This window comes from Styela clava, chromosome 1 (genome assembly GCF_964204865.1).
Source record: "Styela clava chromosome 1, kaStyClav1.hap1.2, whole genome shotgun sequence".
NCBI classification, from domain to species: Eukaryota; Metazoa; Chordata; class Ascidiacea; order Stolidobranchia; family Styelidae; genus Styela; species Styela clava.
In genome coordinates this window covers 22445459-22499565 of record NC_135250.1, presented here as the reverse complement: position 1 = coordinate 22499565, position 54107 = coordinate 22445459, and the positions used below count along the sequence as shown (strand labels likewise).

Below are 54107 nucleotides of genomic sequence, written 5' to 3'. Positions count from 1 at the left end.
TCCTTTACGAGCCCCTCTGTGATCAACGTCAGGTTCATAGTCCACACTTGAAAATAAAATAGACTCAAATGATTTTACATATTTCAAATAATATTACAAAAACAGCAGGGTATTCCTTGACAGAGTAAGGTTATAAAATGAAAGCATTTTAACAGTTTTTTGAAAGTTCGTCGAGTACTAGCCTATCTAATTTATTGAACCTCAATGGGCCGCAGACCCCTATTTGTGAATCTTAGTTTTGACGAACCCCCATCCTTAGTGTATAAATTTCTGTGCCTAACTTACTAGGAAGGATAATTTCTCATTTACAACACAAACAACATTAGTGTGATTGATGAGATTGCATTTCACTGCACAATTTATCGATTCTCAGAACAATTTGTGACAAGCAAACTCGTAGATCAGATTCTACGGCAAGTATCGACTTGTATTTAGCCATCATATTGGTAAGAGCTGAAAATGCTGTCTCTGTCGTTGCAAAAAGCAATCAAATTTTAAATGCTTTTTCAGACAGCAGAGGATATTTGTCCGCAATGCTCAACCGAAAAGATGCAATGGCTTTTTGATTGAAATTAATCATTAAAGATCGATCAGGCTCTTCTAATATTGTTGCGGACCCCCTGTGCCGTCATCACGAATCCCTAGGGGTTTACAGACCCCAGTTCAGGAAACCCTAGATTAGGGGTTTCATGAGAGTTACTTATTTGTGAGTGGAATACAACTATTTTCCAATACTTACGTGTGTAAAACAGCATTTTTTGCTATACAACCAGGGATGGCCAATTCGAATAAAGTATTCGAATATCTCGTTATTCGAATATCGGAATTAGCGTTCATAAGAATATCGGATATTTGTGTGACGTCACACATTTTCGACGTCGCGCTTTCAAGACGTTTCCGTTGAATGAAAACATTCTCGATAGAAACATGCGCGTGATTGTTTTCATCGCTCATCAGGGTAACGTGTTATTCAGGCCGTAAACGCCATTACGTTTGTTTTATTCTCTTAAAACTAAAATTTATCACAAATTTGTTCCACGATAACGATGACAATTATCTATTTTTGTACTCGCACGGAATTGTGAATCCGGTGAATACGTTCATCGGCGGCGAGTTTCTAAAGAAAACGCAAATTTTCTGATTGAAAAGCGGCAATTTGAAATACTGAAAATAAAACCGTAAACAAAATATGTTTTATTGAAGCCCGCGACAGTTTAAAAAACGCTTTTCTAGGCGGTGAAAATCGCAAAATTTCCAAATTATGTTTGGTCCGCGTTTAGAAACATATCGTCACTAATTGAGGGCGGGATTTGCCTGATTATCCATTACCTTAATTAAATTGCCGTCAAAAATTTTTGTGTTAACATTATACAAGGTTTGAAACGCGACTTTTACTGGATTGTGAGAATGTATATAATATAATTAATCTAAAGAATATTCAATCAATTTTTATTGTGCTGAAATAAATTTTAGTCTGAGATTTTACGGCAGATTTATGAATTTTTCGAACGGTTTTAACTTAAAAATAATCGGAGTGGCGGCATTCCGATTGAGCGGAGTCAGTGTTACACATCTCAAATTTGCCGAATTCGCAAAATACGGATCAAAACAATATATAACCGCGCAGTTTACCAAACATTTTTATTTTTATGTCCGCGGATTGTCATGATATATTAGAGTGGTGAGGATTTTATTTTGACGAAGCAACCGCAGGTTAAATTGAAAACAATTAAATTAATAAAGCAAGACATTTTAAATATGCCCGTATCGGTCACGAATTCATCACTTTGCACAACAGAGAAATATATACGGTATTCGTTGTTATATTATTCGTTGTAAAAGTCGGTTTTTTTAACAGGGGGAGTAATCGCGCGATATGTATTTTTAATTTCCTGCTAAACTTTATATGTATATTCATTGTATGAAATGAAGTTGTACTCTACAGAATTCGATATCAGTTATTGAGATTTTTCTAACGGCGATAACGAGTTGGTGAGATTGCAAAAATACGTATTAAAATTAAATACATCAGGCAGTTTAACTTTCACTTTTAGGCCACAGATCGCTGTCGACTGAATAGTTAAGTTTTTATTTTGACGTAAGAAGAAGCAACCACAAGTTACATTGGACTCATAAAATTAATATATATTATATATATAAATGATCATTATACGCTGAAAAGACGGAACGAGCGGGGAATCGCGGTGGCTGTTACATCCTAACTTATTGCTTATTTCAGATATAACGATATGTTACACATAATAACAATATGCTTCACATAAATTAATATACAAATATACTGGTAGGTAGTAGAATACTCAAGGCTTAAATATTAGAATTTGTAAAGGCATAATGGATATTCGATTATTGTTGCTTGCTGCAGTTGCCTGTATTGCCAATGAATTTTATTACTCTATAGTATTTTTGTCAATAAACTTGACTATTATCATAATATCATGGTACCAATGATAGAAAGCGTCAGACAACTCCTTGGCTATCTTTCCATATGGTCGTTTGTACCAAGTGTACAATTTTAATAAACTGACTGTGTCACAAGATGCTATTATTTTTATTGATAGCTATAAACTATCAATTACTTTGTGCACATATACTGTTGGTTTGTGGCTTTATTCTGGTATTACCATTGAAGCTTAGTCCCTATTTTACTGGGTTTTAATAAACTTAAAAAAAAATGTGTTATTTTCGATTTTAGAATGTATTCGGAATTCCAGATTCGAAAACATTATTTTAGAATGTATTCGGAATAGTTTAGTATTCGGAAATGGCCATCCCTGTATACAACTATTAAGAATATAAACAGATATTGATTGAATAGTGTGGATATTTTTATGAACAACTTTGAGATACAACTTAAGAAGTTTGCGAGGAAAATACCAAAGCAGACGCATAACTGAATTTCTTGCATTTTTCTTCTGTAATCACTCATCATTGTTATTGTTAGAGGCCCCATTGACATATCAGGGGTTCGTTCTATTGGGAGAAAAAGTTAGTGTGTTAGGGTAACTTACCGATACTGATACAAACACCATTGTTTCGATGCGTTCAGTTTGAAATAATTCGTTAATATGTCGACTGTCATGCCATCGCACCCTTTCTTGTTAGTAATGTGCTCTGGTTTAGTCTCCGGATCGAACAGAGAGGGGTCAAAGTTGCGTCTGGGCCCAAGCAACATCACAGGTGCCCTTCCAGACACAGTCATTCTACCCATGCCTCTCGATGCTTCAGCTATAACGTCTCCCCGAGGACCTGCAAGATCGGGACATTAGTATCATTTACTTCAATGTGGGTGTAGGGCAGACGTTACGAAAGTTGATTGACCAGGACTAAAATTTGAAGTGGGCCGGCAGAGCCCGCAGGGTGCCAATACTACTACCCGTGCTTATAATTTAAATACAAAAGTGTTAAACTTGAGTTTGGGGGACAATTATTAAATCATTACGTAGGCTGTACTTGGCCCGTAGTTTGGGAAGCACTGGTGTGGTGTATTAAATTGTGTAGGCAATGCCGAAGTAGAAGTATTCCAGTCGTTTTAAAAATAGTAGTCTTCAACTTATCTTTGATAACAGTGGCTATGGAAAAAGAACATTGTTTGCAGCAAAAGGCAAATAATGGTGAGTTATCCCCACTTGTACCACTGCTTTGAGTTAGGGATATACCGTATTTACTCGAAACTACGCCTATATGGCGAATAGGCAGACTCCCTAAAATTTCCTCCCGATTAATTTCGTTCCTTGTCCGTTTCAAGGAAAGAAATAACGCTGTATTAACACATTCTTATAAATCGCTACGAATCTTAACACGCCAGACGCCTTAAGAAAGGCGCAGAAAGAAAATAAAATTGCTGTAACACAAATATTTCTAACGTTTATCATTTCTGTTTGTTAGCGACAGCCGTAGATTCTTACTCGTAACTCTTACTTGTAAATTCATGTTAATAAAGTCTATATTGCTTTTCATGCGTCGTGATTTGTATTAATGGAAGGGATTGTTGCCATCAGCTGTATGATAAGACAATCCACTTTCACAAGCGAGTGTGTGTGTGCGTGCACGCTTTTTATCGTGAGAACTTAAAGAGTATGGTTCGAAGCTTTTGGAATTACCGGCAAGTCAGCATAATATCATCTCGTTGCGCGATTAAATTCTGATGCGCGAATGAGCCGATTTTTTGGTGCAATCTGAGTTATGCGCGAATAAGACGGTCCCTTAGTTTAGCAACTTTTTTTTTGAGTTTTAAACTCGGCCTATTCGCGAGCATATATACGGTATATATATTGCAATATATTGAAAATGAATAAAGCAAGCAGAATGAGCATGATTATGCTGTTTTGGGTTCGAATATTTTTAATACTTTGACTAAAAGTGGGGCTAGTATGAGTCACGACATGTTAGAGATGCATATTACTTATTATTCTTACAAATTGTTCTTCGATTTGAATAAAATAATTCACCTGGTTCTCTTGCCCTCATAGCCCCACGTTGTCTACCCCGCCCAGATCCTGGGACACCTTCTCCAGCTTCAGGAGGATGCGGGGGCATTCTTTCCACGCCTCTGGGCCCAGCAGCCGCTGTTTAAAAAAATCATGGAAGAAAAAAAAAGATTTAAAAATCTCAATATGTAGTGGTGTGTGTCACATAGCCAGATGAAGACGACAAAGTCATTCAAATTTTGAGGACGAAGGACAAATTCGGATGTCAATCCACCAATTTATAAATGCCCCAAAGGGGTTACACCAGTCAAAATAAAAGAACTATCAATATAACTTAAAATTATTCACCTAATACATAAAAATTAACAATACTTCAGGATGTAAATTCTTAGGAGAGAAATACATAAACCTGCATTGCAATAAAAACAATTATTCTCCTTATCCATGTTCAAATTAACGGTCAAAATCAAACTTTACCTTCGGGTAGTAACGCAGTGCCTCTTGCTCTTCCACGAGCTCGTCCTTTTGGTCTGGCTTGTTCAGCCATAATTCTAGTTAGTTCTACTCAGATCAAGAAAGTTTAATTGTCAACTGATAGTAAAATAACATGCAAAAATAAAGAGTCTCCATACATATATGATGTTCAAGTCCTAAAATGTTGTAAAATGCAAGGGGAATTATTTGACAACTTTTATTGAAAACTATTACTATCTTGACTAATTTCGAATCTTCATTCTCCCCAACTTTGAAAAGCGCTGATATTAATTTTGTTACGTTACGTTTCCATTTGTTGGGTTTAATATGTGCACAAATATGTGTTAAAGAATTACTAACAAATTAAAAATAATAATTAAATTACATGTGAACATAAAGTAAAATTTACAACAATTGATTCTTCTGAGACGAGATTCCTTCTCAGTTAGGAAATACTGTTGTAGCCTATTAGATTGTCAAACTAACTTAGTTTTTACGTTCTTATTATATTTGTACCAAAATTTGAAAAAATGGCGTAATCAGCAAATTGGACTGTTGGCCAAGGTCAGCCAGCAGCCAAACAACATGAATAAAAGAATTTGGCTTGAACATGTCTTAGTCACAACTTTGTGCGGGTAGTTTCGCGAGTATGAAGTTTTGCGTTCTTCAAAACAAAATTTTCTCTCGTAAACTCCACTTTTTCAATATTTAGGATTAGGGTTGGTTGGGGGGACCCAATCGCCATTGCGTTACCATAATGTACGAAAAACATGGGTATCTGACTGGGTACATGAATACACTCATCTTCCCACTGCCCTATGCCGAGTAATATATAAACACAGGTTGTCTGACATTAAATAATTACAGACATCTGCGAATAAGGGAAATAAGAAACTCGGAAAGGAAATACTTATAAAAGTTTATTTTATAATAATAAGTTTATTCTATTTTAATATTTATCTATTTACTCTATAATCAGCACAGCACCTGCTAAATTATCAGATAAAATAAATTACATGATAATGGCCAATTTATAATGTAAATAATAAAAAAAGCGAGGCTAAGTAAATTGGTAGAAAAAGACAAACAGCAGAGAAATATATTAAATAAACTAACAAGAACAAATTGGCAAAAACAACAGGATAAATTTATTTATGTCTAGAAATATACAAATATAATTGGCGAAAATATTAGAAAATAAAACTCATTTGCCACATTATTCCAAAACATTTCTTGAAGTTTGAAAAGCAAATACTGAAATATAGTCTACTATGTACTACATTCAGACATTACTAAAAACATATGACTGTATGAATAAGCTTCCGATTGGATAACTAACAACATGAAGATAAAAACATGTGGATTACTGTGCATCTATCAGTCTATTCAAGTATTTTGTAATTGTATTTGAGTTTAGTTAACTACAATTCAGCCCAGTAGTCACAACACAACATACTTCTGTACTGGCATAAGTCTGCTAGTCCAGCATCTGAGACAAATAACTGACTGATTCCAAACCTGACACAGACTTGTAACCAGACTAAAAGCTATGGTACACCTTGTTACTGTATTATGTTCAAGACATCCAATCATCATATGAAAATCATATTTATAACCTAGGACAGATGGAGATTCATTTCATACCGGTACAGCTAGAGCAACTGGCTCAATTCTGAATCATATCCACACAAAAGTTGATCACATACGGTACTATTATTACTAGGTACTAGAAAGTGTGGATTGGCAGTATGGGGATCACATAGCTATTAAATATATCAGGCCAAAGCAGCCAGTATTTTACAGTTTTATGATTGCATCGCAAGCAGTACCGGTACCGCACTGCAACTTGGCCTCCCAATCATAAGGTAATGGTACAAAATTGAAAACAATACGTAGGTATGAGAAGAAAATTATTTTATAACACTTACTTGCAATAAATCTTACCAGATTTAAACGGATATTATCGTTGCCAGCGTTCAAACATTAAACATTTCTCATTCACTTCGTTCTGGTGAAAAACCCACGTGGAGTGCAGGATAAAAAGGGTGTTGCCAGATGTATAAGGATAAGGATTTACATATTTATCCCGGGTAAGAGGAAAGCCGATAAGACGATTTAACCATTTGGTGAACCATGGCCTCTCGTTCGGTTACCGGTACCGTACCATTGCATGTTGGGTATGGAATTAGTTAGTTACCGTATTCGGTTTCGGAAGCATGAACTTGATGCTGGAGGAAGCCGTAACAGACCAGCGGTTACGTGAACCACCCTACGGCGGCGAGGAGTCCAGCAATCCTCTCGCACATAACCATCCCGCATGGGATTCGAACCTGCGAACCCACGCAGAGTAATTAGAGGTGCGGTGGCGAGCGTATTCCTAACGCTTAGCACGATGAGCCGCACCGCCGCGCCTAGTATAGTAATATGTTTTATTTCCCTTTCCCGTGAATTTACTAACTAATATATTTTCTTGTAGTTGGGCTACTTCATTCAAGTTTTTATAATATAGCGTTACAGAAGGACGATTTGCGGTTACATGAACTATGCTAAACCAGCAGCACAGTACTCATGCATGCTCGGTAGTGAATGTTGATGTTCAACCGGTATGTTTATAGCATATATATTTGGTAAATGAATGGTATTTATAGCATATTATTTGTAAATGGATGTTACCGTATATTTCCACAACACACAGAATATAAATCTTATAACATTTATCCAGACTAGCTTAGAATGATTTACATCGTCTTCTCTCTATCGAAAGATATCGGAGTAGTATTTATACGTTGATCATAAACCTTATTAAATACTGTAAACGTGAGCTCGTGATTCACGTTATAAACAGAAATTCCTATTATCTCAACAAGGGTAATTAGGTACATCGTACGGATGGGAACTTAGATATAATTCTTTCAATCAGTGCCAAAGGTCTTGAGAATATAGATTTTAATTTGATAATGACTGGGTGGAACTTGTTATGTTCTTAAACCTGGTGTAATTTGATTCCTACGAAAGTCTTTGTTCGAATTTTGGGAAAAATTAACTTTGTCATGATGATTTCAACATGAAATGGGGTACATTTGGGGGTTAGTTGCTATATTATCTCCCCATCTTACTAACTGGAAGTTTAAAGATTTGGCACCCTCTAATAAATTGAAAATATATAGAAAAATACAATACACAATGCTAAAATTAATGATATAGGTCAAAAAAAATATTTAAATGTATATGATCTATAATGAGACAAGACATTGAAATAAACAGGAGGTTATAGCAAAGGGTAAAAGTTGTAAATTAGAATTACAGAAGGATGGCGTATTTTTATTTGAAAAATTTTGGTTTGGACGGTTAAAACATATTTTCAATTTAATGTATTTCGCTAAGTTAAAATACTTATACTCGCCTTATCGCATTGTTACGATTTTGTAGACCTAGTTGGTCAATATATGCTTGTCCCATGTCGGGAAGAAAAAACGCATTTTTAAGTTTATGCCATCTCAGGGCTTTTTTGAAAAAATAACGCTTTTGGATACAATTTTTGTTAAACGAGCTTATTATTTTACCGTTCTATATGACGGCTTTGTAAATAATTAAAAGTATGACTCGCTCGAATCTACTTTTAGAGAGCATTTTAATAATAACGAAATCTATTTAATCGAAAAGGAATGCTAACCACAATTATTCAATAATATAAATCTCTTTAAAGGTATTTGAAATTAGAATATTCAAAGTTTTACCATTAAATAATTTATAAAAATTGAAAACCGAATAAAACGCCATGTTTATATAAGGAGAAAAAGAAGTACTTTACCTTAGTATTAGTGGAAGAATGAAAAATGTCTGTCTCAATGAGGAGAAAAACCTGCAAATCATGAAACAAATTGTGGAATTACATGCTCCTGATCTGTATATCCATTAGGTAAGCGCGACAATTTCTCTATTGTTCGGAATAGAGCGCGTAATTTACAGTAAAACAGTCCATATAGTTCATTGTTTTCAACAGTTCGTTTTTGATTAGGTTTTTCACCTCGAACATATGTCATGTTCTAAAAGAGTTCATTTCGATCGATGTTCAATACAGTCCATATTCATAATTTTAACGTTTCCAGAGTCCGTTACCATAGTTCAACTGTTTTCAATTGAGATTATTTTTCATAATGTTTTTCATTATTTCGACTTGTCAGCAATTTGCTACTTCAATCGTTGTTCCAAGCAATTTGAATCTCCCCGACGTTCGTAAGTTGGTCGAATTTGATTTTTGCACGTTTTGTAGAGACGGTTTCTCGGCACTTGTTGAAAGCTTTCGCTTGGTCTGTTTTTTGGTTGATTCCGTCCAATTGTTGCTTGTCCTGGTTGTTGTCCGTTGATCTGGTCCGTTTCAAAAGGTTAATTCAAGTCGGTTTTGTCACCATTTATGGCATAAATGGTTGTTTGTAGATTGGTCTGGTTTATGTATTATAACCCCAGCATTGACTGACAATAGTTTTGTCTTGCGTTCGTTAACTCGAACTGTCTATCTGTCGATAGCCTTCGGCTGTAGTAAGGAGACGTTTGAAAACACCTTATGAGTTTATTGCAATTCCGACAATATACACAGAAATACAATGTACACACAATTTGATCAAATCTAGTCTGATTAAAACAAAACACGTTGCTGGATATATAGCTTTCTACCAAGCAATTAAAATAGAATAAAGAAACAGATTTTTACATTAACGATTAAAGAATCACGCGTCATTCCGGTTTCTGGTTAGCTTTCGGTTCACTATAATCAAACATTATTAAAAGTGTTTTCTTGAAGTTCATTACTAGCAATTAACTTGTTATTGCCAAGTCACCGTGTTCCTGGTCACGTACTTACTCCAATTATGAGATGTAAAAAATTGTTCTCAAGTGGACAATTTGGTTTTAACAAGATATTTCGAATTTACGTTATTGGAATATTACTGGAAATAAATTTTATTTTTACATGGGATGGCACCGAAAGGCTATTAAATCTTGAAATTGGATTTTGAGAAATTGATAATTGCTATAACGGGAATAATTAATTTTGGTTTTCATGAGTTTCTCACGAATTGGGCCAATTTGGTGTAATTTTGTAGTTACATAACAACTAATTGGCTACATAACTCCCCCGCAGGAGTTCGGAGAATTCTAAGGATGCAATTTGGGCTGAGAAGGCGGAAATGACGTGCTGTTTTCATGAAATTCAACTAAAAATAAAAAATAAATTTTAAGCTGTATAAAGGAAATTAAATATAGTTATTCCTGAGATAGTTATACATGAGGTATATTATTGTTATAGGTATTGATGTAAATGCACAAAGTATTTAATTCTTCGTAAAACACATGTTAGAAAGAAATCATGTTAAAGTATAATATATATGTACAATATGAGCATTGCTATTCGACTAGTCTGCCAGACTAGGGTATAAGTTCGAATTTGATCTATTATTGGGATTTGGTCTGGATTGATATATTTGACCCCCCTGATCTTGTCTATTGTTTTGCACAAGAGGTTGAGGTGGTTCAACAGGGTTCACTTGTTCCCTGCGAGCAGCCAAGTATTGCCGAAGCCGTTGTATTCTAGGAAGTCCTTCATCTCTCAGTTTTGGGCAAAGTTTCTTGATAAAACAAACGGTCCAAATAGTGGCCCAAATGAGAGATAAATGGAATAAGAGCATATAAATACCTGATAAAATTGACGTCTTAATGAAGGAGAGGGCATGAACAAAAGTGTCTTGCACTTCATGTGAGATAGCATCAGTATCAGTGTCTGATGTGCTATCTGCATTAGTTAGGGTTTGCTCACTTAATATTCGTTCTCGAATAAGGTTAATGTGGCTGATTGATAATAACATATTATTAATATCATCATAACCCTGGTGTCCCCTTGGTAATTCGTTATATGCTTCATTGTAATCGATAGGATTAAAATTGTCGACAAAAGGCTTGAATGTGGGTCTCAGAAATTTTACATGCATATCCGCATGATTTAAAGTATAATTGACGTAGTTATAGAACCGACCGTCAATTTGAAACGTAAATATACGACCAGGCGTATAATTTTCAAAAAAATGAATACCCACATAAGCGTTAGAATCAGGGAATATTTGTGCAATGATCGTTTCATTGCTATTATTAATAAAGTGCACTAAAGGTCGGGTAGCATATTTACCCTGTAAAAAGAGGTTCCTAAGAACGGTAACGTTAATACGTTGGCATTCAATTTCGGTCAATATATCACCCACGGTGATAGCTGCTCTGTTCCCACCTAGTAACTGACTTAAGATCTTACCGGGGTATTGTTTAGACAGGAGTTTAATATTAGTGGTTAGAATGCTTTCAATTTGGCATTCCAAATAATTAATATCTGCTGTCAATTTGTTTATTACCTCGGAAACCCTATCAGTGCTTTCTTGAATAAACCCAATTAGAGGAGAAGATTCTGAAAAATTCTTTACAGTATAATCGTAATTAAAGGCGGGATATTTAAGAGTAAAAAGGGATGAACCATCAAGTGCAATGCATTGTTGCGTTTCGAATAACAAACCATTATTGGTACAAAAAGTATCAGACTTAAAACATCTTTTAACTGACTTGCCACATGAACCCCAGTTATGGATTGATTGCCCAAGTTTTGGAAAATCTAGGCGGTAAATCTGATTAGAAGAATTATAATGTAAAATAAGTTCAGTAACAGTTGTTTGGTATTGAGGGCAATCAATTAAAGGGTGGTGTTTCCATCACGTCGGGGTCACCATTTATAGCATATATATTTGGTAAATGAATGGTATTTATAGCATATTATTTGTAAATGGATGTTACCGTATATTTCCACAACACACAGAATATAAATCTTATAACATTTATCCAGACTAGCTTAGAATGATTTACATCGTCTTCTCTCTATCGAAAGATATCGGAGTAGTATTTATACGTTGATCATAAACCTTATTAAATACTGTAAACGTGAGCTCGTGATTCACGTTATAAACAGAAATTCCTATTATCTCAACAAGGGTAATTAGGTACATCGTACGGATGGGAACTTAGATATAATTCTTTCAATCAGTGCCAAAGGTCTTGAGAATATAGATTTTAATTTGATAATGACTGGGTGGAACTTGTTATGTTCTTAAACCTGGTGTAATTTGATTCCTACGAAAGTCTTTGTTCGAATTTTGGGAAAAATTAACTTTGTCATGATGATTTCAACATGAAATGGGGTACATTTGGGGGTTAGTTGCTATATGTTAAGCGTTGGTTCACCCGAGCATTGCCTCCCCTGTTTACTTCTGTAATATTGGCCAATCGGCAACATGTCAATTGTGACGTGAAAATTTAAATTTTAGCAGCCCTTCGATACTATTTTTTACTCTGGCAGAGTTGAAGCAGAATTTTATTAAGCATTTAATATGAAAGTTTGAACAAAAAACCTATCTGGGTAACATACAATAAAACCCCGAAAATTATATTGGAGGCAGAATAGGTGATTTTGTCCGTCTTCGGAGTTAGTTCAAAGCATACTTTCCCATTAGATTTCTGAATTCTGATTCTAGTATTTTAAAAACATATAAAAAAAAATTCCATTCTGAGTAACATATAAAATTAGTAAAATATAAAAAGAAACTGGACATTTTTGATAAAATCAGACGATATACAACGATTGCTTTAATTATGATATTAATACAACAAATTAAATGGTATATTTAGTTGCGTGAATAAGCATCTGTTGTGCTGTAAACTGATTCTTGACTGTTAGAAGGCCAACAAAACTTAAGTCATTTTTTTTTAAAGAGATTATAGTTTCAAGTCACTAGGTGATGTACAGAGCAGGAAAGTAGACATTGGAGTGGATAAATCTTTATACCTATATACTTTACCAATGGAAATTTTAGATGCCAATTTCAAATTGTTTACTTGTTTCAAAATTTTGATTCAAAATGTTTGAACACATGCTGTTTAAAAACAATTTTAGTCTAGTCTATCGCAGATTTTCGTAAGTCTTATTTTTGATTACTCCTACAATCCAAAACTCCTCGGAAGACCAAAGTATCGTTGAAGTATTTGATTTATACCTCAATTTCGAAAACACAACAAAAAATTGACAATTAGCTCGTAAAATCACGAAAATGAGGTGATGTTTAAAGTTATGTATGAGTGAAAAAGTGTCTGTGGATGTTAAAATTTCAATTGTTACGTCACCTCCGATAACTTGCTGATTATGGAAAAATAAACAAAGAAGTCGATGCTTGTGGAACACCTAGTGGACTTGATGGACAAGGGACAAAGCTAATGTTAATTGGTCGAGTAAATTGTCAAAGAAATGAAACGCAATTTTACATATGTCGATATACAGCGTACAAGGCTGATCCTGATCCAACATATGTCATAATTAGAGTTCAACGTTAAGCAGTTTGATCTCGCATGATCGCTAGCATGCACTGTAAATATCATAAAATAGGTTTACTTTATTGAACAATTATTTTAGGATAACTTAGCAAAATCATGCTTATTTATAGAAATATTCATAAACAAGCTAATTATATCAATTTTGGCATATTCATAAGCTTCGATCGTTATTTATAAACAATGACTAATTTCGTAATATGAATATATATATATCGTAAACATTTACGCACTGGTACAAGATGTCAGGAAAATGGCTTATCTGATTAAACATTTACCTGGAATATGCTTAAAGACAAGCAAAAAAATATGTTTTTGTGTATTTATAGTAAAATCTCGCAGGTTATTTATAAATAATAATAATACTTTTAGCATCCTATCGTATTTGGTTTGGGCATTGGTACAAGCTGTTGGGAGAAAGAGAATTACCCTAAAATATAATTAAAGACAAGTAAACAATCTGTTTTTGTGTATTTATAGTAATATTCATGAATGAGCTCACGATTATTGAGCTTCGTTTGTTCGTTATCACCTGATCCATAAACAATGGTAGGCCTACTACCTTTTCCATCTCGAATAATATCGTAAACATTTACGCACTGGTACGGGAAGTTGGGTGTACCAAAAACTGGGGTGTACCACATGAATTGGGTTACTAGGGTGTACCAAATAATATAGGGACTGGCTGGTAAATTCTGGCCACTATATAGAAGTTACCGAGTAGGCTACTGCAGTGTTGCACAAAAATCTGTTTCGATACTCGTCAATGGTTTCTGCTCTCATAAAAATGACGAAAATAGAAATTCTATTAAAGATGTGGCTACACGAATGAGAAGGGCATTCAAAACAAGGATATTATATCGCTTTGTACAATTGACTAGTGAAATGCAAGAGCAACGTTCACAGTGAATAAATGATGAAGAATTTTGTCGCTATAAACATGTATATATATCTTCTAAACATTTTTGACCGATTAAAAATTAGTGATATATATATATAAAGGTTCACTTCGTATCCAAGAAGGGAACTATTTTTTCTATTAGTTACGCACTGGTACGAGTAGGAAATTGTTCGAAAAGAGTTGTTTAAAAATATTTGTTTCAAATCAAGTTTTCCCCCTGTTTTGTTTAAAATGACTGTATTATTTGATTTTTTTGTATTGAAGAGGTTAAAACTAAAACAAGAACAATGTATACAATAACCTGCCAATTGCTGCTTTTATTTTACAGTAAACCCTCGAAACACCATAAATATCGATGAGTTGTCCATACACGCCTACTCAAGCTGGCGGGCCCCTGATCCATTTGCATTTTGATCGTAGTAGGCCCGTGTGCTGTGTTTCATGATTTTTCTTGTCTTTTTTAAAAGCGTCTTCCTGATATCTCGGATAAAAATTTATGTTAAAATCGTATGACTTTGGTGTGGATGCTAACATGGAGATAAAATTACGTGATGAAAGTGAAAGTCTAACGAGCATTTTTTCTTGAATTTTTGAAATTATTATTAGGTAGCGTGTGCAGCCACCAAAACGCAACATTTTGGGCGTAGTTTCACAGCGGTGCAAAGGATATTTCAATAAAAAAAATAGTAAATAGAAAAAGAAAAAATTCAATTAAAAACGAGCCCTTGTTTCAAAACAGGCTGTTTTTTATAATTGATAAAAAACAAAACCATAGGTACGAGATGTTAGGACAAAAGGTATATCTGATTGAATAGTTATCCTAAAATATGATTAATCATTATTTGTATTCGTCGTAACTCGCCTTGGCCTGGACTTACGATAAAATATTGCACTACTGCCTTAAAGTACTACGGCAATCCGTAGACATACTGCCCATTTATAACTAGTTTGGATTCGGATTTTTGCGACCTCGGGATTTGTCAACTTTGAGCTATTATTTTAGCACTGACTGCCAGGATATCGCTGTTAGAGAAAACCCACTGTCTGCCGTAAAATCCCGGAGAGTATAATTCGCAATTGCACAAATTATTCAATCCACAAGCATTACTATCCCGAAATACCGCGGCGATAAAAATATGTGGCAACGTCCGATTATATCGTGTTTCGATTTGTATTTCCCGATAAACGGTAAATTTTCAAACCTAACCTAATATAGCGTGTGTAGGCACATGCATCAAATGTTGCGATTTACAATGTCTAAAAAACATTTCTAATTTGTCGCGGGCCTCCCTAAAGCAAAACATATATAGGGTTTCTCCCCTTCGTTTTAATATTAGTATTTTATATCGCCGCTAAAATTTGAGTTGTGGATTCTCTCCTTTATGGTTTTTAGCATCTCGTCGCCGATGATTATAATGCAATAACTCGTTTTTCACAACAAACTCACAATTCCGTGCGGGAACCAAAAAGTAGTACTTATCGTCGTCTCCATGGAACAACATATGCATAGGTTGATAGAAATTTGTGATTTAGGGAGAATACCGATGTTAAGGTGTCTACGACCCAAATAGCACGTCGCGCTGACGAAAACAATCGGAGATTTTTACAAAATACAAGCGGACGCGTTTTTATGATAGGATTTACATATTTATCGCGGGGGATGAAAGCCGATACGGCTTAGGCATATGGCGAACCGACCAGCGGTTATGTGAACTACTCTACGGCGGCGAGGAGTCCAGCAAGCTTCTCGCACTTAACTATCCCCTCATGGGATTCGAACCTGCAACCAACGCGGAACAATCAGGGATGCGGTGGCGAGCGTATTCCTAACGCTTAGCACGATGAGCCACACCGCCGCAGACTATATCAGTCTTCCAAAAATAGGGGCGCGGGGTCCATCCCGCATTGACTTGCTGACAGCCTTTTCAAATACACAACGAATGGCTCCTCCTCCAACAAAGGCCGGATAACAGTAAAATAACTCACCATCTCGAAGTATGACAACATTGACAAAATATTCAATTAAATACCAAGTTTATTCTCATCATCCGCCCAAAAGACAATCATTTTCAAAGGCACACAAACACCAAGAAATCATTTTACCTGTTGCAACTTAAAGGCAACCAACACAAAATTAAATTTTTGTCCAGTTGTAAAAATTTTGCAAATTGATCACAAGTAAAAAACTGCAGTATTTTGATTTGGGATGTTCTAGACTTGCGATTTACTGTATTAAAATTGAATTATTTCACCACGATGCCAAATTTGAATTTTCAAAACTTAACCCAAATCACTATGCGTAATTGCCTAAGTTTAAAGAAAGAAGGAATTAGATATTCGAATAACCTTAATTGTGAAAAAACACCTTTTTTTGAACAACATGAATTTTGATTTATCAAACTGTCAGAGCGACCTATTTTCACAGAAATTGTAAATATATCCAAATTCAGAGCTTGACAAAAAATAGCTTTACTAACAAATTTTTTGATTTTGTTTCACCCTAGCTACAGCTTTATCAAATCAAAGTTCAAAATCCATAAAGTTGCGATACTAAATCAGATGTCTCGATTGAACTTACTAAATAAAAATCGTCAAGCGACAAAACCAATAAACAAAAAAAAAAGATGACGCTGACACTAGTTCAAGCATCTGTTACTAGTGCACATCTATATTCAACTGGAAAATCTCCAATAGGCTGTTTATTTGATGCACAGAACTTGGGGTTTGGAGCATTCAAACTCATCAAGAACCTCTGGCAGTTTACTTCAAGCGTGTGTGTTTACAAAAGTGGGTAACGAACGTCAAGCCTCGGCAACCTCTTCAGTCGCTTGTTGTACTGCTTTCGAAGCCGCCTTCTTCTTTTTCTTCTTAGCCGCTCGCTTGCTAGTCGAGGTATTGAGCAATGTCTAGTGGTAGCAAAAAGATAGGATTCATAATCAAGACATATTTATTAGTCCAAGATTCTAAAACTTTATTCTCCCATTTACCACTTAGTAAATATCGAAAGTAAAATTTACTGCGATATATAAAGTGGAACAACGCTAGACAGTCTATCCGCAGTGAAAGGTCACCTTGCTCGTCCCCCAAAAATCCTCGTATTCATTAATGTTCAACCATTGCCAATATACAACAAAAACTGCGCAATGGTAAGTTCTGTGGAAGCATAGACTTCCTCAACAATTAGTCGAAACTCAGTCATGTTTGCAAAATACCCAGGAATGGTTCTCTCTAAAAACTGTTCAAAACTTACCGAGATTTCTGGATCTTTTACGCTGAATTCAGACTTGTAACACTCTGGATCAAAAACTCCCGAAGTTATACGAATAGGAGAGTTTGGCATCAACAGAAGAGTGAACTTGAACTGAGCAACAAATTCCCCTGAAAAAAGTAAAAAATGGATACGCAAAGTTAATAGACAGTTTATTACTCCCATTTAACTGTTTTACATAAAAAAAAGGTTAGAAAAAAGTATAAAAAATTAAAAAAAAAAGTTTTAACCTGGAATTCGATTGTAAATTTTGCCCACTTCCGCAGTACATGACCTTATTATCAGTTTTCTTTATCAGGAAAATATAAGAATAAATACTTTCCTCAATAATTAATTGAACTATCCGTAAATGGAAATACGAGGAAAACGTTCATAAAACTCAAATGTCAGAATCCACGAACCTTCTTTCTCCCATAGTACAGGAAATGGTGTTAATAGTTCATGTTTAACGCATTCGACGACTCCCAGTTTCCCTTTCTTTTCATCTTCAATAGCACGTAACGTGAAGCACATTGTTCCGAATCGTTTCTCCACTTCACTAAACAAAGCTAAAAACAACGGAAGAAAAAAAATGAACTTAGAAGAATTGATTACGACAAGTAAACAGATATTAAATTTCAACGGTCAAGAGAATTTGGTCGTCTCACAAATTGTGCGAGCTTGTGCGAAGTGAACAACGCATTTCATAAGATCAATAACCAACTTTTTAGGCATGCAACTACTAGAATGCCTATGTTGAAAAAAGGATCGTCCCACGGTTTTACCCAGTTATTTGTATCGGGCCCTCCTCGAACACCCCCGTTCATACTAACGGCTAAACTATGTAGTCTCATTCTTACCAGTCGTGTATGCATTATGATGTACAAGCCAAGAAAAAACACTCCTTATTTCTTTTTTTTTTTTAAAAAATATGTAAAATTAGGAAATTTTGTGAGTTTTTACCTCGAGATGTCTTCATTTTGAGTTGGTATAAAATTTCAGGATTACGTTTGTAGACAGTGGTTCTTGTATCGATCTCACGTGGCCTTCCATCTCCTGTGCTTACAAGCACGTCGATTGCATAAACTTCATGAACACCAAATTCTGCTTCTTCATGATCTTGTCTATTTCAGGACAAAAATTAAAACAATTAATAACAGTAAAATCCTGTTCAACTGCATGTTTTTTTACAGCAGTAATAAAAATTTCGGTTTAGCGGAACCCCAATGAAACAAAGACTCAAAGATTAATCGCCTCCTATTGTCTGAATTGTATAAACTATAAATATATTTAAAAGCGAACCTAATACTGGCAAAACAAAATGATCTTTAAAGTGTTTAATAATAGTGGAAAACCTAATATGGTAGGTATTTGATTATATTAAAACAACAGAAAATAAAATACCGTATTTGCTCGTTTAATAGCCCGGGCCCTTATTCAAGCAGGGGCGCTTGTTATTTTTAAAGTAAAATTACACACAAAAATACCGGTAGATAAGATCGATCGTTACCATAATTAATACCGTATATTGTCATTTCCAGTTCTCAAGTATGATTTGAACGAGAATAATGAAAATTTTGACTTTCTCTACGCACAGCAGGTACAAATCCGCAAAAAAAAAACTTTTACACCGAGCGGGTATTCAAGCACCGGCCCTTATTTATTTTTATGTCCTGTTCACACGGGCGACTATTCAAACGGGCCCTTAATCAAGGTCGGGCGTTAAAACGAGCATTTACGGTATTATGAACAATTTGAATGGATACTTGTAAAAGTCCGAGACTGTATTGGCGTAACCCTAGTGTGCCGAGGAGCCTCGACTAAAAACCACTGATGCCAACCTACAGAAACAGGATTTGCCTTTTTTCTCATAATATTAGTCATATTTTCAAACATCCATGGACTTTCAGTGGTAATATTGAAGTCAAAATTGTCCACAGAGTTTAAAATTGAGTTTAATGACTCTTTCTGACAGTCTATTAAAAAAGGCTAGCACCTACTACGTTTCATTATTAAACTTTGAATTTCTTGGGGGTTTCGAGATAAAGTCGAAAATGACTTCTATTTAAATCATATATGGCAGACGAATATGTAATCATGACACAATTTGAATGTGGAAGCATAATAATCGATGTCTCTACAATAATTAGAAATTCAATACCTGGTTGCCATATTTTTGAAGGAGGGGGGGGTTATATAATTATCACAACACACATGGTGTCTCAAAAATTTCATGTTTCACTTGTTCCCCCTTGTATCCTTTTCTTCCCACACTTGTCAAACTATACAATTTATGGTAGGTATATATTGTGGGGCAAATAGTTAAAATTGAAAGTAAGCATATGAAGTGGGATTCACTACACTACATTCTGGGTTCAGATAAATATATTAATTTCGAAAAAGATAAGAGTATTCATTTAAAGTTAGATTCGTACTATTAAGACAAGTGTGGTATGTGTGAGACAAGTGGGACATGACATTTTCAAGGCACCCATATACACCTGTTACCACATAACAACTTTTCATAAATATAAATATATCTATTATTATTCCTTTTATATTCTCCGGATTTTGTTCTGTGTGATTATTTTTCTCTTTTTATTGCTTTAATCTTAATGTCTCTAATCGTACCTTTGTTTTTCTGTCGGATTTTGAATGATAGTTTTAGCGCCGTCTATTTTATTTTGTTGAAGTTGATGTGACAGCATCCCCTCTACTGGTTTACAGTCAAAAGATTCTGCCACAGTCTGTATGATTCCTGTAACTTGTGCATTCTGAAAAGACAATTTTATAAAATAAGAATATGTTACTGCCAGAAATATTAAATTGAATCGGAATATAATTATTCATGAATTAAAATTATTCAAATTATTTATAACATTCTCATAATGAAAAAAAACTAGGATATTATACAAATATATTCTCTTTCCATGAATGAGGGAGCATATAGCAAGTATATTTGTAAGCTTTCATTTAATCATAGTCTAGATTTTGCCATAACATGCTTTGCCGCATGCTGCAAGTCAGAACTTTGAAAGAGCCGCAGAATTTGTGAATTTATTAATATTATCGAAATACTATGAACAGAAAAGAAATTCACACAAGAGTCTAATAACAATAAATAGATAAACAAGGCAACTCTGACAACTCTGTTTTCATCTTCGTACTATCGTTTTTTTAATTTTGGACACATCGCACAGTAACTTACTTAGACTAACTAACCGCAATCAAGCTGCAATATCGCCGACGCATCAATAAACATTGACCATTGTGACGAAAGATTTGCTGACTCGACTGACTTAAATTCAACGCTACAGCGATTTTCATACTAAAACATAATTTGTCCTAATTATTGACGAAAACTTCTTTACGACTTTTAATAAATAAAAAAAGTTTACATTAAAGTTTTTCTCTTAGTTAAAATTTGGATAATAATTTATGTTAGCGAGAAGAGCCACAGAAAAAGTCTGGCAAGCCGCATGCGCCTCGCGAGCCGCGGTGTGCCCACCAACGTTATATAGGCTACTGTCTTGTCGGAAAAAGTTGGAATACAATCTGAAAAAAGGTTTTAAATATACCGGTACCCGCTATTCTGTAGGAGATTTTCTTGTACCAAAATTTGAAATCGGTCCATTAGTCGCACCCCACTTTGTGTTAAATAATTTCAATAAATAAACAAATTAGGCTACTAAAGAAATTGTCCTTCTAGAATAAATATAAAACTCACTTTATTTCCTGGCTTCACCATCCTTAACGCTGCTTCAGAACATAGATATGCTGCCATGATGACATCAGCTTTCCGACCAGTAACTGGATTGTCTTTGCTGCTTCCAACGACTAATGTGTGAGCAACAGATCCTATGAATCCATCAATGTGGGTTGCCAGATCACTATATAGAAATGAAAAAGAAAAGAGTATATTACCCAAGGGAGTTTGGTATGATACTTTACCGAAGCCAAAGTGTTATTTATAATCTCCTCAGAGTTCGGAATTAGAGTGGAAATCCTGAAATTTTCAGTCAGAATCCTGAATTGTAGACTCTCAATGGTGATAAAATAAGTCAATATTTTACACAGAAATTGAAAATGTAATAAGTTTATCAAACGCTTTTAACAAGATTGCATATACATATAAGTTTTTGTTATTAAAATTTGATGTTCTCTGGAGATCGGAGCTGGAGTAACAGTCTAAACTTTCTGTAATCCTGCTATGCGAGCAATGGCCAAATATGATTAAATTAAAATATAACAGAAAAATTTTGGTTGAAATTTTAGGTTTTATAGGATTCTGAGGAATTGTGAAAAAAACTACCGTATTTATTCGATTATAACGCGCAAAATTTTGAACTGAATTTTAGGCAAAAATCAATGCTGCGCGTTATACACGAGGTCTGAGAAAAGCGGTATTGAAAATGTGGTTTTAAACATCTGAAACGATGCACATTCCAATGCAGGACGATTTCGTGCAAGCACACGCACATGCGACAGCTCAGCGTGCGTTTGACATTCGTGCAAGCGTTCGATTTCGTGCAAGCACACGCACATGCGACAGCTCAGCATGCGTTTGACAATCCCGCTGCGTTGAGAATATTTATTTGCCGCCAGGTGTTGTGATTCACTGTCATCCTAAAGGATGGATGGATGAGGAGGGGATCATTTTATGGCTCAACAAAGTTTGGGATGCTAGGCCAGGTGCCCTATTGAAGAAAAAGTCCATGCTCGTATGGGACCAGTTCCGATCACATTTGACAGACACTGTTAAGGCGAAGGTTAAAACTCTAAACACCTTTCAATCTGTGATTCCAGGTGGACTAACCTCTATTCTTCAGCCATTGGATGTCGTGTTAAATAAACCTTTCAAAGACAGAATTCGGGAGAAATGGATTGCCTGGATGAAAACCGACGACAAAGAGTTGACTGCTGGAGGAAATCTTAAGAAGCCTGGTTTATGTCTTGTTACATCCTGGGTCAAGGCGTCATGGGAGGGCATCCCAAAAGAAATGGTCATCAAAAGTTTTTTAAAGACGGGCATTAGCAATAGTATGGATGGTACAGAAGACGACTTGTTGTGGGATTCAAAATCAGGGTCAGAAGAAGAGGTTGAAAGTGATGTTCCCGCCGATTGGGACACTGATTTAAACATAACCCAAACAGAAATCGAACAGTTGTTTGGTGAATCAGAGACTGAATCCGATTTTGAAGAGTTTTGAATTACTGTGTGCTTTTAATAAATTTTTGTTCATGCTGTGAGTTGTTACCTTATGTGCTTACCAGTAGTTAGTAGAGAAAAAATAAAAAAAAGAATTTTATACCAATTTTCATTCAAAATTTAAAGGTGCGCGTTATACACGAGTGCGCGTTACAATTGAATAAATACGGTAATAACATTTTAGTGAGTATTACCATTGATTGCTTCATTAGTTGTGGAGAAAGTGATTTCCAGCGACAAGCATAACAACAATAAACTTACATTTTAACAATGTCTCCATTCTTGAGAAAAATTTCTTTCTCGCTGTTCAATGGTGAATAATGACAAACGCAATTGTTCACAGAGATGCATGTTGGGAATCCAACACCTGAAATATAACATCATTTATAGAGAAAAAGATATGAAAAACGAAATTGGTTGATCTATTTCCACTGCAAAAAATATAAATATTCCTGCTTGGATAAAATTGAATTGGTAATATCCTATGATCATGCTTGTTCTAAGGATCAAGAAAGCTTAAATTGTAATTATTACCATTTTATTTACAAATGAAAAAAGTGGTTTTGTCATATGACCTTTTTCGGAATCCCTGAGCGCAAGTCGTGGTTAGATGAGAGTCTCGAGCCAATTCCGACGTAGCGTCAATCACACTGGTTAGTTGAGTATGAGTCAGAGTTATTTGATTTAGATGACTCAAGTCATTTTGAGTATAGTCCAACTCGAGTAGAGTCAATGACTCGGGCCTCCCCAAACCTGCTTCTTGGAGTGATTTACTCATTTTAAAATAATTTTCCTTGTCAGTTTGATTTATAAGCTCTTTAAACCAATACTTAAAAAAAACTTCTGAGACTACGACAAAGAATTAAACAATATTTCATTCAACTGCCTTAAAGCAGAATTAGGGAGACTTGAGTTATTGACTCGACTTGATGCATTATTTATCAGAGACTCGAAGTTACTCGAGTATCTCGATTAAATGGCTCAGAGTCATGCTCAACTCAGTGCTTCGATTCAACTTCTGACCTGGGGCTCAGGGATTTCTTCCGAAAATTGTCGTGTGAAAATTGCTGTTGATATTCGTTACTTTTAATTGGAAAAACAATTTTTTATAATTTTTCATTCTTTTATAATAAATATAAAAGAACAAGCTGACATCACCATAAACATACATAAAGCGAGATAATAGTAATAAATTATTCATTTTAATATAATAACAATGTTTCTTTGCTTTTTCCAGACAGTCATATTTTTCTCACCTTTCAGCATTTCTTTTTCTTTCTTGAAAACCTTTGACGTCTCATCTTCTATTAACTTATCACCCTCTTTACATAATTCAATAGCATTCGCTCCCTCCACGCATTTTGTGATAAGTTTCTTCAATATGCCTAGAGGATAATAGATGATTATAATTTATAAACAAGACTATGAAACGAAAATTTATATACCTTGAGAATGTGCAAAATACCGGTAATACGAAAGTACTACTTATATGTCACATAGTAAATGCTCGATTTTATGAATTATTTAACATTTCCGGTTAAAAAATCGTACAAACAGGTGATTCTATAAAAGTATTATAAAAAATTTTGCTATTACACAGCACTTAAGAATTGTGGAACATTTTTAGGATAGATTTTAAAATACTGTGTATTGAACTAGGTTGTCGTTCCTTATTTGCCTCTTATCCCATAACGATATGTCTGGGTTGTGGAGTCTATATTCATTTACCACCGATTCCAGATAAGGAAAATTTTGGTTCGGACTTTTACTCTAGGTTGTAAAATATTTACTAGGTTTCAGTGAAAAATTTTGGCCACTATTATCACCATTTTAAAGTCTGAAAATCAGACAATGCAAATTAAAAAATTAATTTTGACCCTGATGAATGCCACCTCGTCTTCTGAAATAATGTTGGGCCAAAAGTCTGTAAATCTTTCAATGCTGATAAATGATGTATTGGGTGTCATCCACAAACCTATGGGACGCGGATGGGTCAAAAATCTGTATATCATCACAATGATAAGAAGAATGTAATATATACTTACTGTTCGCCATATCACCAGCCATTTTATATTTGGTGACTACAACATCTTCAGCAATAGTTTGTTCTGGTTCAGATTCGGAGTCCGACATCTTTACTTGTGGTTTATTGTTTTACAGAATAAGACTGAATAATAAATATATATTTATTTGTGAGATTGAATTTTCATGTAACATGCTGTAGGTTGGTAAGTAACTAAAAACAGCAAGGCACAGTTCTCAGATTCCAAGATGTCCCAACATTTGGTTCAGTAAAAAAAACACTCTTCGCGCCTCTGAAACAAGGGAATCTGACATGACAGCATATGCGTCAGAAAGCGTCATGCTTGTGTCGATAGGTCTTTTAAAGTGAGGGCTATTCTTGAAATTATGGAAATGTGCCATACTGAAATATAAAGATAGAAATGTCGAGGAATAAGCATGCAGAAGAATTAAAATGTTATAGTATATACAGATATATAAATTTTGTGTAAATTTTTGTAGTCCATAATGGTAAGCCAAAACTGAGAAAAACCCACTGAACTATACAATTTCTTTGAAACTTTTTTTAATTGTAACCCTGATTTAAATGTCCTTTGGAGTGAGACGCAATATGGGGTCTCCCTAAAACCAGGCACTCGCGAATTCAGGCACTTTTTCAGGCACCATTTCAGGCACTTTGATATTTTTTTATTTTTACCGTACGTCATTGGGATTTCCAATTTACCTGACAAGATAATTAGACTTTAAATAATTTTTTGCATCCCTATATTGCAATAAAACAATATTATTTCCAATTTATTAGGGTATAAATAATTTTTCAATAGTAAAATGTGGCAACATTGATTACAAAATATAGAAATCAGGCACTTGTGAAATTTCAGGCACTTGGTCAAAACCTATTTTACAATGTATCTGATTACTCTAAAGCAAAAAATTAAATATATACACTTTGTATGGTTGAATTTACAATTTTTTGGTAAAATACAATACCGTTTGTGATGATGGAGGCGTGTCATATTTCGCAAGTGCCTGATTTTTCATTTTTCTCGGTGACAGTTGCCATATTTTTTCGCAACAATTTTTCTAAATTATTTGAGTTAGAACTTACTAATCATTGCTTTTTAAAATAAATTCCTAGTTCTATAACAATTTCAGCGTTTTTACAATGAGCAATATTATTTGACAACATATAGATAAACATCGTACTTTTTGGATTTATTTGAAATTGAATAGGAATGATAAAATCTGGCAACTGCAAGCACAAAATACTAAAACCAGGCACTTGTGAAATTTCAGGCACATTGTAAAAAACCATTTCCCGATGTTTTTGATTACTTTAAAGCCGAAAATCCAAATATACATATTTTGTATGACTGAATTTGGTATTTTTATTGTTCAAAACAAGAAGAACTGTCACTGGTAGGAATGTGGCAAATTTAGCAAGTGCCTGATTTTTTGGTTTTGTCAATGGTAGTTGCCATATCTCTATAATTTTTGTCTTTTTTTTATATGTTGTTTCCCTATTGCATTATTGTATAAAAGTCAATGTTTGTATGAGAGCTCCACTTAGCATAAATGGAATTAAACTTTTAACATCAGTATCTACATCCGGAAATCGGTATTTAATTAAACCAATCACGCTTTTGCAAAATTATTTGAATATTGTAAAGTTTGAATGACATTGTGTTGTTTATGGCAACTGTCACCGAGAAAAATGAAAAATCAGGCACTTGTGAAATATGACACGTCTCCATCAGTCACAAACGGTATTGTATTTTATCAAAATGTTGTAAATTCAACCATACAAAGTGTATATATTTAATTTTCTGTTTTAGAGTAATCAGATACATTGTAAAATAGGTTTTGACCAAGTGCCTGAAATTTCACAAGTGCCTGATTTCTATATTTTGTAATCAATGTTGCCACATTTTACTATTGAAAAATTTTGTTATACCCTAATAAATTGGAAATAATATTGTTTTATTGCAATATAGGAATGCAAAAAATTATTTAAAGTCTAATTATCTTGTCAGGTAAATTGGAAATTTCAATGACGTACGGTAAAAATAAAAAAAAATATCAAAGTGCCTGAAATGGTGCCTGAAAAAGTGCCTGAATTCGCAAGTGCCTGGTTTTAGGGAGACCCCGCAATATGATTTGTTGAGTTGGGATAGGATTTACATATTTATCCCTGAAGAGAGGAAGACAGTAAACCATATGTAAAAACCATAGCCTCTTGTCTGGCTACCATTCCATGTCGGGTATAAGATTAGTTAGTTATTTTTTTCATTTTATTTGCATGGACTTTGAGGAGGAAGCCTTAAGCCTTTTTGCATTTGGTACGGTACCGGTATATACAGAAATAAGTCTTCAAAATTTCATTTGTTATAGATATTTTGTAGTTGTTTGCTTTCCTTGTTTCTTAGTTTTACATTTTGCATTCTCTATAAATATTTTATTTTTCTTTCCTCACATTTTTTGTGTTACCAGGTTACAGTTAATCTGCGTGATAATCTCAAATATCAGAATATGTTTACTGTTTCCCCCCCCCCCCCCTGTTACCACCACCTCCAGCCTACTTTTTAATTTAGTTGTTTGCCCAAAGCTGGTTCTGAAGATTAGTTTCGTATTTCTAAATTTTCACTGGCACTGGCATGTTAAAATATAATAAAACTGCTAAAACCAGGCAAACATTTTGCGATATGGTAAATAACAACGAAATCGATGTCTAATGTTAAAATTCACAGGGATTTAAAATTTCGTCACTTAAATTATGGAATATTGCGTTAAAATACTGTCCTCAATACAACAATAAACGCGCTCAATAGTCATTTCCATTACCACGCGACCAATGCACTTATGGCACCACACGTGCCGCCTTTATTCACTGGGCTATTTTTCACGGCTGTGATAGCGGAGAAGTATTTTTGCGCGAAAACCCTGATCGCGACCATATGTTTTAAAATGAAAATATAATACACATTTCCATATATAGGATCTGACAATGTGTTTATGCTATTAGTAAGACATCAGGCTAAATATATAGATTGGGAGAGTGACGTTATTATACCAGACCGTTCGCGATACCAGACAGTTCGCGAAAACGGTTTTATCGAAAAACTCAATGCACAAAAAGGAGGCGGGAAACCGAATGACACGGCCCTTGAAATTTTTGCTATTGTAGGATTTACATATTTTTCATAACAAACAATCAATGAGTTGTCGTATTATCGCGGAAGGGTGGGAAGTCGACAAGATGGGTCAGTCACGTGGCAAACCACGGCATCTTGTTCGGTTATCAGTCTATGTCAGTCTTCATTCACTTGATTTATAGTTTATTATCGACTGTATTGACTATATTGAATTTAATATTACTTTATTTATACTAAGTCAACACTTCATCAAAATATTTGCATGAATGGCCTTGTCCAAATAAAGGTATTTTGTATACAACAAAAATCTGTATTGTTTCGATCAAAGTGACTATAAACTATAGTCTATACTATAGTCACTTTGGTTTTCGATGATCCATCCCGTGCTTCTGATTATATAACACTAGTATGTGTATGTTATAATGGAACTCCACCCTTTTTCAAATTCCTGCATGTCCTGTATTAACTTATCTTCACCCATAAGTTTACAAGTTACCCAAATAAATCGTATCTTATTAGAGTACCTGGGCTCCACTAAGCAGTTTATAATTTGAAAATTCAAATTTATTATGTGGCGAATTTCGGTCAGTTGAAAGAACCGTATACCATAGTTTTCGCTCTGATAATAAAACATGTAAATATTGTATATAGTAAACAAACATGAGAGGTATTAATAGATTGACACCGGATCTGTTATTTATTTTTTATGCTTATTGAATTGGGTGGCAACTGACTCTGATGACCTCCAAAGGTCGTATCGTTGCCTCCCAGTCATGTACCGAAAACATTTGCTTATTTGTTATGTATATATTGTTTTCTTGGTTTGACAAAATGAAATAAACTCTATGTCGAAAATACTGTGCAAGCAAACGCTGAGACTGTAGTTCTCAAGGGCGAACCATACCAGTATTATTGTACCTACCAAGACATAATTGATGGACGTGGACGACCCTAAACTGTTGTAACATCCCCTGAACAACTTTTTTTTTTGCCATGCACACCAAAATATTCCAATCATATCTGAATGTACAGCCGTAGCGCTCTTTACAAAGAATTCAATGGGCTCAGTCTTTTCAAAGCTAAGTCATGTATACTATTCCGGAAGTAAAGCAGTCTCGTCAAAGCTATGAGCAACAATTGATGCAGTTAGAGTCTATATAATAAAAAAAACAGCTATGTTATAGTGAATTAATTAATCACCAAGTACTGGAATGAATCTTTCCATCGAAAAAGCATTCCATTTTTTACCCAGTATTTTTTCTGGCAACTGTATTCCCCCCAACACTCGATTGAGACAGTGAGCGAGATGAAAACTTTTGACTTGAGCTGCATACCAGTACCTCCACCACGGGAATCCAGAATAAATCACTCATTTCCCTACAAAGACACTCAAAAACATGACACTTCAAAGGCTAACTATTTATTAATGATAAATAATGATCAACTCAAACCTACAGTACCAATCGGTCATCAATTCATCATATAAACAACATTATGTCCATATGAACACAATGTATTATTATGTGACAGATTGAAGGGCGTAGTTTAGTAAATGAAACAGAATCAATTTTTACAAGTAGACGGGTAAATATGGAGACTTGCAAAATAAGATTTTGTTTAAAAAGCACAAGAAATTTTATAACAGTTCAACCAAAACATTTTGCTCATCTTAAACTAGAAAAAATTCTAGCAAAAGAGTAGGTTTTTAGCACATTTTCAAATCAAAGCAAAAAATAACAGTCAAACATCAGGCAACAGTGTCTCAAATCAGTCACAGAAATATACCAGTGTGTCGCAATCAAGTAGGCAAAGATGAAAAATACAGATTGTAGGATATCTATTGCTCTAATAGAAGAAATACTTTTTACCTCATTTAGGCTTGGCAAATATGCATTGATGGCAGAATACGAAACGGTTGATTTTAAGAATTACATATAGAATTAGAAATAGCCAGAATTTTACAAGTCAAAATTCCATATCATGTTGCTGTAAACAATAAAAAAATACACCAATTCTTTTTTGTTAAATATTTGTCTCATATGTTCATCTTTAAATACTGATCACGACACAAATTTACATTTCATGTTTGATCAAATCGCAAATAATAAAAAGGCACAGCATGCACACAGGAACATTGGGAAGAATTAACTGAACATGGGCATAAATTCATCGCTGGTAAGAACATGAAACTTTGCGTTTGATTGAATTAAAAACTATTCGAAAAATAAGTATCAATATATGGAATAGTTTTGGTCATTCAACTTGGAATATAGAGCTGTATCGAATAATATAATAAATCTCATGACTTAAGTCTTATTTTTCCTTATTAGGCTTTCGGGATCAGAAAAGAAGCCGTAATACAGTTATTTAACGGTAATTTATTAATTTTAGCAGAATGTCTTGTATAGTTTGAAGAAGCTTATTTTAAGACAGCATATATGGAATATTGCGCAATAATCAGAAGACCAGCGTTGGTCGTTTGTATCACAATGTTCTATCGCTCTTTGAGGGATATTCAGGAGCACTCACTCGCACTCGATCACATTGCACACTCATCGATCATCATCTGTCGTAACGGGCAGTCATTCGAAGATATCCGTAAAGGGATTTGTAGAGAGATAGAGAAACGAGATTCAGGAACAAAGCATACAAACTGTTGAAAGTAATACATTTCCCGTTGAAATAGCACAAAACAAGCAAAACTTAATAATTTAAATTTTGGGTTTATAACTTCATTTCAAAACCCTGGCTTAGGAGTAACTGAAAATATGCCATTTAAAAATATAGTAAGCTGGCTGCAAATGTGCATGGCTCAACAGCTTTTGATCGACTTGTTCCATACATGGAAGATGACTGCATTTTTATCAGAACTATGAAGAAATTCACAAATGATTTCCTATCTTGCTTGAAAAAACTTTATCTCCAGCTTGATAGAAATTTCTACAAGACTCATCCCTGAGAAATCAAAATTAGTCAACTAAATTTTATTAAGTATCTAAAAAAATTTTGATTTCCATTGTAAACTTATTCTAGTCTGAATTCCTGACTCCTGAAGACCCAAAAGCCTGACTTCGTCTCAGATTACAAAGGAAACACGCCAAAAGTCTGTCATCTGGGTCCTGTTTGTTATTAAGCCAAGATTATAGATTAGTAACTAATAAAGATATTTTAAATAGCTTTGTAAAACTGAGAAAAATATACCATACTTACAGACTTCACACAATCTCTCTCGCATTATCAAAATTTATTGTTGACATTGCCGAGGTCGTGCCTCGGATTGACATGTCATGCCTTGTTTCGAAGTTTTCTGAGTTCTTTCGTGGTCCAAACAGCCAGGCTTTTTGTTTTGCTTGTCTTGGATCTCCTTCCTTCAGTTAACATCTCGAGAATCTTGGGTTTCGAATCGATAAGTTTCAAGAGATGATTACCGAACTGACCACCAAAAGCGGTACATAAATCACTGCAGAAGAGTAAAAAATGGATACCATAAACCCGAAAAATGCACTCATTATGGTTATAATAAATGATTATGGTGGTAATGAATCTTAAAAACAGATTTTCTGATATTACCAAAATCTTAACCAAAATTTAAATCACACAAATGTAATATTTTCTTACACTTCTAAATATTCAACGCCAAGATACTGAACATCAATTTTGAAAAGCCCTGAATCTAGTTACTCGTTATATATAAACACATGAAAGTTGTGCATCAGTGATAGTTCGGTAAGACTTGATAATACAGAGTTTTCTAGAAAGATTGGCCTGACGAGCAATACAAAGGCTGTCGGCGTCAAGCAATATAGAATGAACAGTGTTCTCCTTTCACTAACATAAAACAGCAGAATTTCTTATCGTTACCTTAGGACTCATAGGAAAAAACATAAAAAAAATAAAAGTAATAGGCTTCTGGAAGATTTCTACAGTCCCTAGATACTAATAAAGTGAAATCGATTGTTCACTTTGTTATGGCGAATAGCGATTTTTTCCAATAATTTGGATAATTTTATGTCCAATAAGATACAAATTTTCATTTTGATAATTGGTTATTTAAATAATAAAATGTTGAAAATTTAGACCATTTTAGAACTGAATTAATTGATTGGACCTACCCAAGAAGTCCGCTTGATGCAGCAACGACTCCATCACTATGGTCCTCATCGTTGGCAATATCTTCAACGAAAGTCAGAATGAACATGATGTGGTCCTTGACTAGTAATACATCAGCTGAAATTTCAGAAATATGTTAGAATAAGAAAACAAAATATTAGAATATTAAAAAAATAAATGGGTGTTAAAGGTCGCGCCTGAAAGTACTAAACTTTTCTAATAAAAACAAGTTATGAATTGCCTATTTTCATTTCCTTGTGTTTTATTTTCTTGTACAGGTGAGCTAACACTTGCCCCTTCTATTTTACAATAATCTATAAAAATTTTGCTTGTATGTTTCAAACTTAATGTGCTTGATTGCTTTCCTAACATCCTTAATCATGCTTTTCTATTCGTTTTTATCATTCATGTATCGCCTTCATGCTTATTATGGAGTTGAAATAAACTTACCTACTACTACTAGCTACCCCAAAAACCAACTACTTACGATGTGGGTCTTTTTGATCTCCTTTTAATCCTTGGATAATGCCAGTATAAGATTCAAGACATCCTTCTCTGAGTTCATTCAAGTAATCCACCATGTCATAATCACTCTGGTGAAAATAAGATAGAAAGATGAATATTTAATAGCCATGGCACTAACACTAACAGAGATTCGTAATTTATAATCCAATGTCAAAAGGCAAGTCACAAAGGCAAAAAAATTAGGTTGGCAAGAATTATTATCAAAAGTGTCAACAAAATTGTATTCTTGTTTGAATATGGAGTCATAGTAGAAATCTCCGTCAACTTGACGTGGAGATCATTAGCCTACATACCAGTGAACTGGTTTGTCATGATGGCATAAACAACTGTAATGTGAAAACATCGGATACCATATTTCAAGCAATTTACATATAGACGCAACGCAGATACCCATCTCAAATTCAAATCCCTTGCTAACCAAGGGTGTAATAAATCCGGTAGACAATGCAGTATCAGAAAGATTCCGGTTCCTAGATATTGTTCGATATCGGTGGATATTTCTACAAGGCCTTGTTCGGAGCGAATAAGCATTTTATGAAGCAAGAGGATTGCTGAACTTCTCGCCAAGTCCATAATTCCGAAAACAAAGAGCTGTCTGACTAATTCCATACCCAACATGAACTGGTGACTGAACGAGAGACCATGGTTCACTATACAATTTAGACGTCTTATCGGTTTTCCTCTTCCCTGGGATAAATATGTGAATTCTATCGTAAATGACTCACTGTATCCACTCTGGCTTGAGCTGCTTGTTGCAAAGTCTGTAATACGACTTCCAAATATTTCTTGAATTCTGCTCCAATAGCGAGTGCAATGTCACCAAACACTGACAGGATATGGGGTTTCACGGTTCGATGGACAGTTGGGTCAGATAAATCATCGAGAAGGTGGGTCATAATTTGGTCACAATATTGTAGGACTTGAGCCCCGATGGAACGACAAATGTCGCCGACTACACCGACTGCAACAATGCAAACCTGAAATAAAAAGAGAGATTGAATATTAGCAAGTGGTCGCAAGAAGGATTATTCTGCAAACCACATAGTTAATCCCAGAGTTTCTCAATCTGGGCTTTAAGTCCCATTGCGGAACCACATTCTTTTCGAGCTATGAGCAAAAGCCTTCACATTTTAGGACAAAATGACGATCTTAAGATATAAACCAGTTTTCACAAACCAAATTCTGAAAGTAATCTCGAAAATAATTTAGGTAGAATTTTTTTTTTTGGGGTCAAGGGTCAGGGAAACAATCCATTGACTACCTAGCAATTTAAAATATATTAGCTATACCTGGTATTCGGTAGGATTTCTCAGAGCAGAAAACAAGTAATCTTTGAATGCCGGTAGATAATTGACGAATTTGTCTCCAACAACTGTAAAATTTACAGATTATTTTTAATCCCTCAAAAAATTGAAATAATCAAAATGTGTCGGGTTGAAGTGCCTAAAGCCAGAGTTGTAAGATAAGCCAATAAAATATGTTGTTAAGTTATTATGTTATGTTGGATAAACCCAATTTAGATGAAGACAATTCTACCTTCCACAAAAGTTCCAACAGCCATCATGGTATCCTCTTGAACTCCGCCTGATCCAGATCCCAACATTCTCAGCAAGGAACCCATAACATTGTCTGCAATAGCTGTAAAAGTTGTGAAAAATCATTAGAACGAATATTTTGAGAGACCCCGGAAATTTTTAACTTTTGAGTCCAAATTCAAGTCCCGCCACTGGACATTCAGTCTCAAATCAGGTTGCCGTAGCTTCGACTCATAGTAGATTTCATAGAAAAAAATGAAATGAGTCACAACGACACTTGAAACTTCTATATTGAGTTAAACCAAAATAGGGTTCGAAAATCAAACCATGATTTAGTATGTATTGACCACCTTTACCTTAAAAATTGGCAAAGGGCAGAAAATTTTCATTTCAATTTTTTCTCTATTTCGTAGGCTCACTCAAAATTATCGTAAGAGTCTCAAGCTAAGTCTCTCTGGTGGTTAGTCGAGTTTGAGTCATTCCGCTTGGATGACTCAAGTCACTCTCCGAGTGTTTGAGTCTCGGATCTGACTTGACGAATCTACTCAACCCTAAGTTCCAAGCGATATCAAAGAATAAATGCAGCACTGGTCGAGAGAGTTATTAACACAAGTCGGACTTGAGCCGCCATTTATCAATGGCTCAAAGTGTCATCAACTCACCGTCAGCGACACTCAGTGAACGACTCGTGACTCGAGTTCAGACCTTGTCACAATGGTTACTGAATATATAAAAAACTTTGAGTAAAAATGATAAACATACAAGCAACATGCTCCGGCTTCACTTTCTGAAGAACGCTTTGTAGTGTTGCACATAGCAGCGATTGAAGATCGTTATATTGTGATCGGTCGCTGCTTGAATGAATCTGGGACTGAAACAGGAATTAAAACAGGAATGATACGAATAAAACATATTATTTCCAATGTCATACACTATTTTCCTAACTCCAAAGAATCGATGTAGAAAATCTAAATTCTCTAGAGACGGGAATCGAAAATTCAGGTTCTCAATGGTGATAAAACAAGTAAAATATTCTCAGAAATATAAGGACGATTTTGGGCCGGCATATGTCAAAATTTTTATTATCAAATATCAAACCCAGAGGTAAATTTGACAATCAAAAATTTTAAATTTTCTCTACTTTAAGAACAGGCTATCTAATACCATGATCAAATATGGGCTTTGGTAAATTTAAAATATAAAAAAAAAAATGGGACGTAAATGAGAATATCGGTCAGAGACCGAAGACTTATCGATGGAAAGTTAGGGGATCCCCCAAAACAGCGCTCTTACTCCATAGTGACACCATGTGTCCCATCACTAATTAATTATTAACTCGCTAATTATACGACATAATTCATCCAAAATCAATAGGCTTCTGATGCGAGATATGATGATTGCACATGCAAAATTTGGAGCAGATTCAACCACGCCTTCGTGAGATATCGCGTGCATCTAACAGACAGACTTTTTAGATCGATAAGTAATGAGAGAATACAGGTAGAAAACCCCGGCTCTAACCTCCATCATTAGAAGTTGGTTGATCCTGTCCATGATGACGTTTGTAGTTTTCAAAACAGTATCGTAACAGTCCTGTGGACTGTTTTTGATCATTTCCATAATAGCTTCGTATGCAGAGCTTCTGAGATTGTTCTGGTGTCCGTCTTGTCTGTCTGTTGTATTCAAAAGTTTCTCGATGATGTTCTCGTAAACCATAGACATTGGATAGGTCTCCGGATCTTCACCAGACGCTTCGTTACAAGCGTTTTCATATGCAGCCTCGGCAAGTGATGAAAATGCCTGAAAAATAGTGAATCATGATAAGATTCTCTGCAGATAGTCAACAAAGTTACATGGTTCCATTTGGAATGGTATTCTTGGTAGAGCGGATATTGGTCTGCCATATTGGACAGTATGTTTAATTTTCAGAGCAGCTTAACAAGATGCGTACAAAATTACACACCCAGGTTCGAATTCTATATCAGTAGCTGCTCGATACAGGGTATTGTTCAGTGTGAATGAGTGTAAAAAATTAATAATTGAAATTACCCAGCAAACATTGGTGGCCACTCTTGGTTCCGCAGTCAAGCTTTCAACCATTGCAGTAAGTAAGGGCATCAGGTATTTCTCGTTGATAACAGCATCAGGAATCAGATCACAGATTCTGAAATAGTAGATTATTAACATTGAATTATGGAACTTGAGTCACAGGTCATCCAATTCCGAAGTTGACAAAAGCACCGAGTTAAGTCTCACTTGTGGTTTATCGATGATGAGAAGAGTAATTTTATTAAGATGACTCGAGTTACTTTGAAAATAAATACGGGCTTGAGTTGAGTTAGGTACTCAAGCCAGCCCACACTGCACTGCAGAGCGTGGGCTAATCTGAGTTTGTTTGAAAATACCAGCTTTTTAACATCCCTGGTAACTTAAATTTCAACACAACATCAAATTTAAGGTATATATACAGTGATAGTCAAAAATGCCTGGAAAATTTTATTTAAAAAAAATTGAAGATTATTGTTATCAAATTAGATATTTATTTTCGACGATTCAGCAAATTCTAGAGAATTTTGGCGGTAAAAAATGTGATTCCGTTGATTTTCACGAAAAAATGTTATGTAATGTGACATTTCAAACCCTATATTATTACAATTATAACTCAGTGCTGTTTTCACTAGAGTCATTGTATTTTTTAAACTCCACAGCGGAGTCGGAGTCGTATTTTTGAACTTGAAGAACTGGAAGAGTGAGTCAAAATTATAAATTACTCAAGATTCAAAAGCTTTGTTATTGAAATTTGATTTCCTCGAAGTTCGGAGCTGAGGTCAAAATCAAAAGAATTTACAGCCCCAGGTTGGGAGTCGAAAATAATCGCGAGTCGAGAGGCGAAACTATTTTCCACAAGTAGGGATGGGCAATGTAGAATAAATAAATCGAATCCAGAATACCGAATCCTATTCTATTTTCATACTTATTCAAACAGTGAGAATTTCCACATTGCTGGATTTAGATGTTAAAAAATTTGATACTAAACAGGCAGTTCCCAGGACAATAAAATTTAAGAATATTACAATATTTTTGCCTCCAATTGTTCCAAATGTATGTAATCCCTAAATACTAATAAATACTGATATGCTAAATTAAGACACGCTTTACACACTTTAATAGTAAGCGGTTAAATACAAAAATAGACATGAAACGGCATTAAATCGTTAATAATGTAAGTCTGTCGAGTGACCAGTGCAACCTATGCGCCGTTGTAAAATATTAATTTTAACCACTATCAAATAAAATCAACTTTTTATTCTGTGCGGGCAAGACACGTAAAACCAAGTTCCCGTAAGGGCGATTTCGTTCTTAGTTATTAGGTAATAACATCTAAAGACGAATTCATTTTCCATGATTATCGTAACATATCATTATCTACCCAGTACCCAGACTTGGCCATACTCAAATTCAATACGTCACTATCTTCGCCAGACGTGGCAAAAGTTCTCAGCGACTAAAATACTACAGACACTCGATCAAACGTGCGTCTATCTTGAACGATAGAAACCGAACGGAAAATATGAAATTTTTTGAGAGTGAAATTTAAATGTGATAGATGTTCGCGTTTTGCGATATAACTTTGTATTTCGGAAAATGGTATGATAAAATTATTCGTAACTAATATTTGATCCAAATTAATCGCAAGTAATGCTATAACATTTAACGCCTGGCTTTTGGTTTACGTGCATCATTTTTCGGGAAAACTCTTAGGTCGCGAGAATCAATTTAAAATGAAGTAAGGCACGTCTGTAAACAATTAAAGATTGTTGCATCCAGATTATCGGAATATCACCAACAAGTCGGCACAAATAATTATTATACGCTAGCTAGATAGCAAAGCAGGAAAATGCAAAAATGGTGCAATAACGAGTCTTCGCCGTGAGGTGATATTGCCTACGTCTTGTCCTGAATATGCCGGTCGAAATTACAGTGTCCAATGTTTACAGATTTACGGGTTCTTTGCGAGCAGACGCAAGTTTAATTAAACGGGAGAGATTTCCACGCGAGAAAAACGCACGTCTATAATTGATAAATTAGAAACCCGAAATACAAAATTTGACGCATGGTGCCGGAGAGGCGGAAACCGAATCCTGTTATCGAATCCCAAGAGTTAGGTGTCAGGGTCTATTGTAAATTTTTTTCAACTGCACATCCCCGATTTTCGATCGCATTTGTGAAAAATGTTTCCGGTGTATGAAACACATTCTAGCTGTCACTTTCAATCAAAAATTGAAACAACACTATTGAAAAATATGTGTGAATTACTAGAAACATAATGTTATTAACACAAACCTTCCTATAGCCCAAGCAGTTGTATCCCGAACCACAACACTTTCATCTTTCAATAACGTAAAGAAAGTTGGCATTCCTTGCTCTAAGATTGGAGCCAGTTGGTCAGGTGACGGTCCTTCCAAAATGGAACCTGGAATTTCAGAAATATATTCAGTTATACAGTAAAAACAACAAAAAAATTTTGAAATAAGACTACAAAAAATAGCAAAATGAAATAGCGTACACATCAAAAACATTTTGAAAATGAAGACCAATTGACAGCAATTCTCAAAAAATGTCATTTGTGGCTACCTTATCTCACTTGCCGAGACATGTATTTCTAGACTATACAGTTGCAAGTCCAGTTGAAGAGATCAAAATAAACATTACAATTTTTGCAACGGTTGAATATACAGAAAGAAAATTCTGGTGTGAAGTGTTTGGAAATCCGTCAGAAACTCATTAAAAATTGAACTCATTCTCACCCAGAGTCATAACAGCGGCATCTCTGTATCTCCAGTCCGGGCTGTTGATATTCTCCTCCAAAAAGGGTACAACATGAGGCACGATATCATTCTCACAGCATGTAGCAAGAAGCATTAAACAGACACCTGCTGCTTTTGATGGATTCCATTCATCCTCGTCGTCCATTACATCCTAAATGAAAGATTATTGTAAAATGATACTATAAACTGAGAAAATTATGACCAAGTGTACAGTTTGGAGCCAAAAAAATTGCTCTTTTCTGCAGTTAAATGATGATTTACTAAAGGTCTAAAAATCAAGTTTAATTGCTGCTGAATAGACAGTTATATCTGCTCTGCCTACATCAGGACTATGAAACCGAGTTCAGTATGTTTTCACCAGAGTTGGTGTCCAAATTCTAATTTCTAACTAGCCAATAGCCATAATTTCATATTTCTGAAGATGTCAAAATTTTCAACATACACCCAGAAAGCATTGTATTCGTGTTTGCCTTTCAGTCTTCAGAAATATTGAATCACACCAATCAGAGCTCAGATTGAAATACAAAAAATACCTGTCTTGTCAAGATTTGAGTCAAAATTGGTACAAGATACTGAAGAGCTCCTTTTGCATAAAATTTGCTCGTTCTTTCTGGTGCTCGTCCCATTTCATCAGCCTGTGTGGAAACATACAGAGATTAGCTCAATACACGATATCCAAATACTCTCTGAAAGTATTAGGGCTACAAAAGATCTGGTTCAGAAAGTCAAGGAATCATAATTACTGCTGTTTTACCTTATGCTCAACAAAAGGGACATTATGCATAAGTATGCTAAATTACATTTTGAAAATCTGTTGAATAATACACTGGATAACACCGTGCATCATGTTGCGCAATGAAAGACAAAATTGGTGATAAATGTTACGATCTAATTAAACTTAAACAGTATCATAGTGCAGTGCAGTTCTCAGTCTCGGGTCTTCCCAATACTGGATAGTGCTACTCACCAGTGGCGCAACCAGCGGGGGGGTTACGGGGGTCGTGTCCCCCCCCGTTTGAAATTCGTTTTTTTTTATTATTGTTCTACGTTAAAACAACGTCGTTCTACGGTCATTACAATCCGGTGAAAACTACTTTTTTCCAGTGCTTTATCACGTCGACGTAATTTAACACCGCCCGACTTCAATCATACCTTTTTGCTGATAGTTGCGTAATAATCGCTATCCCGCGTATATGTTTGTATTCGAAAATGAGATATGTTATCTCAAAAGTAGAAATCGCGCGCTGTCGATGCGAATTGAAAGCGACAATAGCATAATGCTATCTCTCTCTCTCTTGTGACGAATACTCTCGTGCTTCATCATCTTGACGCAATGTAACGCCGCCCGTCTTCATGTTATAATAATGCAGTAGAAACTCTGAAAATCTGGATACGAAAATTATTTTCGGAAAAATATTGCTTCGATTAACCTAAGATTTTCTACATATGAAAGGCCGAAAACCGAAAACGCCGTAAACATCCTACCGCCCCCGTTCTGATTTAAAAACATTTCAGAATTATTTCATTTTTTATCGCAATCGAAAGCAGCCATGTGTGGCACGGCAATAACTAACAGTCGTCGTGAAAGGTTTTCAATAAACTCTGACTTGAAGTGCTTATAAGACGTCGAGGACGTTTTTGGTTGACAATTTTTTACATTTGTTATCGTATATTTCAATTTAGTCAAGATATGTTGTGCGTCTCGGCAATAAACTCAAAAACAAATCCTGTCCTAATTAATTGTTTTCATCCCTAGTTTCGATAGTTATCGAACTCAACGGGAAATTTTTTAATTTCTTGCAATCTATAAAAAAAGCTTCTAAATATTATTTGGTTTCTATCGGAGATTTTATCGTTATCCCGAGTCCCGACGTCGTTGATAACAATATCGTTCATTTTAAGTTGGAGGTATTGGTTTATAATCAAAAAATTATAACACATAACATGAAAAATTTAAATCAACGCTGACTCAAAAAGTAAAACACGTTTTTCCATCTTTATTCTCCATTATTGGCGAACGGAAATTTGGGAATCGGGTTTAACTAATTTGATTATGATGACGATGGTAAACAAAAGTACACAAACATACCATACCGTTCTTAGTTTTTAGTCGTTATTTCTCTGTCCTTTCTTCTTTCTATGTGCATATTGAGAACATAAAACGTGTTTTATTATTGAACTCTGCGCTGATTTGAATATTTCATGTCGGCTGTTATGTATTTTTGTTTGTAAATGAATACCGCTAACTTTAACTGAACTGATGTTGTCATCAATGCCGGATGCCGACGAAATCCGCGATAGATATTTAATACTATTTAAGAGCTATTTTATACGCGCTAAATTAGAAGAAATGAAAAAATTTCCTGTTATGTTCGGTCACTATCGAAACTGAGGACGAAAACAACTAATTAAGACACAATTTGCCGAGGACGCCTAAACCATCTCGACTAAGTTAAAATACCCGATAAGAAAATATTTTCAATCAAAAACGTCCTCGAAGTCTTATAAGTTCTTCAAGTCGGCGTTTATCGAAATTCTTTCATGTCAACTGTAATATATTGCCGAACCACACATGGACGACGACGCTAGGATATGTGCGCCATATTCGTGATTATTATAAACACGAAAAAACAGTATTTGAAGTTTGCGATATTTGAATTTAAATTCGATTTGGACATCCCTGCATTAAATTAGTCAGTTTTTAGTTGTGTTTCCAAAAATTAGTTGTAAATCAATTATTTTAATTTTCATTATGTCTTCCGGTGAGCTTCAGTTTAGTTTAGAATTTTTCCGGGGTTAGGGTCGGGAAAAGGTCTTGACGAATTCACGAAGTCTTGACGAATTCACCCAACGAGCAAGGCGCGGCACGAGGGAAACACTGGAATTTATTCAAGCCGTTTTTCACTATCCACGAGGCGCAAAGCGAGGGAAACGTTGAAAATAATTAACAGCTTTTCGTTAGCAATTCGCTGGAATGTAATGAACGGCGTTTTGCTACCCACGAGGTGCAAGACCAAGCGAAGCGCCGTTAATGAACGAGTGCAAGGTAAGCGAAAAGCTGGGATTTAATCGATGGCGTTTCCCTTTTAACCATGAGCAATTTATCGTGGTCAGCGGGGCGACACCTAGTGGCGTTGCGACTTACGTCGTGGTTGCACTGTGTAAATTCCGGTCGGACCCCCCCGTTGAAAACGGCCTGGTTGCGCCACTGCTACTCACTTCTGCCATTTCAATGGATAAGTCAGATTCCTCGTCACAGACATTCGACCAAAACTCAATCCCTTGTAAACAAACATTGTCATCAGCTGATTTCATTGCTTCGACAGAAATCTGAAAGAAGGTAAAAACAATTTCATAAGTTTAGGATATAAAATATAGTCACCTAAAGACTAGAGAATATTCTGGTTGGCATATTTTGCAGTATGTTAGAAACAAGCTTGCGAATGCAGCTATAATTACCCCACGTGGGTTCGCAGGCTTGAATACTGTGACGGATAATAATATGCAAGAGAATTGCTGTTACGAATTGAGAACTCCCAGTTACGGAGTCCACCACCATGAAATCCAAGACTCTGCTACGATAACTGATATAGACGACCATAGACTGAAAAACGCTGAAAGGCAGTGGTTCACCGTTTGATTACGCAGTCCTACCGGCTTTCTTATACCCAAGAATATATAGGAAAATCCTATCTATAATCCTTCATATATATTAGGGTGCGAATACTGTTCCACTGAGATGAAGTCGGCCTGTTTTGAATATTTCAAACAGGCATGTTATCAATCCAAGTAAAACGATCTCATAATAATAATAAATAATATTTAACCATTGTTAGAAACACCATTGTCTGCAATCATATAGAAACAAATGTAATAATAGAAAAATGTACTCAAATGTACTTACTGCAAATAAAGCCGGGCCCATGTAAGCTTCCATATATTGGTAATATAGAGACATGATCTTAACCAAACATTGTAAAGCAGCAACACGAATCTATGAAAAATAGAAAAAAAAGAATAATACCAAATATATTTGAAAAGTTTATTTGCCCTCAAAGCAGATACACATATACAGGTTCTTTATCCAGGCCTGTTACAAACTATAATATTGCACCATTACCGAAGTAGCACCCTCACACAAACATGTAAACAAGTAATAATTACTAAGTAACAACAAGTAGTCTGGTAAAGTAATCAGACCAAAACATTCACAATATTTATAATGGAAATTATTTATTATGACTTATGAGTGATAGGAATAACAGGAGAGCAATGCTCAAATAAGTCCGGCATCAGTACTGGTACAGTTAACGTTTGATAACACAGAGGGAACTGTATATATCAGTGAAAACCATAGAAGATGTGGTCAAGCATGTTGATACAATAAAGTCTTTATTATCAAGTAATTTTATATTTTAGGGAGTTTTTTATTCAAATATGAGTATACCTATATAAAATTGTGTTACAAATCAAAAATTGAACATACTGAATTAGTTCCAGTTTTGGAATCCTCAACTTGAGTTGCCTCGCAGATGACCTGCATGATAAAATGCCTCTCAGACTGAAAAAAAGCAAAAGAAAATTTGTGATGAAAGCAAAAGCCTGAAAGAGCAAAAAAGACCCAGAGCACAAGATGTATAAATAATCTTAACTAACAAGGTTTTAAAAAAAATTTTTAAACAAAAATCATTTTATTTTTTATTTTTTGGGATTTTTTTGAAACCCTCAATTGCATAGCAATGTACAGCAATTACAATTATCATGCACTGTACTAGTTAAAGAAATATACAAGTTGAATACAACGAATTCTTGGATAACTATAGTATGGTCATTTGAGTGGGAAATGCACAATATTTTACCTCTTTTTCGAAATTTCCTCTGGTAAATTCCAACGAATTGAGCATTGCATTGGTCGCTGCTAGTTTGACATGAAAACTTGGTTCTTGTTTTCTCATTCCTTGAACAATTGCAGTCAGGATGCCGTTTGCATGAGTAAGAAGGTGTTGTGGATCCTGACACAGAAGAAAATGATGACAAATATTATTTTGTGTTCCATCGAGAGCTAAAGAGCTATATGAGGCATGGAGTCGAGTTTGATTTGTTTTTATCAGATTTTGATTTAGTCAGAATTTGAGACATTTCTTGGTGGCGATGGAAATCAAAATTTTTACATAGAAACTCAAAAAAATTGATTTGGCGAAGCGTTCCAAACATTCGTTGTGCGAAGCGTTCCAAACATTCGTTGTGCGAAGCTTGCATACAACACAGTTTATTTTTTGAAATTTGCATTCCCTAAAAGTTTGGAGCTGTAGTTGAAAAAATGACCCACAATAAACTGTAATTTTAATTACGATATACAGATTGAAGAAAAAAAGATTTTTTCTTTTTGAGGAAATTTGCTCAAAGCACGGTTGTCACATGCATTCACTTAGGAACTGAAAGGATTGATTGCTGAGCAAAGTTACAATTGACCACTAGAAAGCGAAGAGCTGCTAAAAATATAAAAATTACATGAAGATGAACAATTAGATTACAATTAGATGAAATTACACGTTAGTATATACAAATTGGTATAAAAATACTCAATTCCACATAAATGTCTTTTCTTTTGTCTGGTATGTGCACTGATTGTAAAGTTATTAACAGCCAACCATGTTTATCGACTGAAAACATTTGAGGGAAAAATTCTGAAAGTTCAGATCATAATAATAATTGTAACACTAATTCAGCATCCTGTTATTAACCACAGCACGACTAATCATAGTATTTTGATTGTAACCTTATATATATTTCAATAAGCATATGTAATATAGACAAGATAGTGTCAGCAACGAGATATCCATGATTCAGATCTATGATGTTGTTTCAAGCAACAGAATAGTACATTTGTCAGTAGTAATAAATAGTCACCAGGAAACAGGACCACCAATATGACATGCAATAGCTTTCTCTGTGAGTCACAAGTTCTTAAACCATACAGTTGCTTACTACTAATTTGCCAACTGGGCATCATGCATTGCATGTCAGTATACAGTGCCATGAAAATATTCATTCACATTACCATATCTGCACAAATGTATCCGATAGCCTCCAGTGCTCCCTCCTTCAAATGTTCAGTGCTTGTTTCTGCAGTCACACTTTGCACAAGTTGAGGAATAAGCTCTTTCCATCCATCTAAAGGTATTTCAGCACATGCGATTGATGCAATTACTTGTGCCGCTGATGAAGGTCTGTTAGTTTCTGTGCCCAATGCTTGAAGAACCTGAGATATTACAATAAATATTAGTATTGTGTCAACTTATCATGAGTGGAAAAGACCTTATTGTGTCAACTTATCATGAGTGGAAAAGACCTTATTGTGTCAACTTATCATGAGTGGAAAAGACCTTATTGTGTCAACTTATCATGAGTGGAAAAGACCTTATTGTGTCAACTTATCATGAGTGGAAAAGACCTTATTGTGTCAACTTATCATGAGTGGAAAAGACCTGGGCCCCTTTTATTAAGAGACCCAACAACCATGTTATTCTATTTTTTTAAAAACATTCTGAAATAGCAATAAATTGATTGAACTCTATTTCATACTGCATACAGAGATCTCACACTATGCTTTCAGCACCTGAAACATTTCACATAAAAACCATCACCTCATTGGAAAATGCTTATGGTAATGTAAAGGTCATACTTACCAGTTTTTTAACTTCTGATCGAGCTGCTTCATTTAGAGACAGCCAACGTTTCTGATTATCGAGCCTGGCAGTTTGGTCTTTTGAAGTTGTATAATTTTTTATCTTGAAAACATAAATGAAGGGTGATACAATTTATGTAAATTAACAAATATCTAATCAAACTTTTTTCAGATTCAAGTTGAGAGCATTCAACTCATCTAAAACATACACTCGATGAAAGTGGATGTCAAATTGTGTAACATGTAACATTATGATGCCATGGATATTTTTGAATTAGCAGAGTAGCAATAGTGTTTAGTGTGACTGTTATATAGCATCAATCAGAAGTAAATTGTAATTCACATTCATGGCTTTGCAGATTTTGGTACATTGACGAAATGAATGTGTGCTTATGAACAGAAAAATGTGCATTCATCAATAACATCTGCGGATTGTACAATTTTGAAAACTTATTATGTGATAAGTGTGCCGCAGTTTTTTGATTTTTTAGTGCGCAGCAATCTAAAAAATATTTGACAATCACCTGCAGACCAGCAGCCATTCTCGAAACTTGGCTGTTTCCAGGGTTTGCCAAAACTTGACATAAGCTGACCAGAAATTCCGCAAGACTGCTTTGTGCGGCTTGTTCCAGAAATCCTTGTGCCTGCTTAATATCATTTGGGTCTGAAAAAGAATATGAATACAATACTTTATGAAAACCTTTATATTCTAAATTTCCCCAGGTTTTTTTTCTAAATTCTGTCACAGGTGTATATATATATAAACTATTACTATTACCAGTAAATATTAAATTTCAGAAATTTGCAAAAAAGGATAGGAATACGATTTTCATATTTGCTGCAATGAAGGATAGGTGGTAATATCGACTAATCATGTGGCGCATCCTGTACAAGTCAGATATGGAAAAAGATAACCTGTTATTTGTTTCAGATGCATGAGCTCGATAGTGGGAAAGCCGTAACTGACCAGTGGTCAAGTGAATTACACTACAGCACTACGGAAGTGAGGAGTCCAGCAATTCTCCCGGCTCCCACGTAAAACTATGAGATTCAAACATTCGAATTCACACAAGTTAATCACAGATGCGATGGAAAGCTTGTTCCTAACACAGTGAATGTTGCGCCAATCATCGAGCCATGATTTCATGAAAACGATTATTCAAAATACAAGCTTAATTAGAGAAATAATATTTATAGCAATAAAGTTACCCGGTGACACAGTCTTATCCAAGATTTCCACAAGAGTCGCCATTTTACTGAGTTTGTAAGCTTATTCTTAAAATTGAAGTTCCAGAGTTGCAAATAAACTAAAAAAAACTATGCCAGCCCTTGAAATTTACAAAATCCTATTATCCTGAAACAAAATTCTTTAGTTTTTAGCTCACAGCAGCAGAAACTCCATAAGCGAAGATTTCAATTTTTTTTGTAGGTGAAAATGCATCTACCTTTTAGTAATACCTAGGTGAGCTATTCTCAAATATATAGAAACTACTGCATAACGGGTACAAAGGCTGCTCATCAACACACAGTAGGGCACAGTTCTCAGATTTCAAGATGCTCCCACATTTGGAACAATAAAAAAAAACACTCTATTTAACTCTGATACGAGGGCATCTGGCACGACGACACGTCAGATCGTTCCATGATTGTCTCGATAATATTTTAAATCAATCTGACCAAAATTGTTCCTTTGCCAAAAACTCTTGAATGCTATGGACTATGGTAACATATTCTTCCTTTGGTAATCATAATTTTGTTTTTCGACAAATCCAATAGCAGAATAGTGACGTTTTTAGATTGCATTTCCTCTTAGTTTATTGCACAGTTGATTTGTGGCAATATAGACACCACGTAAATATATAGATGTCTCATAAAAATGGGATTCGCATTCACTGTTATAATTGATGTGTATTAATGTGAGGCTATGCTCCTGTGCTTAGAATCGGAGAGCTGTGCCATACGGCAGTAAGGTAAGCGCAGATTTGGCCTTAAAAGATTGACAAACAAGCAATATCAAAATACCGGAATATAGAGGCATTTGCGCTACAAAAGAATACATGTTCAACTTTAATTTTTGATAAAAACTTGGTTCTATATCCAGATATGCCTTCAAAAACGCTTCCCAGTGACTTCTTCCATCTTGATGAAAATTCATGAAATTTTAAATCAATTGCCTCATACAGGCAGACAGGCTTAACTTTCAAATAAAACAAAATACAGTAGGGCACACTATACAAATCGGGTGACATTGTCCCGTTTCAGAGAAACCCATTTTACCGATGATCAGACACCCCTACTTTGGGAGACGTCTGGACATTGTTGTCCCTCAATATCAGTAATAATACAGTATAATGAAGTTGCGCAAAAAAATGACAAAAACACAAACTTCAGAACTTAGTTAAACCAGGCTTGGAGCAGAAATAAACAAACAAAATACATGATTGTAATAAACTTTGGGATGTTATACTTTCAAAACACTCAAGGCTTAAGCTAATAATGACCAAGTCAATCCGATACCGGTAATGCCTCATTTCTGTATTTTAAATGTCTGGAAAGGATGAAAATATACAATTTAATTCATTACAAATTCTTGTCTAAACAATTTTGATATCAATCAATCAATTTTATTTTGGTCCCTCTGACATAGGCTAGAACAGTAGAACAAACAACAGCAAACGGAGGGCACATCCAGATCCAGAGATAGCAAAAACATCTGCATTCACCAGTTGGTCTTGCTGCCTTGTGACTCGCAAACGCTAAAACCTGTTCACAAGGCATTGTACGGTATTCTATCACATTACATAAAATAGGCGTACCTCACTCTACTAGGGCCACTCTAAATACAAGATGAATAGCACAATTTCCATGTAAAACTCAACCAGAAAGCATGACCCGGCCACAATACAAGCTTTGGTGGAGGTACTGGTACAGGAAGCCACACATCGCGCCTTATTCGAACATTTCACCACCATAGCATGACGTCATGGAATCAAAATGATTTTCCCCGAGCAGGGTAGCGTACCTAACTCAGATGCGTGATTAGGTCGTATGTGTTTGGTAAATTAGCAATGTGTATGGACGTGTATAGGAGAAAAATGTATTGCAATAAACGGGGCTTTCAAACTGAGAGCCCCGATCCCCCAGTGGGTCGCGGAAGGGCTCGATGTGGGTTGCGGTACCGGTAACAATTAATGTCGGAACCAGCCATAGTTACTTTTCTTCCTTTTTTCTCTATTTATCCTTGTAAAAAATTTACAATAACTTATGTTAAATCAAGATATCGATCAAATTTGAAAGTTTTAGAACCAGTACTGCGATCCACCATCGCGAAAATAGAGCCAATAACGAAATTTAAACCGCCCAAAAGTCTGTCATTCCATCACTAATAAAACTCTTAACCAGTAATTGTCAGTTTGGCGCCAAAGATGGGGAATCATCCATCTTGAAGGATTATTCGACCAGTACCACTTCTCCCTTGGTGCAGAAACAAATGCTACCGTAAATATATACTACAAGATGCTACTGTGGAAAAATTGAACCAAGCGCTCCTAAATATTGAGCATATTAATCGCACTGACCCTCAGTGGTTCTTAAACGATGGTGCGCGTCCCACAAGTAGGGTATAGACAATTTTTTGAGGGACGTGAAGCTAATTAAATATAAAAACATTTGTTAGATTTGATTTTGCCTGCCTTATTCTGAATATTCGCATTTCTTTATTCTGGATATTTACGTTCCATTCATGTAATTTTAACGTGTTTTTGAATAAAACATACTTTCGTCTTACTATCTGTTATTTTCAGCTTATTTTTAGCTAGTTACTTTTGAGGTGGGCGCGAGACTTGACAAATTCTCAAAAAAGAGCGCGTCTTAAAACGTTTGAGAACCACTGCACTAAGTAGCCTTAATTGCCGTAATTTTATGCCAACTAGCCCTGAAAATACGTTCCAAATTGCTTTTGCAAGCCGTTCGCAAATTTCACCAAGCATGCGATCATCTCACCATCAGTTGTTAAAAACAACGGTACGTTATGACGAAATTTCAGGCGATACTGTGGTTTTCCTCCACCAATCAACTAATTTGAATAAATTGATGCAATGAATAAGTTTAATTCACTAAAATTACAAATATTTCAATTGCGTAGTAGGAATGATCTTGGTATAGCAACAGCAAACGTGTTCAGAAAAACTCTCTGGTACAGAAATCTGCTCTCAGCAATTTTCTTCTGTACCGTCATAAATTCTGAACATATTTATTGTTATTATACATACCATTTCTTGTAATTAACACTTTACTCTATAATGAAAAAATAAATAAGAAGTTGTAGAATTATTTAGGAAGAATAATTTAGAATATGACATAGAACAGATTAAGGTTTTTGACCGTTCAGACTGTCGTCAAAAAAGGATTGTTCTCAATTTCGGTAAAAACTAATGAAAATCATAATTTTTGGTTCTCTCGTATCATTTCCACTAAAAAGTTTTAATTAATATGATATTCTCCTAATTTCGAGATAATGCAGATTTACTGTTTAGCCAGTATTTTTTATTTATTTTTTTATATATATAGAATAATTTTTATTAATAAATTATGTACAAAAATAAACACATAGACCATATATATGAAGTGATATAAATTACGCCAACCGATAAACACAAAATAAAATAAGTATTTAAATATTTTGTTTCTTCTATTAACCTATAACATAACGTAGATCAGTTGGTCTAACATTAGTTTCGATCGAACTCTATGAATTTTAATGCCAAGGAATCGACGGGCAAAAAATTTTAGTTTTACATTTCGCACATAACTGTAACTTGCTGCATTTTAACGTATAGGTGTCATCAGTTTTAAGCGTGAAAATTTGGAAAGTTTATATCATGATTCTGGGAGAAAGATGCTTTGGTAGTATATATAGAAGGAAATTACTATTAGGCTACCCCTATTTTCTTTGATTCATTTCTTTAAAAAACTAAGACGGGTCAAAGTTCAACATCGTAACAGAGTCGGTTTGTCGTCAGAAAGGGTTCGGGATCATTATCATATCGACGCACAATCAATCTATAATAAGTGTTTTGAACGATATCACACCACGTTAATGTCTACTCAGATTGTTGCAATATGTTATTCAGAGCTTTTTGCATTTCATCCACTTTAAATCCCAGAGGTCCTTTCGCACTGATATATTCTAAGCAACCGTTGTAGATAATTGCCATACGATCCGGAATCGTACCATATTGCTTCGTTGCCTCATTTTCTATTCCATCCAACACCAAAGGGCACGAAAAGTAGTCTTTAAGATTTTCTGCGGCAGACTGACGATTCTGGAGACTTTTATGAAGGGAAATGTGGTATCTGTGAATGTATACAATGTTAATTAACAAATAGAAAATAAAACAAATTTGTATGTCTATTACTGCCCCGGGTGTCGCAACCGAGAGCAATGTGTATTAAAATAACGAATTCATAATTATTGAAAACAACATATCAGCAAATTGTAGACCGTACTGTTTGCAGAGCAACCATTTTGTGTACAAGCTCTGCATTTCACCGTAAACCCTGCACTTGACAAAACTATCAAAATACATGTAAAAGAATCGTTTTCCTTGATTCTACCTGAAAGCAGTTTGAAAATGTAATTATATCTTTATCGACGTCCGGAGCGTACTTACTTCATGCTTTTCATATGCCAATTACTATCAGTGGCATGGGCTTCTTGAACGTATATTACTAAAAAATCAACTTTCGAACGATATTCCTCTATAAGAGCAGGGAGACGTTCAATCCCGCTGATAAACGGAGGTCAAGTACATGATCCAAAAATGAGGACCAGTGGGCGCCCAATGTTACTGTAGTCTAGTATCCTGGAAAGGAGAGAATGATCTCATTGAAATAGGTAACAAAAATTGTAGTTATAAGTATTGATATACTATATGGAATTAGTAAACCAATGTTTTCTAAAACATGTCCTGGTGCCAACGGAAGGACTTAACCTTTTTGCTTGTACTATGAACACATAATATAGTTTCATCCAAAAAAAAAAAATGATTGGATTTTGAATCTTGATAAAATTGATCCTAGTACTCTAATATTTTACAACTTTAGTTTATATATATATAGGAAATTCCATTTCAAATAGGAGAAATACATCTATTTTTAAAGACTCACTTCTTTTTTTCTAAAGTTTCATGATCGTAAATTGTTGAATTCGGTGCTTTTCGTCCAATCACTGCAGTTCTTTGAATGTCCAAAAGGTATTTTTTACCTACGTGTCGAAGAAAACCCAATGTGCTAAAATTGCGGTAATAAAAGTTAAGACTGTCAGTGGAGAATTGCATTGTTCTATCTACTCTTTTTTAACAAGAACTTAATCTGAAACTCGAACGAGTTTGATTTGAATAAGATATATATATATAGTGAGACTCCCAAAAGAATTTCGGTTCTAGGCCTGTTTAGCAGACTATAAAGTATAACATCGGGGTTGGGCAATTATTGTTGCTATCGGGCCACATTGAGTGTTCAAAATGCAGTACTAAGTAAAGTCAACATACCGGGCCGAACTAAGTAAAGTCAACATACATTGCGCGTTTTTGTCGTATTTTATTACACATTTAAATAAAACAAAGTACTATATCTATTGTACTGTGGCTATAGAAATGTGAGATAAACTACCGGAATATACTTGGTTTTGATGCATTTTTTGCTATACGGCTTATTTAAAATGTTTCGCTTTATTGTTCTCAACTTAACCGCGGCTGCGTTGATAAAACATAAGCATTACTGCTTTGAAATAGCACCTCATTCCGCGGACATGAAAATGTGGCGTAAGTTGCCAGATCATTTTTATCCGTGTTTTGAGAATTCGCCCAATCTGATTCGTTCTTACAAAATCGACTTCGCTCTGTTTTGAAGATTTTACTGCTAGAAAAATCCTTACGTCTGTGATAAAACCACGCAGAGTAAAATTTATTTTAGTAGGCTACCATAAAAATCGATTGAATTTAATTCACATTAATTATCTTTTATGTAAGGCCCCGTCGGTGATTTTAGAATTAGATAGATAGAATTGATAGTTTTAAAATTGATCAAAATATACATCGCGGGCCAAACCGACTGTCTTTCAACTTCAGTCATAGTATGATTTCGAGGACACATGAAATTTTTCAGTTTCTAATTTCAACAACAGCGTTTTTAATCTGTCGAAGCCTCCTAAATTAAAACATATATTGCTTCTGTTTATTTTTTAGTATATATGTTATATTGTCGCTCTTTAATCTAGATTTAGGTTGGTTGCAGCTTCACTCCTTCATTTACCTTTAGCATCTCGTCGCCAATAAATATATAATAACTCGTTTTTCTAGATCTAGAAATTTGGTCGCGGGCCGGATAAAACGTTGCCGCGGGCCGGATGTGGCCCGCGGGTCGCAACTTGCCCAGGCCTGTATAACATAGTACTTGCTGAATATTATGCAACAATACCTACACCCATACTACGGAGTTACTACAAATTTGAAAAAGGTATCGAATAGGTAAAATTGTGAATATCGGGTAACCTGTCTTGTCGGTACTTACAATTTTGGAAGCTCATCAATAGGTGGCTTCACCTTTTGTTTTTTGATGTTCGGGGGGTGTAGTTTTGACACGAGGCCTAGATAATGTGAAATAAACCATATTAAAATCGAAAAATTGGCGAAAAACAGGTATTATGGCCTATGGGCTTCATTTCAGACTCTCATTTAAAATTTCATTCCAGGATCTGCCATAGAATCCAAAGTTAAGTTAAAAAATCAATTACGTATGTAAATCAAGTCTGTTTGAACAGGTAGATTGCGGCTCAATACTAGTTGAAAGAATTTTCGAAATCCAAACTTGAAGGTATAAGATACATCCACTGTTTTGTGTCTTCAGCTACGACGTAGTTATAGCATAGCATCATGTACGCCACCATACTTACCAAAAATATTAACGCCGAACAGGCGGAAAAAATTCATAATAGCCAATGTGATGACGAGTAATAAGTATTCGACGACATTTTTGAAAACTCTGACTGGAAAAGAGTCAAGCAAGCTATATAAACTTGCCATTGTACCAAACTCTGTAAAAACAATAAAGAAAGTATTTTAACGGTTAACCGTTTAAATCTGTCCTGGTGTATGGGCGGCGTTCTATTATAGTCACATTGTTGATTATTTTGCATTCTAGTACAATATAGTAATTAGTTAGACTTTTAATTAATGTTGCATATGAAGCCTATTGTTGTAAAGTATTGCCAAGCAAATTCTATTTGATCTCAGTCGATAATTTGTCTTCAATTTAGTCTGACGATTCTGACTCATACTAGGATAACAGCACAATTTCCCACTGCCTGGCACTAAAACTTGGCGTTATGCTCACTGGCACATTCTCGACAGCTTTGTCTCATGGAGATTCTGGCACAAACGGCAATACAAATATTACGGGTATGCCAAATTGTCTTTCTACCGAGATGACGTAACATAATAATTTAATGTTATAATACTGTACCATCATAATAATAGTTTGTGCGAATTTATCTA

General features: G+C 35.0%; 3 protein-coding genes and 1 pseudogene across 5 annotated transcripts in view; all 4 read right to left on the bottom strand.

The window, feature by feature from the left end:
• Window positions 1-6869, bottom strand: part of LOC120347655 (piwi-like protein 1) — an 18327-nt gene extending 11458 nt beyond the window's left edge. The window contains exons 1-5 of one of the 2 annotated variants that reach the window (XM_039417721.2): window positions 6851-6869; window positions 4926-5039; window positions 4470-4586; window positions 3030-3267; window positions 1-46 (exon numbers count right to left, since the gene is read on the bottom strand). The exon at window positions 1-46 is cut by the window's left edge and continues 87 nt beyond it. In XM_039417721.2, coding sequence (XP_039273655.1) covers window positions 1-46; window positions 3030-3267; window positions 4470-4586; window positions 4926-4995 — 471 coding nt within the window. In that variant the 5' untranslated portion in view covers window positions 4996-5039; window positions 6851-6869. Of the gene's footprint in view, window positions 47-3029; window positions 3268-4469; window positions 4587-4925; window positions 5086-6850 lie in introns of those variants that run through there. The other variant, XM_039417713.2, reaches the window with a different exon arrangement.
• A 9383-nt stretch (window positions 6870-16252) lies between these two features.
• LOC120348344 (proliferation-associated protein 2G4-like) lies at window positions 16253-24865 on the bottom strand. The gene is made up of 9 exons (XM_039418463.2): window positions 24737-24865; window positions 23948-24076; window positions 22953-23058; window positions 21210-21372; window positions 20114-20256; window positions 18446-18606; window positions 17905-18051; window positions 17486-17613; window positions 16253-17141 (listed from the first exon to the last, which is right to left on the bottom strand). Exons 1-9 carry the CDS (start codon window positions 24822-24824, stop codon window positions 17037-17039), a joined length of 1170 nt encoding a protein of 389 aa, XP_039274397.2. The 5' UTR covers window positions 24825-24865; the 3' UTR covers window positions 16253-17036.
• Window positions 24866-29269: 4404 nt separating this feature from the next.
• On the bottom strand, window positions 29270-46924 carry LOC120343909 (importin subunit beta-1-like). The gene is made up of 21 exons (XM_039412933.2): window positions 46762-46924; window positions 46077-46216; window positions 45554-45655; window positions 44926-45126; window positions 43724-43876; window positions 43351-43425; window positions 42769-42858; window positions 42084-42194; window positions 39398-39499; window positions 38844-39015; window positions 38380-38509; window positions 36085-36199; window positions 35557-35835; window positions 34798-34906; window positions 34037-34138; window positions 33790-33872; window positions 33226-33477; window positions 32463-32568; window positions 31978-32092; window positions 31076-31325; window positions 29270-30518 (listed from the first exon to the last, which is right to left on the bottom strand). The coding sequence occupies exons 1-20, from the start codon at window positions 46802-46804 to the stop codon at window positions 31151-31153; spliced, it is 2655 nt and encodes an 884-aa protein (XP_039268867.1). The 5' UTR covers window positions 46805-46924; the 3' UTR covers window positions 29270-30518; window positions 31076-31150.
• Window positions 46925-49653: 2729 nt separating this feature from the next.
• On the bottom strand, window positions 49654-53643 carry LOC120346580 (thyroxine 5'-deiodinase-like; annotated as a pseudogene). Its single transcript, XR_013477420.1, has 5 exons — window positions 53507-53643; window positions 53125-53200; window positions 51721-51843; window positions 51225-51416; window positions 49654-50907 (listed from the first exon to the last, which is right to left on the bottom strand). The product of XR_013477420.1 is annotated as a thyroxine 5'-deiodinase-like (transcript).
• Between the last annotated feature and the right edge of the window lie 464 nt (window positions 53644-54107).

Excerpts from the sequence above, each read along its gene's own strand:
- LOC120348344 (XM_039418463.2), bottom strand. The coding sequence starts at position 24,824 with ATGTCGGACTCCGAATCTGAACCAGAACAAACTATTGCTGAAGATGTT. Across the intron at positions 24,077-24,736 it reads GGCTGGTGATATGGCGAACA|GCATATTGAAGAAACTTATC; the intron begins GTAAGTATATAT and ends ATTATCCTCTAG. Across the intron at positions 20,257-21,209 it reads TGGTGAAGCCAGGAAATAAA|AATGCACAAGTTACAGGAAT; the intron begins GTGAGTTTTATA and ends TTGTCTTTTCAG.
- LOC120343909 (XM_039412933.2), bottom strand. The coding sequence starts at position 46,804 with ATGGCGACTCTTGTGGAAATCTTGGATAAGACTGTGTCACCGG. Across the intron at positions 39,500-42,083 it reads TATCCATTGAAATGGCAGAA|GCTGATGAAATGGGACGAGC; the intron begins GTGAGTAGCAGT and ends GTTTCCACACAG. Across the intron at positions 39,016-39,397 it reads CTCAAATCTTGACAAGACAG|GATGTAATGGACGACGAGGA; the intron begins GTATTTTTTGTA and ends TCTTTCATTTAG.